At 35.0% G+C, this 72,089-nt stretch overlaps 11 protein-coding genes across 11 annotated transcripts; 4 read left to right on the plus strand and 7 right to left on the minus strand.

Annotated features, from left to right (window-relative positions):
* Positions 1-11,872: 11,872 nt before the first annotated feature.
* EAF02_009766 (uncharacterized protein) lies at positions 11,873-12,385 on the minus strand (the record flags this gene model as incomplete). Its single annotated transcript, XM_038905814.1, has 1 exon — positions 11,873-12,385. The coding sequence occupies one exon, from the start codon at positions 12,383-12,385 to the stop codon at positions 11,873-11,875; it is 513 nt and encodes a 170-aa protein (XP_038754237.1).
* A 3,096-nt stretch (positions 12,386-15,481) lies between these two features.
* On the minus strand, positions 15,482-17,138 carry EAF02_009767 (uncharacterized protein; the record flags this gene model as incomplete). Its single annotated transcript, XM_038905815.1, has 2 exons — positions 15,482-16,898; positions 16,978-17,138. 2 exons carry the CDS (start codon positions 17,136-17,138, stop codon positions 15,482-15,484), a joined length of 1,578 nt encoding a protein of 525 aa, XP_038754238.1.
* Positions 17,139-23,016: 5,878 nt separating this feature from the next.
* On the minus strand, positions 23,017-23,974 carry EAF02_009768 (uncharacterized protein; the record flags this gene model as incomplete). Its single annotated transcript, XM_038905816.1, has 4 exons — positions 23,017-23,176; positions 23,320-23,364; positions 23,502-23,606; positions 23,904-23,974. 4 exons carry the CDS (start codon positions 23,972-23,974, stop codon positions 23,017-23,019), a joined length of 381 nt encoding a protein of 126 aa, XP_038754239.1.
* A 1,940-nt stretch (positions 23,975-25,914) lies between these two features.
* On the minus strand, positions 25,915-28,804 carry EAF02_009769 (uncharacterized protein). The gene is made up of 4 exons (XM_038905817.1): positions 28,121-28,804; positions 27,906-27,978; positions 27,801-27,820; positions 25,915-27,648 (listed from the first exon to the last, which is right to left on the minus strand). Exons 1-4 carry the CDS (start codon positions 28,168-28,170, stop codon positions 27,240-27,242), a joined length of 552 nt encoding a protein of 183 aa, XP_038754240.1. The 5' UTR covers positions 28,171-28,804; the 3' UTR covers positions 25,915-27,239.
* Positions 28,805-30,218: 1,414 nt separating this feature from the next.
* Positions 30,219-34,345, plus strand: EAF02_009770 (uncharacterized protein). Its single transcript, XM_038905818.1, has 3 exons — positions 30,219-30,255; positions 30,340-30,826; positions 30,879-34,345. Exons 2-3 carry the CDS (start codon positions 30,347-30,349, stop codon positions 34,020-34,022), a joined length of 3,624 nt encoding a protein of 1,207 aa, XP_038754241.1. The 5' UTR covers positions 30,219-30,255; positions 30,340-30,346; the 3' UTR covers positions 34,023-34,345.
* Positions 34,346-36,653: 2,308 nt separating this feature from the next.
* On the plus strand, positions 36,654-38,754 carry EAF02_009771 (uncharacterized protein; the record flags this gene model as incomplete). The annotated part of the gene is made up of 4 exons (XM_038905819.1): positions 36,654-36,984; positions 37,036-37,166; positions 37,219-37,485; positions 37,537-38,754. The coding sequence occupies 4 exons, from the start codon at positions 36,654-36,656 to the stop codon at positions 38,752-38,754; spliced, it is 1,947 nt and encodes a 648-aa protein (XP_038754242.1).
* A 212-nt stretch (positions 38,755-38,966) lies between these two features.
* EAF02_009772 (uncharacterized protein) lies at positions 38,967-40,003 on the minus strand (the record flags this gene model as incomplete). The annotated part of the gene is made up of 3 exons (XM_038905820.1): positions 38,967-39,342; positions 39,422-39,848; positions 39,901-40,003. 3 exons carry the CDS (start codon positions 40,001-40,003, stop codon positions 38,967-38,969), a joined length of 906 nt encoding a protein of 301 aa, XP_038754243.1.
* Positions 40,004-40,733: 730 nt separating this feature from the next.
* EAF02_009773 (uncharacterized protein) lies at positions 40,734-42,243 on the plus strand (the record flags this gene model as incomplete). The annotated part of the gene is made up of 5 exons (XM_038905821.1): positions 40,734-40,750; positions 40,810-40,856; positions 40,910-41,265; positions 41,335-41,424; positions 41,572-42,243. The coding sequence occupies 5 exons, from the start codon at positions 40,734-40,736 to the stop codon at positions 42,241-42,243; spliced, it is 1,182 nt and encodes a 393-aa protein (XP_038754244.1).
* Positions 42,244-43,235: 992 nt separating this feature from the next.
* EAF02_009774 (uncharacterized protein) lies at positions 43,236-44,589 on the plus strand (the record flags this gene model as incomplete). The annotated part of the gene is made up of 3 exons (XM_038905822.1): positions 43,236-43,380; positions 43,438-43,794; positions 43,940-44,589. 3 exons carry the CDS (start codon positions 43,236-43,238, stop codon positions 44,587-44,589), a joined length of 1,152 nt encoding a protein of 383 aa, XP_038754245.1.
* EAF02_009775 (uncharacterized protein) lies at positions 44,443-46,076 on the minus strand. The gene is made up of 3 exons (XM_038905823.1): positions 45,220-46,076; positions 44,856-45,164; positions 44,443-44,796 (listed from the first exon to the last, which is right to left on the minus strand). Exons 1-3 carry the CDS (start codon positions 46,072-46,074, stop codon positions 44,677-44,679), a joined length of 1,284 nt encoding a protein of 427 aa, XP_038754246.1. The 5' UTR covers positions 46,075-46,076; the 3' UTR covers positions 44,443-44,676.
* Positions 46,077-59,560: 13,484 nt separating this feature from the next.
* Positions 59,561-60,079, minus strand: EAF02_009776 (uncharacterized protein; the record flags this gene model as incomplete). Its single annotated transcript, XM_038905824.1, has 1 exon — positions 59,561-60,079. One exon carries the CDS (start codon positions 60,077-60,079, stop codon positions 59,561-59,563), a length of 519 nt encoding a protein of 172 aa, XP_038754247.1.
* Between the last annotated feature and the right edge of the window lie 12,010 nt (positions 60,080-72,089).

Raw genomic sequence — 72,089 nt, forward strand, 5'->3', positions numbered from 1 at the left:
ATATAAGCTAAGGATAAGCAATTCAAGTAAGCTGGCTTTATGGCTAAGGATTATAAGGAATTTATTTATAATTATCTATTAAAGTTTAATGATATTATTTTTATATTCAAAGATAATGATATTCATTTTAATTAGGAAAGATAATACAGTAATCTATAGCTTATATCTATAAGATTCATGAATATATATAATATATATAGTAAGGTTTGAAAGTATACTTCTATATATAAACAGTATATTGTATAACAAGCTTGCGGAGTATATATTATAATTATATATCAATCTGAAGTATTTTTCGATTTGTTTATAGTAGTATAGACAACCCAATCTGATAAGAATGATATTGTAATATTAAATAAATATATTAAGTGGCAAAAAGAAACTTTGTTAGAGAACTCAAATATGTATTATTTGACTTAGATTCATTTAAGATTATTGTTTTTGCTGATACCTCTTTTACAAATAATAAGAACTATTTGTTTTCAAATAGGCTATGTGATTATTATAATAGATAAATACAATAATACTAATATTATTTATTGTTATTCATTAAATGCAAAAGAGTCATACGCAGTGTTTTGGTATTCAAGTTATATGGATTAGTTTAGGGATTTTAATATCGGTATAGTAATCACTTTTACAATTAGTATTATTCTCAATAAGAAGATTCCATTAGTTTTTGTATACTGATTTCAAGTCATTATATAATCTATTTACAAAATTGGAAATAATTAATAAAAAGAGATTAATAATCAACATTATAGTATTATATCAATCCTATAAGCAAAAGGAGATTGTTGAAATGATCTGGATTGATAATCCAACTAATCTAGCTGATACAATAACGAAAGGAAAGCTATATCAAGCTCTTGCTGATTTAATCAATATAAATAAAATCGATATTAAGGTAATAAAATGAGTGGAACAGAATTAAAAAAAGGAATTGATTCTGCTAGTAAAAGGTTAGGGATTTTAGTTAATAGATAGAGGATTTTATGATTTTACGAATTTCTTTTTAGTTATTATATTGAAGTTATAAAAGAGAGTTTCGAGTATATAAATAAGGGAATTCACTTCAAAAGAATAACTTCAATATAATAGCTACTGTATTAAAGGTATTTAGGCAAATGCGAAGGAGACTAGCTCTTTTAGTAATATCTATATAAGGCCTATTACTTCCCCTCATTAGCTAGCTCTTTAGACAGAATACAATACAGATATTTAGGGGCCTACTAATAATAGTGGGAACCACGTCTCCCGTATTCCTGATCTCATTATTGAACCAACACTTTCTTTAGTCGATATGAATAGATTTAGATTTAAGTATAACAACCTTGATGATGTTATTATTATACCTAAAGGTGTTTATTCTGTATATCGATAATTCGGCTATGCATTTTTGCTATGGAATGTTAATGTTGAGGGACTAATCAATCATTTCATTAATAATAATAATTATTATCTTATTGAAATCGAGTTACAACAAATTCACTATCAATTCAATTATCCATTTATATATAAATTCTATAAAATGCTTAAACGCTTTGGGTATAATAAAAACTTTGAAGCAATTAAATAGCTTATCAAATTTTATTACTATTATCAAATCTATAATAAATCACCTGATAGATTCAAATTCTTTTTACTTGATAAGGATTTTGAGTTTAATTATATTATACTTGTCGATATACTTTATATCAATAATAATCTGATTTTGTATATTATTAATGAAGTTATATATTTTCAAACTACTTAATAGCTAAATAATATATTTGCAAAGTATATATAAAATAAACTCTATGAGTACTAAATCGATATATATATTGATTTATTAGAGTATATCATTTATGATATTAATATCAACTTTGTTGGAAAAGAGTTTCAATAATATGCTATATCAATGTTTATTCAGACAAAGACAATCCCTATAGAGGTGTATTATTTGATTGGTATTGTTGAAAGATTTTATATATTATTATAAAGATCTTACAAAATTATTTACAAAAAAGTTCATAAACTTAATATTCGTAAGGCAGTTATACTTTAAATGATTGTAAAGGCAATTAATAATATTGCTGGACTTGATGGTTTAATGTCTACTTTACTCATTTTTGATATTTTTCTCTGTATAATTGATATCAACTCTTTAATATCTATTATTCAATAATATACTATCACAATCTCTAAAGCTATAATAGAGATTTATAGATTATATAGTTCTATATAAATATAAAAGGCCTTAAATATATATAACAAACCCTCTACAATTATACTTTATAACTTACTATCAAACAGCAAGGTTTTGATTTGGAAAGAAAATAATAAAATAGTTATTAATGAATAAAAAGGATCTTTTTTATTTATTAGTATAAAGGGGAGATATATACTCTTAATTTATTTTATAAATCTATAAGATTTAGATCTATATCGATAAAGCCATATTATAAGCATTTAGAAGTTAGATATATTAAGAAGGTTAAAGAAATTGATCATAATATTAATCCCAAAATAACTTTACCAAATTCTAATAAAGTTATATCGCCTCTTTCAGAAACAATAATCATGCATACAACAAATCCAAAGAAACCTCTCTTAGATTTATTCAAAAATGACCAAATACTTATACCAACATCTTTCCCACAAATGATTATATCTCAGATTCAAGCTTATATACAAGATTACTACCCCAAATGTTTTGCTACTGATTCTAAGGATCCTATTATATATAAGGAATCTAGAAAGAGAGAGATTGATGGATTAACAACTAAGAGTATATTCGAGGTTATATTATTTTTGGATATTCCTTTTGGTATATATATTTTTAAATCGCGATTTGTTGATAAGATCAAGAACAAAGGAATAGATACTGAATTCCGCAAGTCAAGGCTAATCATTTAAGCATATAATGATACTGATAAGATATCTGTATTAATACAATTCCTAACAATTCAATAATCATATTAATACATTTTAATCTCACTAACTGTAAGTACTCGAAAAACAAGTACAAGAGTGTATATTCGAAATATCACTTAAGCGTATATTCAATCTACTTCAAACTTGCATTGTACTTTTTATATCTATACTCTAAAAGAAATAAATTTACTAACCGGTATGATTTTATTTGTTATTAAGCCATTATATAGTATTCCTGAAACAGGAAATCATTGGTTTCAGATATACTATATTTATTACTACAAGAAGCTTAAGATGTAGCAATCTATATATAACCCTTGTCTTTTGTATATTAATAATAAAAGAATTGGATTCAGTATTATAAGACTTCAGATAGATAATATATTTATCATTAGGAATAATACGTTTATACAAACTGAGAATAAGCAATTTAAGTAAGCTGACTTTATAGCTAAAGATTGTAAGAAACTTACTTATAATTATCTATTAAAGTTTAATAATATTACTTTTACACTCAAAAGTAATAATATTCATTTTAATTAGAAAAAGCAATACAGCAATCTACAGCTTATATCTACAAGATCCATAAATATATATAGTATATATAGCAAGATTCGAAAATATACTTCTATATATAAATAGTATGTTATATAACAAGCTCATAGAGTATATATTGTAATTATATATTAACCCGAAATATCTTTCAATCTGTTTATAGCAATATAGATAACCCAATCTAATAAGGATGATATTGTGATGTTAAATAAATATATTAAATAACAAAAAGAAAACTTTACTAGAAAACTTAAATATATGCTATTTGACTTAGATTCATTTAAGATTGTTGTCTTTGCTGATATCTCTTTTGCAAATAATAAGGACTATTCGTTTCAAATAGACTATATAATTGTTATAATGGATAAACACAACAATGCTAATATTATTCATTAATTATTCATTAAATATAAAAGAGTTATATATAGTGTTTTGGTATTCGAGCTATATGAATTAGTTTAGGGATTTGATATTGATATAACAATCACTTCTATAATTAATGCTATTCTTGATAAGGAGATTCCATTAGTTTTGTATACTGATTCCAAGTCATTATATAATCTATTTACAAAACTGGAAATGATTAGTAAAAAGAGATTAATAATTGATATTATAATACTATATCAATCCTATAAGCAGAGAGAGATTGTTGAAGTGATCTGGATTGATAATTCGATTAATCCAATTGATGCAATAACAAAAGGAAAGCCATATTAAGCTTTTGCTGATCTGATTAATACAAATAAGATCGATATCAAAGTAATAAAGTAAATGGAACGGGATTAAAGGAAGGGATTGGTTCTGCTAATAAGAGATCAGGGACTTTAATCAGCAAATAGAGGATTTTATGATTTTACAAATTTCTTTTTAGCTATTGTATTTGAAGCTATAAAAGAGAGTTCCGAATATATAAATAAGAGAATTCACTTCAAAAAAATAACTTTAATATAATAGCTACTATATCAAAGGTATTTAGACAAATGCGAAGGAGACTAGCTCTTTCAGTAATGCCTATATAAAACCTACTACTTCCCCTTATTAGCTAGCTCTTTAGACAGAATACAATACAGACATTTAGGGGCCTACTAATAATAGTAGGAACCACGTCTCCCGTATTCCTGATCTCATTATTGAACCAACAAATACAGCCTCCGATTAGTATACAATCATTATCTAGCTTTAACTAACTCTACTTAGCTCTCCGATTATACAATCAAAGGTTTGTAGGATATATCACATACAGGTGAGAGTCATCGTATCCCGAGATTTTTGAATTGACTGTTGAATTATTGAATAAATTCTAAAAGAAATAAGTTTATATAAGAAAACGACTTTTTTGCAGGGATTTTGTTATGAAAAAGGGTGGTGTGCGATAAGCCGGGGCTTAAACTCTTATAGATATGATAGAAGCACTGTAATCAGTGCTTATAGCTATTGTTAAGGTGTAATATAATATATTTAAGGCTGATATTTATATTATTTATAATAATAAAGAATTAGTAGATTAATTGTTTACTAATAATATAAATTATATTAACTTATTCGCAAGATGTACTTATTAAATAAAATTTATTTTAAACTCAATCTTTTTCAATAAACTAATTTTGATATATTTTTATTAAAAATAATATGTATATCAATTTGAACTATGATATATAACTTTTTTTTTCAACAGAGATTTTATTATATCTAAACAATAATGTTATAGAATTCTTGGATTTTGTTAACATTAAAATTATTAATCTGTTTCATCTATAAACTCTTTTTAATATGATGATATTCAAAATCTTCAGGCATCGAGGGGAATGAGCGAGCAGATACACTCGCTGATAAAGGGACAAGAAGATCAGCCTCAGGATATACAAACCGACCTATAGCGAGTAGTATCCGCTCTATAACAAAAACCGTTATGGAATCGATAACACAGATATAATAAATCAAATAAATATTGTGATGAACCCCACGAGCGGTTTAGAGATCAACCTTAGAATTAAAAGCTACAGAACTAAAGAGAGCGTGCTACGAGCTATATATGCGATCGGCTTCGAGCTTAGTGCCGCACTAGCCCGATCGGACGCGATCACGTGTATATCGTGACAATATTAATACTCTTTAAATAGTATTAGAAATAAAATCCAAAGAGTACAAACAAATACTCTAAGAAACTAGAACTTTTACAAGTAACTCTTTATTGTATATTAGCGATCTGCTCAGTATATAGCGATTTTGAAAGTTATTATTAATGATTTAAATATAAGGAAACAACAATCCACTATTTATATAATATATTCAAATCCCTCGAGTATATTATATACTACTATAAAGTCCTTACAATCTATAAAACCTGGCTTTTAGATATCAAGCCCAAATACTCACTCTACAATTAAGTAGCTCAAAAACAACTATTAAATAGTTAATATATATACCAACCAATTTACTAAATTTATTGTTATAAAAGATTTATATAAAAGTATATATTCTAGAATATTATTAAAAGAATAAAAGAAAAGAAAAAAAGGGATTGATCGATTTAGATAAATATAAATAAAGAATAAGAAAGAATAAATCTAGAAAAATTATATAAAAGAAAATTGAAGTATATAATATATTATATTATAATAGAATATATATAAAAGCTATTTTTATAGAATAAAGTAGCTTTCAAATAAATATAATATAAGAGATCGAAAAGCATGTACAAAGGTACTCAAAGATTGGAGACAAAAGCGCAAGTGCGCTAGCTATCACTTGGGAGGCTATTGAAGATATCGAGACCTTATCCCTAGGAAAGGGGGATTATATAAATTAGAAGATTACCCCCACAACTAGCCCAACCGTAATGCCCCCCGGGAGGCTCGCCTATACGGCCCGGTTGAAAATTACTAATAATAATAATAATAATAATAATAATAATAATAATAATATTCAAAATCTTTAGACAAAAGTTTATTATAATCCTTGAATCAATCATTTGAATTGTCAAAAAACCAGTTAAAAAATAAAAAGACTTTATCTCTTAATAAAATAATATATAAATTTCAACAAACCAAGAAAACTTATTAAAAAGCAGATTTTTCAAGATATTATATAAAAAGCAGAATACGAATACTAGAAATATACATATAATAAATATAATTGAGAATAGTAAACAATTTTATCAAGTTATAAACTGATATAAAATAAATTTTAATTCTAAGTTATATACTCATTTATTAATAATGTTAAAACTCATAATATAATATATAAAACTAAAAGTTTGATATTCTACAATTCTAAATTTATACACTTTTTATAAACTTATAAATTATAATCATATTGAAATAATCTTATTTTGAATTTCTAAAAAAGTAAAGATAAATATTATTAATGTCTCTAATATATTATTAGAGAAAGATAGAATTATTATATAATTCTTCGAAACCATTATCAACTAATCAAAAATATTATATACGATCTATATAATAAACATTTCTCTCTTTCTTTTTCCTTCAAATTTAAGAATTAACAAAAATGATTACATTTCATAAAATAAATATAAAAGATAGATTTTGATTAATTTTTGAAAGCTTATTATATTTATATTTTATATTTTTCAAAATTGGAATATGTTATCATATCAAAAATAGATTAAATCGTTTTTATTTAAGATATTTCAATCTTCGACATAAAAAATACTTTTTTAACATAAAATAACTATAAATCTTGTTATTAGTTTTACTTATTACATTAAAATACTAATATTGACAGGAAATATGTTTATCATAATAATAAAAAATATATAAGCGGTTTTTAGTACTTTCTTTGAATATTGTTTTTTGAATATAATAATTTATCTTTAATCAAGTATATACCTTCTCTTATTAATAAATTAATTTGAAATTTCTTGAAAGTTTTATAACATTCATTTTTTAATACTATATAATATATTTCGAAATGTTCTTTTTTTATCAATTCTTTTTATATAATACCTAGCTGATTATTTATATAGTATCCTCAATTATATCTTTGATTTATTCGTTTAAGAAATAGAGCAATATTAGTGTTAGTTTATATTATTAATCTTATTAATATAAATATTAAAGTTGTTTTTGAAATAGTTTTATATCAATTCAAAATTTGATTTAATAGAAAAATAATATCTTATAAAGATATGATGAAAAGAATCATAATGATTTAATATGGTATACTTTATATTATACGTCATAGTTAAAATTATTAATAATTTATTTGTATTTTTATTTTGTAAAACTGTTAACAATAATATAATTTTTCTCTATAATATTAAAAATATATTATATAAAGAGAATTAAAATCTTAGATTAAATCACATAGATCAAGTTATAATAATTAATATTAAAGCTAAAGAATATATTAATTTATTAATAGAATACTAATCATTAAAATATAAGAAACCTACTCTATTTGTTTTTTTTTTTTCAAAAATATAGATCTGTGTTCAATTTTTTGAAAAAAAGTTAAATTATAATTTACACGCTTTTTCTTGGCCCTTTATAGATAAAAATAATAACGGCCTTGCTAGCGCTCTTTGTATTATTTTTTAATACTATTTAGGATCTATGCTTATGCTTGTATTATATAGCTTTTAGAATCCTAAAAATAAATAAGATTCTTATTCTATATTCTATCAAAGTGTGAATTTTGAAGCTTTTGAAGTTATTTAGAGATTATAAGCTTTTTTGAGAAATGGTGGGTCTGTGCACAGGCTTAAGTGGGGTATATCCAATCCTGAACTTTAATAAATCTAATAAATCTAATAAATCTAATAAATCTAATAAATCTAATAAATCTAATAAATCTAATCCCCCTCTCCCTCCCTTTCTAATCCCCTCCTCTGTTCTGAAATCCTTATCTCTCTTATCACAAATCCCGAATCTCAAACTAAATCAAAATATTTATTCAATTCTTCAAAATCTTTAAATCTTTAATCTCTTTAATTCATTCTTTAATCAATCATTTCTTTATTAACTATAATTTATTAATATAAAAACTATATTCTTAAAAGCTCTCAATTTATAAAAATCCTAAATATCCTTTTCAATCTTATTTTATGAATTCTTATTTTCAATTTATAAATTCTTTATTATTTTTTAAATTCAAATATTTTAATATTCATATATAAAACATTCATACTTTTTCTTACCAATTAGCTTTTAGTTATAAACCGTATTTTAAATCCTATATGTTAGGGATAATTATAATAATATTATTAATACCAGGGGCCTGCGAGCCCCCGGACCCCTGCTTTTTGAGAAAGTATTATATAATTATATTTATAATTAGAAAATCTAAAAAAGAAATTTTATTAAAAGCTTATAAGTAAAGTCGGGTTATTTTTATTATATTACTTTTTTTAGTATTTTATTTAGATTTTTAATTTTATTTAGATTTTAATAAATCACTTTTATATTAACTCATCAATTATATTATTGAATCACGAAAACTATAATATAGAAATAATTTTTATTAATACTAAATCCACTATATTTAATATAACCCTTTTTTAATTAATTATATAGACTCTAATTACATCCATATTACTTAAACTTTAGCCCTTTATAAAAACTCTAATTCTAAAACTACTATTATAAAAATTACATCATTTGAAAGCCCTCAGTTTCTTATATATAATTACTACTTTCCTTTTTTTTATTCAATTCATATTAATTTAAATAAACTAATTTAAATGATTTCGTTGAAAAAGCTTAGAATTTTATAATTTATATTATACAAACTTCAACTCTTTAGAAAACCCCTAATTTTGAAGCTAGTATTATGAAAATTACATTATTTGAAAGCCCTTAGCTTCTTTTATATGGTTATTACTTTCTTTTCTTTTTATTCAATTTAAATCAATTTAAATAAGCTAATTTAAATAAGTTCGTTGAAAAAACCTAGAGTTTTGTATTATAAAATTTATACTATATAAATTTCAATCCTTCAGAAAAGCCCTAGTTTTGAAACTAGTATTATAAAAATTATATTATTTGAAAGCCTATAGCTTCTTATATATAATCATCACTTTTCTTTTCTTCTTGTTTGATTCCTATTAATTTAAATAAATTAATTTAGATAATTTTGTTGAAAAACGTAAGGTTTTATACTATAACTATAATATTAAGAAAGTTATAAAATCATTATGATTAATGAGATTGCTTGAATTGAGCTTCACTAAACGAGATTCTTTTTTTTCGTGTATATAGCTTTCAGTTCTCGCGGACAGCAAGATTATTAAGGAGGTAAACTTCCAATTATTTACTTGTTAATCAAATATAATGTTTTTTTTTAATAATCATTAGAAAATACAATATTAGAAATAAATAAACTCCTAAGATTGAAATTCCATAATTAAATTATTCTTTCCTTACGATCTCTAAATCCGGATTCTAATTATTATATTTTATTTATAAATATTACATTGATTTTATCTCAAAACTAAATAAGAAGATTATGATAAAAGACTTTTCAAAATAATAAATAACTCTTTTATATAATAAAATTATCATTCTCTCAAATTAATCAAAATAATATATTAATAAAAACAAATATATTAAATGTAGTTATATTACATATCAAAATAAAAACAAATAATACACAACTCGAAATCCATTAACTCGATCTCATATTTTTTCAATAATAAAACTATCAATATACAGCTGAAATGTTAATAAATATTAGTTTAAAATAAACTTTACTGTATATAAATATTATATTAATAATCTTTTTCGTTCAAAAGAAATACATTGAAATCTTTTATATTAGAATAACAAAGTTAATAATATATTTATTAATATTGATATAATATATTAAACTTTTAATATTGATTTCAATATATAGTCTATTATTAATAATATCAAAAATGTATCAAAGTTTTTTTTAGAATGATATTTAATATATTTCAAAATTTAAACAAAGATCTAAATCATTTATTAATTATTATAAATAAAATCGAAAATCGAAAATCAAATTTCTTACTAAACTTAATTTCTAATCAAATTGATTATATAGACAATTGATTATTAAATCATCTTATAAAAACTGCACTCAATTTTATAAGAAATTCAATTATATGAATATTAGTTGAAATATTTCAAGGTTCTTATGAAAAAAAAAAACTTTATTCTATATTGATTATTATATTAGATCCTGAAGATTCTTTATTAAAAAAACTATTTTGATTATTCATTTTCTTAATTATAATAACAAAAGATATTAAATATTATTCATGATTTATAAAATTGCTTGCTCTTATTGGTTTTATACAAAAATTTATTTTCAATAAAATCCTATATTATTACGATATATTAATGATTTGAATATTTTATCTTTCCTTCTTTTCTTTTTACTATTTTGTTTTTTGTGTATTTTTATTAATAACTTTAATTTAATATAATCAACAGTTTTTTTGAAACATATTTTCTATAAGATTTATATCTCTAATTGAAAATAGTCATTTCTTTATTATTTAGTTTTTTAAATAATATCAAAATAGATATCTTTCAATTATCTCTTTTTATAATAAAACTATATATTGCTTTAAATTAATTTATATTCGCTTTAAATATGATAAAAGAACTATATTCAAATAGTTTTATAAAGCTTATTATAAATCAAAAACGCTTTTTATGATTATTCAATTAGTTCAGTTATAAAAACTATTAATTAAATTTATTTTTATACTTCTTAAGAGATTACAGAATATGAGTCTTTAATCTCTATTTATTAGATGAAAATCAATACTATTATTATTACTATCTCTATTCGTAAATACTCCTTTAAGTATATCTTAATTATTTCTTTCTGACTTTGATTGATTAATTCCATTACCATCATAGGTCTTACTTTAGAAATAGTTATAAATTTAAAAAAATTCTTTATTATCTTTAATCTAATTAAGTCTTTTCCGATTATATTATTAATTCATTTATAATTGTATTTTAGATTAAAGTAGTTCTATTGCTTTTTCTATAGGCTCTTTTTTTCTGCTTAATTAGAAAAATCAAGCTTTGATAAATTAAAAGTTTTATATATTACTCACAACTAATCAGAAAGAGTTTTATAAATATATAAAATATAAAAATAGTCTAATTATAGAAATATACAATTATATTATAGAGTATATAATCGATTAGTTTGCTTCTACGAATCTATAATAGAAAATATTACAAGATAGAGGGTCTTGAATCGAAATGTAACAACACCTCGAAAAAAAATCGATTTCCTTATCACTCGTTATTTCACTACTATTTCACTCTACGCATGTGAAACATGAAATAGTCTCCAGAGACAAATATCGATAAGGTTCCTAAAGTGCCTTTTGATCTTCCGAAATGATATTGTTCTTCCTATAATCTACTAAACGCTAAGTTTCAGTGTATTATTCCTACTCGATCCTCTTCACAGCAAACTCAATAATTGCCACTCCATCCTCCATCCAAGCACCATCTTCAACACCAAATGCCATCTCGTCAAAGGATCTCATCCATGCCTGCGTTTCCCACCTTGTCCCCGTTTCCTGTCCAACCTGATCCCATAATTTTGCAAAAGATTCCGGATTGTGTCGCCACATAGGAACGACGAGTGACTTCAAAGTTACTTCTTGTGCTTTGGGGTTTCCAATCTGATTTCCTACAATCATGGAGCCAGGCCCTTTGGTAAATCTAATCAACTGTTTGGCTGCTTTGACTTGTCCTTCCCAATCCCATTGATGAATTACCTGTGTTACTGCGATAATATCTACTTGACCTCTCAATGGCGCCAGTACTTTGGACTCGGATACGATACCAGCTTCAACGAACTGCGCAGAAAACTGATCACGGTCTCGGAACAAGTTATATCCCACCTCCCAATGGCTCACGATATTGATAGCATAAATTTTTGTCCGAGGGCGCACCATCGTAGACTAATCGTCGAAGATCATGTCAAAGAAAACATCCAACATCCATGAGTACCTCACCGGCCTGGACCCGCTTCAGAATCTCAGGATATACAGGGTTCCAGCAGAGTTGAGGTACAAGCCACGCACCAAACCCAGTGCAAGGGTACGCGCGGATGTCCCAGGCTTGGTCACGCTAGAAGAAGGATTAGAGTTAGATAAAAAGCAGATGAGGATAGAACGCCTTATGATTTCATGAAAATGTTTGGATTGTTCCTCCGGTGGGATGTGGCTATACTTTTCTAATAGCTGTCTTGTCCACGTTTTGGAGAATGTTAGTTCGTTGAAAGACCACTACCTATCTTTGAGGATCCGAGGGCATTGATTCGTATCTCGGGAATGAACTTTGAATCGATATTTGCTAGATAGAATGGGAACTTTGCTCTGTCAACTGATCTTGCATATCCGGGCTCTGAGTAATTCAATGTATCACTTGCTGATGCCATGACTAATGATTGAGCTATCTTGAATGCTCTGGTTGTTCTCCTATGTAGACTCAATTGTACGGAAGCGAGGAGTACAATAGATTTAAATAGTGTGATGTGACCCACAGTCAGCCAACAGTTGATTGTATGTCACTGCTGCTGACAGTGAAAGGCCCACTATGTAAGCGTGTAAGATAAAAATTTGACTTTGCACTCTGGTCGATGAAAGCAGACATAATGACGAGCCGCTTCTGCATCAATGCCACTAGATTTTGGCCCATCCTTCTGCAGTAGTCTAGACCTGAGTGACCCGCCAAAGAAATCATATAACTGCAGAAATCGTAAGTAGGATATTCGGAATAGACGGATGTATTATGTATGTCTTCTTTGCTGAAGTTCTGGAAACTTCTCCTTTGTTGTGGCAGAGATCTATGCCTAGCTAAAGATTATCATACTAGTTGAGCCGAAGATATCGGATGCGATAATAAATCTTTTAATAACATTTTGGGTAGTGCCTCAAGTGGGCGCCTTCGTAGTATTTGTCGTTCTCATACATGCCCCTGCTCTAGTCTAGTAATGACCTTGAGGTTTATGCACGTATACATAAGCAACTTTCCTGAACAAGTGATGAAATGCCTGTCTGTATGTATTCTTAATGTTAAGCCATATGCAGTGTCTTTGTTCTCCAGACCCAATTCAATGCTAATGCCGACTATTGTTGTAAAATCCGGGACACTTTTATTGATTCTGGCCGCAATCCATAATCTCTTCCAGATATGTCATGATCTTGTAAATTGAGTAGGCGAGGCGGCTCTTAGGTATGAATGCTTAGCTTCTTCTCAAGACTGGGGCAGCACTTCCCACATAGCATAAAATTGTTATTCAGAAAAGTTAAGAGAAGGACAATTTCAATCATACTTAAGCAAACCAGTCTATGCTATAGCTTGCCTATATCACCCAATCTCTCATTACAACAACTCTCGGTTTCTACGTGTCAAGTGCCCAATTCATGAACCATTTGCTCTTCACTCGTTGATCAAGTCTGCACAGTATATATCCTAACAAGTCTTTTGCTAGTAGCCTGGGCGGTCTCCTTTTCTTAGCGATATTGTTAGAACGTGGATGCATTCGGAATACTTTTCCAAAGACCTGTCATGTGCAAGTGGATTATGGGAATTACAAATACATCCCGGTTGGACATTCAGTATTGGATGATGCGATTAATTTGATCGTGATTATCATTATCTTGATTGTGGTGTGAACGCTTAACTCAGCGGTGTGTCGGAAAATAGGCATATTGCTTACTTTTTGCTTTGCTTATTGTGAGTTTGATATCCATGTGAAGAAGCGTAATGCTGACGGCATTCCCAAGATGCACATCGGCGGGAAGTGCCCGTTGTGAAAATGTTGCAAAGCATCTTTACTATGAAGGAAAAAGATAGCTTAACTATTCTCACATCATCACGAAACCTAGCATCTCATGAGCCCGCTGTAGTATCTGTGAAGTTTGAGTCATGTATGCAAGAGAACCATCAACGAGTATAGAATAACAAGCTGATTACAAAAATATGTCTAGCAACAAATGCGATGATTTAATCATACGTCGAGTCAGATGTCAAAGTAGTTTCATCTTGCCTCCCAACACTTGACCTCATCTTTGACCATCGGAATTCCCGAGGCCTAACGAACATTGCTCCATCAGCTCATATCACTTGTCTCATTGAATGCCCTAATTTGTATCTTTGGTTCAACTATAAACCTGATAAAAAAATTGGCCCAAAAGCTGGGAGAAGCATGGCCGCCGGCACTTGGACCTGTGAGCTAATTCCTCTGTATAAGAATGAACATAGAAACACAGTGAAATGAGTTTATATTTCGCCCTATCGTGAATGAAGATAGGTAGAGTGCAGAATTGGACTGCTCTTTTTGGAGCGATTCCTAGAAATCTGAAGCCAACAGAGAGTCAATATTCACACAATGATCTAAGAAATACATCCCCACTCGATATCAAGACTTTCAGCGACCCATACACTCATTTCATTCTCCCTACCCAGCTATGGTCCAAGCTAGATAATCGTTTCAATTAATAGGCACGTAAAAATGAGTATAAAGGTTTATTGATCGGAATGTATTTGTATGATAAGAACGAAAGATCCTTTCGTTTTCAAGACAAATACTTACTAACAATCTTTTAAAATGATCCAACAATATCCGGAAGAATATTAATAATCCTAATCACTCTTAAATAGATCCAAGCTAAGCAAGGGTATTTACAGCTCCCCGCGAAAAAGAAGTCATGAATATACATATACAACAAATACTCCCGCAGTGTTCCGAAGACACTTGCTACATCAATTCCGAATAAAATAAAATAGCCAAGAGGTATTTTTCAAAATAGCCCTATACCATCCAACGAAATGGCTTTTAAACGCTTGCATCCTATGCATCAAATGAAGAATATCCCAATAGCAGCTAGATTCATAAGCCATTATAAACTCCTCAATACTCCATTCCCTAAACCCTAGTATGTCCATATAGTGGTATCCTTCTCAAATAGTACCGCTCGACCGGCTTTCTATCTCGCCCACACTTTCTTTCAAGCATTTGTCATTAATCTTAAACCCTTTAATCACTACCTAGGAGCTGGCGTGTAAGGCTTGTATCCTGGATATGCTGGTGTCTCTGGCTCTGGTGGAGCATAAGGTTTGTATCCCGGATACACTGATGTCTCTTGCTGCAGTGGTGGTGCAGGTGAATGATTGTTAAATCCTCTTTGTTGCGCACCACCATAACCTCCCATCTGCGGGCCAGGTGACATCATTCTATTCGGTCCATTTGGTCCAGGTCCCCTAGAAGGCATGCGTGGGGGAGGGTATGTACCGACATTGGAGGAATCATCCGATTGATAGGATTGATATGACTGCTCAGTGTTGTTGGTGTATGATCTTCCTTGGTTCAATGGCCTCGAGGTATCATTGGAAAATTGACGTGATGATTGGGCTGGGTATGGTCGATTATCGTACATTGGTTCTGCTTGACCGTATGCCGAGACTGGAGAATCATTGAAACCGCCACTAGTAATAAATTCTTGTGGCATAGTCGGTTCAAAGTCTTGGTTCTGAGGTGGTCCTCCATATCCTCGGCTTGGTGCTGGAGAGGGTCCGCCCCTAAATTGCCCTGGTCCACGATTCATTCCTGGGCCCGGTGAAGGTGCACCGCGATATCCTCGACCACCAGGTGGAGGCGTTCCTCTATATCCCATACCTGCATTTCCCATTCCGATTGCTGACCCAGGTCCCGGTGTCCCTCTATACCCCATTCCATCTTGTTGATTACCTGGGCCCATTGGAGGCGGCGTTCCTCTATAGCCTATGAGCGGATCGATGGGCATTCCTGGATTCGGTGTTCCTCCTACGCCATGTCCTCTACCCATTCCATTTCCTCCTAAATTGACTTGACTTTGGTTATATGGATCCTGTGAATTAATAAACCCATTGTTCATACCCTGAGGTTGTCTTCCATAAGGGCTTTCCCCTGGTCCAACCGCTGGGCTATTGGGATGACTATTGGCGACACCTCCGTTCATCAATGACATCTTCTGTCCCGTGACAGGATCTAGCTCCTTCAATTCCATGCCCATATCACCTTTCTCATCATCATTTACATGTACTTTGCTCGCATTTTCCCATGTCGGCATAGGCGGTAATGCATCTTCTGAGATAGTCTTTGGCGGATCGACCGCGAGACCATTTTTGCCTACTTCAAATGTTGCATATTTGGGAGGTTCGGGTCGTGCAGGAAGCGCGCCGCCCATCATTGGGGCTGGGGCTTGATAGCCTTGATTTGGGTTTGGAGGTGGATAATCGTCAAGATGTTTGTGAGGACGGTCCTTTTTACCATCGCAACAGCCACCACAACAATCGCAACATTTAAGAAAGGAAAAGCAAGTGCAACAACAGGACATGCCACAACAAGCACATCTTATTATACACCAAACTATGGAAAAAACCATCAAGCCGCCGATAATTATTGCTGCTATAACAGGCCATCTGGAGGTAAGGTGAGGTTTAGTTTGAGTTTAAGTAGGGAACAACAATGGAATGTGTCAAACGGGAAGGGGCGACGAACTTGCAATATGTAGCTGCCATACAATTTGACCATGAACTGAAAGAATCCTTCACACTCGAGACATTGTCTGTAATTGATCTTTTCCTCAAGAAGCTATCCACCAATATTTCTCCAATTCCCCTCCTCCTACTCCACTCCATCGCTGTTGTGATATGTGGCATTGTGAAATGTAATGTTGGCACACAATAAATTCTAGAAGTCGGAAAGTGCCTTGGGGTGGCGTGGTAAGACTTGATTGTCAAGTTTGTTGTATGCGATAACTTAAACTGTGCGTCGCAAGTGAGTAGTCCCTTTGGATGGCACAAGATTTGTTGCTGGTTGGTAGTTCCAGTTATTTGTTGATCCTCATTTGATTTGGATTATTCTGGGTCCTATTCCTTCCTTCCAAAGCAAACTCTCAAATTTCCCTCCTCTATATGTCCACCATCAGATTGGCCGAATGTTTTAATCTCTTGAGTCAATCTGATGACTCTGGTGAATCAACGTGCTATTGAATCAGCGAAAGGGGATTCTTCTTGTGACTGAAATATTCAATTCCAACTCCAATTTCTCCCATTCATTTCTACGCAATCTTCTAGTCGGTTTCGTAGTCTTCGAAGTTGTTGCCAAGATTTCGCATCCGATTTAGAGAATGAAGTTCGTATCTCGTCGCAAAGAAGTAAAAGAGATCCGAAAGAGTTTGTAGGAATGAGTGAAGGATTTTTTGGATTCTTTAGGTATCCTTATTCGGACGCGCAAGAACAATAATGCAATATCAACCAGAAGGATTGAAGTGCCCTCAAATTCGGACGGCAATGATAGGTGAAACGAGAGTGGACAAGATCTTGGACATCTTGGATTGTTACAGACAGAGAGAGAGTGGTGGATGAGGCAGGGCAGGGCAGTGCAGGGTAGTTGTTTAATTTGAAGGAGATTGTGGTTTGTTTGTTGGAGGTCCTGGTGGTCATGTATATGAAGCCCAAGCTTTTTTCCCGGGCTATCTCTACGCTATCTCACACTTTCCGCCTATTTGAATCCACTATTGCACTCAAGTGCCTCAATCTGAATCAGCCTGATGGAGGGTTTTGATTTATTTGCAAAGTAGTCTGCATTGATAGTTGATAGTAACACACTCTTAAGTGAGTGCATAATAGGAGGTATTCTTAGCTTTATGATCAGTCATCTACTTTTGACTCTTCACTCCTCACTCTTCACCCCTCACTCCTCACTCTTCACTCCTCACTCTTCACTCCTCACTCCTCACTCCTCAATCCCCTCTCCTCTCTTCATCCATCACTCCATGTACGCATCACTCCATTCATTTATTTCCTCTTCCCCATCACATGATTTACATCATAATTCCTCATTATCTCCTTCAATCACAGCCGAAATGAGACAATCGGTCGTTATGCCCACTTTATACTCCAGCACGCACTCCACTCCACTAATGTCAGGGGTTAGAATGTTGATGTGCCTTTTCCCGACCTTGGCGCCATGGTATTGGTGGCTGATGATTATGGTAAAGTCGCCCTTGGGAATAATGATCATTATCACGTGCTCTTCAGAACATTGGTTGGTTCGCAAGCTCGGAGAGAATCGTGGCGCAGTTATCAAATGGGGTTTCGAGAGAAAAGTTGTAGAGATCATGAGGAGATATCCATTGGCCATCATTAACTACGAATAGCACTTAAAATAGACATAGCGAATGCCGGTAGACATAATTGTTAAAAGCCGTGAGATGTCCCCTTGGTGGTTATGCTATTCAAGACCTTGAGGCTGAGACGTCATACAGTAGTTGTCGTGGTTTGGTAATACAGGGTATAGGGACTGCCTTACAGTCGTAAATACAGCTAGCTTGCACCCAAGGCTTCACAAGGCTACGATATCTAAATGTTATCCTCATGCTCTCGTCTCCTGGTTAAGTCAACAGTCCTGAGTATCCAATCGATGTCCAAGTGGAAGTGGAAGTGGTGATGGGTATCGATTTTTCTCGCAGTATTGTCATCTTGGACATACTTTTATAAAGGTAAGAGTTCTGGAACCTACTTACTATACATGTAACGCTTTTCCAACTAAAATATTCAATTATTTGAGTTTTTATATTCTGGTTTATTGATTATAATATATAGTTAAATTAAAAATTATATCAAATATAAATACAAAATTATTTAAATTAATTAAAAAAATATATAATTTATTTTTAAATATTTTTATAATAGTATTTTTGAAGAATTAAAGTTAAAAATTCGAAAAGATTTGAAAGATTTGTGTTTTTTCTATAGGAAAAGTATTACAAATTAAAAATTCTGAGTTTTTTCAATTAAAAGTTTATATAATTTTTCAATAAAAATATTTAAAAATAAATTAGAAATCTTTATATATAAATAATGATTTATATTATTTATTAAAAAGTTTTTGTAATTTAATATCAATAATTGTATTACTTATATAAATTTTAGTTTATATAAAACAATATGAAATTTGTAGGGATTATATTACAAAACATCACGATGTACAGTAAGTATGTTCGATAACTCTTCCTATCAAAGCTTCTTTCTATTCACATGCCAATGAGAACTCCGAGATCCATAACCTTAGTCAGGGAACAAGACTCCAAGAGCACTCTTGTTATCGAGAGCCAAGTAGTTTTTAAATTCGCACTATAAGCCCCCTTGGCTTGCCTGGAGCTTGAGAGTATTGAGCGCTGCTAGCGAACATTTGAGGATGGCTGAACGTTTCTTTACTACCCTGTTCTATTTTCTCTGCCCTCTGCACTCTTGTTAGTAAGGCAAATTCCAAGGCTGTAGGCAGTTACGCCCAAATTCAAGATCAGATGGTTTGTGCTAGTACACAAAGTGTCAAGCAAGTTCTGCTTGGCATGAGAAGATAGTGTTATTGAGGAGCCTAGTTTCCTATATTTGAACTACCTTATTTTATTGCTTTCATGGAGCAAGCGCTCATCATTTCAGATCACTCCCAGCCTTGATTCAAGTGACCAATCTGATGTTGAGCTACAATAATCCTCTCGAATGAAAATTCAGAAAGTGTGGTCATTTCGAGAATTTGGGGAACTCCTGTTTCGCCATCATACCCAAATGCTATATATGTATTCTGATCCACAATTATTATGACGGGAAAGTAGCGCTTGAATGCGTACAATTTGCTTCAAGGTAGCCGTTCAGGGTAAATACTTCAATTCGATTAGCATAGGATGTTTAAGCAATAATTGCTTTCGAATAGTTACTGCATGCTCGGGGAAGCGCAGTACACGGTTTCATCTCTGCCATCTCACATTTACACTGAGTTTAGACTGGCATTCAACATCTGATAAGGAGGCCGTATGAAATTTGAATAGAGGAACTTGTACGATGCCTATATGTGTGCTTGGTATACAAGCTGATCACCAGAATCCAAGCTCAAATCAGATAATCAGATTGTCTGGGAATGTTCTCACCTTAATCTATCTACTTCTCATAGGTAGTTGAATTATGGGATCGGTAACTTAATAAATCTCCAGTATTTTATCAATTATGAGGTTCTTCGAAGTTGTCGTCTTGTAGTAACTCGCCAACTACATGGAGATCAGATTGCTTAATCTTGACCGCTCACGTTTCATCATTTTGATTTATTCCGCATTAGTTTTGTGTCCCTGAAGCTTCCTCAAGAATTTGTAGATTTAAGAGCTGGAGCATATATGACCTGCGTTTGATTCACTCATCACTTATCCATTATTTCAGTCTATCGACTTATCAATTAGATTGATATGACTGGATTGCCCTGTTGCTTATTTCTTTATTTCTCAATATCCAAGCGTTCCAGATATTCGAGTACACCTCTTCCCTTCACCTCTCTAAGGTACACAACTTACTCCAGCTTTACATAGCTCCTACCTACCCCTCCCGACCTCAATACCACTGCATTCAACACGTCTCTCTATTCAATTCTCTCTTTTCACTCCGTTGCGCTTCGGAAGTATTGCGGTCTATTATTCAATCGGTTGGCCACAACTAAAAGTGCTCATCAGTCCAAGTTTTGTTGCATATCTGAAAGGCTGTGAGGGGCTCAAATCCAAATCGATTGAAACCTCTTGTTGCAACGATTTTGAGATGTGCAACAAGACTGAACTGAACGCCTGATCTAACTCTTCAAAGTAGAGAAATGAGAAGTTTTGTTGTATATCTGAAAGGCTGTATTGTCTGAGAAACCCAAATCCAAATGGATTGAGATCTCTTCCTGCAACGATTTTGAGATCTACAATAAAACTCCTCATCTCTCTACTTTGAGAATTAGGTCAGGTGTTTGGTCTTATTGTATCTCTCAAAGAGTGTATTGTTAGAGAGGTCCAAATCCAAATCGATTGACACCACTACTTCAACAAACAATTTTGAGATATGCAATAAAATTCCCACTTTCTCATTTCGAAGAACCAAGCAGGTCAGGTGCTAACTACCTTAAGTTTTGTTGTATATCTAATAGAATACACTCTTGAGAGGGTTCTCGATCCAAATCGATTGACACTTACTACTTCAACAAACAATTTTGAGATATGCAACAAAATTCCCACTTTCTCACTTCGAAGAACCAGGTCAGATACTCAATCTTGTTGTATATTTGAGTTCGATACTTCAATTTAGGAAACGAACTGTAGTATTACAAAATCTTTATTTCTTCCCCAGATATATAATAAAACTCTTATTTCCCTACTTTAAAGAATTAGATTAGATACTCAATCTTGTTATACACTTTAGATGAGTCTAGAAACTTCAATTTTTGAAAACGAACTGTAATATTACAATCCGTTATCATTTCCTCCTCAGATACGCAACAAAACTCTTATTTCCCTATTTCAAAGAGCTAGGTCAAATACCCAATCTTGTTGTATATCTGAATTCAATATTTCAATTCTCGAAAACAAACTGTAGCATTATAATCCATTATCATTTCCTCCTCAGATATACAACAAAACTCCTACTTTCTCATTCCGAAGAATCAAATATTCAGTCCAATTCCGTTATACATCTCAAATAAATCTAGAAATTTTCAATTCTGAAAGCGAACTGTAGCGTTACAAAGTCTCTACGATTTTTCTCAGATATGTAATAAAAGTATCGAGTAGTATATAGTATACAGTATGTTTGTGTTTGTGTGAGAGAGGGAGAGAGGGAATAAACTATGGATATGTAGGATATATAGGAAAATCAAAATTGAGAGAACTCGTCTAAAGATAGGAGAACGGAAGGAAAACGAAACGAACGAACGAAACGAACGAAACGAAACGAAACGAAACGAACGAAACGAAACGAAACGAAACGAAACGAAACGAAACGAAACGAAACGAAACGAAACGAAACGAAACGAAACGAAACGAGACGAACGAATCATATCGCATCGCATCACATCGCATGGCATCGAATAAGAATACACATCATTAAGAACTAGACAACACATCATTCCTTACCTCACTCAACATCCTGCACTATAATCAGTCCTAATAGCAGAGACTCGAGTATCCCATTTTCAAACATATCATCTACATCTCCTATATCTTCCATCTCACAAGAGACGTATACATTATACATATCATACATTCCAAAGCTCAAAATCACCATAAAGATCCTGTCCCATATTACTCAAACAATACAACACATACTTGCAACGTGAATATGATAACTCGTGTATTTCTGCTTATTGACCGTTTTCAATCCTTTCATCCCTGAATTATGCATTGATTCATTGCCATTGATTGATAGGAAACCTCCAAACTGGTCCGACCCGTTCCAAACTCCCTTCCTTACAGATTACCTAGCACCAAAGCCAATCCCAAGCCCGAACCCAAACTGACGTCAATGTGATCTTAAAACGACTAATTCCAATCCATTGTTCCTTACTTCTTTTCATCATCACAGCCATTCTATGTCCCTTCTACTTGCCCATTGCTGTGACGCATTATATCGCATCAGCACAATTGCAATTCCCACCCACCGCCTCACCACTGCGCAAGCGAAGTGCCTCCTAACTCGGACTTCCTCAACCAACGTCTAATTTTCATCTCATCAGAATTTATCGAATGACTCCATCTCCCTCGGTGTGTTTTGTAGGTGGTGGACCCATTGGTGCTTGGTAAACATCATCTCCGCCTCTCGTGTAGGCATTGGGTGGTTGTTGCAATTCGATATCTGGTTGGCCATGATGACCATGATGACCGTAATATCCATCATTGCTATTAAAAGTGTTGCCCGTTTGTTGAGGTGGGATTTGTCCATTTGGGAGTATACATTGGGGAGGGGGACCATAGTTTAAGCTCCGGGTTGGTTGTTGTAATGACCGTATGGAGGTGGCTTGGCCATCCAGCCTGTACCATACATTGGCTGGATTCCTTGACGACGACGACGACGGGAGTTGATGCATCTGGTGGTGTGTGTTAGTGGGTTTGAAGTGAGAATGTTGAAGAAAGGGATGTGATATGGCGAGCCACATATGAGCTCGATAGATAGCTACGATCAAAATCGTGCCAGCGAAGCATATGGGAAATAATAATAACTTACGATAAACCGAAAGCCAGAAGAACAAAGGCAAGAATTATAAGAACTAGCACAACCCATCGTCCCCAACTGCCCCATGTAGAATAACAGTTTCCATAGCCATCGCAGCTGTAAGGCATTTTATTAGTTTAGACACTGATATCTGCTGTTGATATTGCGAGATGCGTTGCAGAATTGTGAATAGGTTGAAATATGATTATGTAAAATCTGGATATCTGAATATGCTCGATGTAAGTAATAAAAGATCGAGAATTACAGAGGTTGTGTGTGTGTGTGTGTGTGTGTAGAACGCAAGAGAAGTGAAGTTATTGTGGAAGTTGTTCGTATTTCGCAATAATCACAGCTCACAGACAACAACAAGAAATATAGAGAGAGGTTGGGTAAGGAAATCGGAAATTGACTTACTTATTGACAATATCATCATCATCAAAGTCATTGCTTTGCCTCTTGGCAATCATCTGCACGAGCACAGCCATGATTTCGTTGGTAAGATTCAGCTGGTTTTAGGTTGGTACAGCAGGTAGGTATTACAAGGAAGAGAGCTTGAGGGAATTTTTTCTTATAATTTGATTGAAATCCTTATCGTGGCAAAGAGGATACGCGGCGACGGGGACCGGGGGGGGGGGGCTGAGAGTATGATGGTTGGGTACTTTTTTTTTGCGGGGTAAGCAAGATGATCCGTCAGGAATTGATTGTCTGATGTATTGAGGAGAGCGTATTGTATAAAGAGAAGAGGATGAATAAGGAAAAAGAAGGAGAAAAAAGAGAGAGGAGAGACGGTTGATATGGAGACGATGAGACAATTATGGTAGATGGTTGGATCTTTTTAAATCTTCCGGTAGAGAATGGGAAAAAGCAAAAGAAAGGTGAAGAAAGGAATAGGAAGTGTACTAGCTAGAGAGGAAATCAATAGCTAAGAGACATATCAGCTCAGGTACCTGGGACTTGGGTTGTAACTCGTAAGTGCTAGATAGATACTACTAGGTAGCTTCTTTGGTGATAGGTATGAGGCTATGTTGAAAAAGTAAGTCAATGTCGGGACTCGGGACTCGGATTGGATTTGATGGATAGATACGAGTAGATCGAATAGATAGATAGATCCCATACATATATGTATGGTCAATATGTATGGATGTACGATGTTGTAATAAAATACGAAATATTTATTATATACACACAAACATACACATATACACATATACACACACACTCACACACACACTCACACACACACACACATACCCATTACATCAATCAATAGATTACATCGATGTGGATCTCTCTCTCTCTGTCTCTCTGTCTCTATCCCTTCCTCCTTCCTATTCATCACATTCCCGAACATTCCGGATCACGAGAGAAGGGAGAGAAAATTGCATAGTGGTGGAGTGAAGCGAGGTAGTTGCACTGATTGAAGTGAGGGTTGGGTCCTCTAGATTTCCACCGGCATCAACGTCAAGCCTTACATGGAAAATCCTACCTACCTACTAGGTATTCACATGTATGTAATATAACATACCAATCTGTAGATGGAGAGTATTTCAAATCATATACCTATAATATCTAATATCTATATCTAGGTATTGGTTGATGTATAAAGAAATACTAACCTAGGTAGTAATAAACTGATAGCTTCATCTCCTTCTACTTGTTGTATATAAATTCCAGCTAACTAGTATATATACTAGTATATATGACTATATGTACAATTGTCAAAATAACATCATATATCAATGATAACCAGAGAGACCAGACAGACCAGACCTCGTATATAAAATCATTCAAATAATTCCAACAACTCCATCCTATCCATATATACCAATCACCCTCAACCAATTGGTCTTTCCAAGAACCATGTATCCGTTCACATCCGACTCGTTCATCCCATATGTTCCCAATCTCTTGACTGATTAATAAGTTTACATCCTCATTCTCATCCTCATCCACACTCCCAAAGAAAAGCCCGTCATACTCAATCAAATTCCACTTCATATAATTAAATAAATCAATAAAGTTGTCCAGTAGCTAGCTAGCTACTACTACTACTACTACCACCCAGTCCGGTAACCTTAAGAACCTTCTCAGAGCTCCATCACAGATTCACAGCCCTGTCTGTCCTATCCACCTAAACAATTTCCCTCCTAATTTTTATCAATTCTCTTTTCCTTTTCCATTTCCTCTTCCCCTTCCTCTTCCTTTCCTCTTCCATTTCCTCAAGCCTCACTCAAAAAAAAAAACCCCTTCCTCCCTCCCAATTGTCTCAGCGATTCTTTTCTTCAATCACACCCCCTCTCGCCAATCCCTCCAATCACACCACTCACCCATCCTCCATTCCTGCAAGCCATGGCTATCCATGCCCGGTGCCAACGCATCAAACGTGCGGACTGTGCTTTTCTGAGAATTAAGGGCTGCCAGCGAAGCATGCGCGATGCATCTCTAGGCATGATTGTATGAAATGCCTGACGCTCCCTCTCCTCTGTCATTTCTTTTCTTCCCACCCTTCCTCCCTCCCTCGATTCTTTTCCCCGTCAATTCCAATTGTCCAGCGCGAACTCGATGTCTTTCCCATCACTCACCATCCCAGCCCATGGAAAGGCTCCCGAGAATCCACTCATGATTGCTGTACACATTACATACGATGCGCCGAGAAATTGATACGATGTATAAAATGCAGGTGAGACACTCAATACGCCGTTATAAACATTCGTATTCGCCTCGATCTCCTTCCCAGCATATTCAATGTTTTGGCCAACTCGACTCGAGCCTCAAGGTACTTACTTTATGGGTAGAGGGCATCTGGTCACGAAATAGGTTACGAAGGAGACGCGCGCATCTACGAATATTGGAACATAGTCTCATCACGAAAGCTTCAAATAAAACTTCGGAATAAGCTGGGCATTGGGAATCTTTCACCGCGGACAAATTCTACACAGGTTAACAGCGCACATGCAGTTGATAGCAAGCCAATCTTCGCTCGAACGGATTTCTGACAGATACGGGTTTCCAACACACAGGATTCATCGTCATCTATTACCTCGTTCTATCATTGCTAAGACGCGACATTGCCCTAATATACCGCCAAAGACAAAACGAATACATAAAACGTCTGAAGACTTTCCGGAAATCCTACAATTTACACCTCAAGACGATCGCATGAAAGATAAACGTATATATATGTATATTGGGAAATGGAAAAGCGCAAAGCACTCATGGAAATACGACTGGGCTTGGAAGCGCAAAGTATGAATGTTTTAAATACAATGGTTCTTCTCCGATTATTTCAACACACCGGTGCCACTACCTCATTTACCAACTGGCACCATGCAACACGCTGGATGTCGATCCCAGTAATCCAACAATAAAGCAGAGGGTCGTAAAGTCGTCTCATCGTAGCAGACATGGCGCATCCTACCCAGAAGAATACAAGGAAATTTGATACATTTCTGTCCCGCCGTTCGGCTCACAGCAAATCGAAAAATAGAAGTCGAAGGGATCCTCGCCGATCGAGCAGGAAGAATTTGAAAATAATTAGAATTGGTTGCTGTGGGCTGAGGAGATATATTCGTGGTCCGCGAAGATCCTTTTCGAAGTTCGATCATTTATCATCCCATATTTTCGCCATTTCATGTCGTTAATCATCGTTACTATCCGGAAAATTCGTACCCGCAATACTCCATCCAAACTTCGCGACAAGATTTACTTGTTCTTTGATGATCAATCACCCACCCACCCTCCGTATGCACTCTACTTATTCGCCCTTGCAACCAGCCATTGCAAAACAGCATCCAAATTTGTCTCCTCCTTAGCACTGATCCCATAACAGCTCACCTCTCTATGTCCTACACTCTTTAGATCCAACCTCTCAATCAACTCGTCCACACTCAACTTGTTTTCCAAATCAGATTTATTTCCCAATACCAAAAGAGGTATCCCTTGCAACACGGGTTTTTCTAAAAGCAAATGAAGCTCATCTTTAGCGATTGGTAAGGCATCGGGATCGGCAGAGTCGACAATAAACACAATAGCATTTACGCCGCGACAATATCGCTCCCACATGGAACGAAAGCGGGGTTGTCCGCCTAAATCCCAACATTTGAGAGTGACATGACCTTTCTGGACACGCTTCATATTAAAACCAACTGTAGGAATGGAGCTATGAGGGAAAGTAAAATGTGGTCAGCTTGGAGCGGTTGCGCAACGTGGGGTCTACGAATATGCGAACCCCGCTTCGATGAAATGAAGGCCGTGATAGGAAGGTATATATATGTATCTTGTCTTGGATGTGAAGGAAAGGAATCATCGTACTCAAGTGTAAATTCTCCGCCCTGCACATTAACACCATCATTAGCATTTCCGCCAAAGTAAAACGGTTCAACATGGAAAGAAAAGGTGAGTCGAATTAGAGCTTACCGCTAGTACCCTTAACAAAGATGTCTTTCCAGCATTTTGCAAACCGATCATCGTAATGTCCATTTCCGTAGCCCTAAATGGCAGATTACAAAGTTAGTTGATGGAGAGCAGAAAATCTTATTGAAATTGCCTTTTTTGAGAGGGTCGCTGTCAAAATGAAGATGTGCGCACAAGGTCGACGTCTTCAAGCAACAAACAGATGGTGAGAAACATACCAGAAAAGCCGCAGCAACCAATCATACACTCGTCTGAATATACTTGCCATGATTTTTCAGTCTCTCTTGCACACCTATGTGAATGGTTTATTGTTTCGATGGAAGCCCTGGAGCTCTGTCGCTGACGAGTATGTTATTTCGTCGATTCGCAAGGCTGTGCAGGTACGGTAGGGTAGGTATGTGAGGTTTCTGGACAAGAGGAAGATACAAGATTGCAGGGTTGAAGCCGGCAAAAGAAGTAGAGATGCAGTGTAGCCGCAGACCGTTTTTCCGTAAGTAAGCCAATGATCAGATAGCTACCCAATGTATATCGTACACTTCGTTCGCCGTTTCAATAAATGTCAAAGTGACTTGATGGTTTGTACAAGCATGCAATAGTGAATGGCGAATGAATCAAGATTGAATGAGTGAAGTTGAGTGTAGTATGTATGGCGGATAGATTCTTCTTCTGGATGAAAAGGGTTCAATGTGACGGTGAAGGGAAGTTTAGCACACAATCGGTTGTAGCGCTTGTGATTCCCCTCAAAAGAAGGCTTGCACGAACCACTTCGGTAATGATTGCAAGATTGAGAGCACGATTTTAGGTTATTGTGCGGTTGCGGGCGGGTAGGCGATAAGTACAGGTGGGAAGTTGAAGTGATGTACAGATTGATTGATTGATTGATTGATTGATTGATTGATTGACTGACTGATTGACTGGTTGACTGATTGACCGATTAATTGATCGATTGATAAAATTGTATACAAATAGAAAAGAAATCACAACAGCCAGATGAAGTCCAAGTCTTTTTGAATGTGTGGTACTGGGCTGCTGGATATTGTAATACAATCAGTAATAGGAATGAGAGAATGGGTTTGGTCTGGTAAGGTTGGGTAGAATTGAGATGCTGCGTTGAGCTATTGATATCGATTGATGGACCAAATGATGGAAAAGAGATGGATGGATGGATGGATGGATGGCAGGATGGGTGGATGGCAGGAGGGATGGATATATGGGAAGAAGAAGAGGAAGAAGAAGAGAAGGAAGAAAACTTGGCGATGCAATAGATCTATCAGACCAATAAGTAGAATATTGGGATGTATATAATGAGTTGAATGAATGAATGAATGAGGTACTAGTGGTAGCTGGAGGTGCTAGGTAATATCTCCACGAAATTTGAGACAGCGAGAGACTCGTCTCGGTAGCCCCAAAAGAAATATGGTGAGAATGTTTCCTTTCGAGTAAAGAGAGGGTTTGCTTTTTCTTCACTTCCTTTCCATAACCAGATATGAATGAGGTAAGTTGGCTTCCTTTCGTTTGCTCTCTCGTTCGAACTATGTATGTACCTAGGAGCCTAGTAGGTAAAACATGGGTATCTGCATCTCAAGCTACAGAAGTACCTCCATACATTCGCACAGCAGATCGCATACCGCAGGTCAAGCATGCAGCTATGAATCCGGGAACATTCAAAATCAGGTTCAGACCGATTTTATTACATACATGTACATACTGCTCGTGTACGGAGGAGATACCTACTTCGTACCTAGGTACTTTCCTTGGGGGGGATGATTATCAATGTATCAATGCATTCATTATTCATACCTAGGTAGGTAGTACTTCACACATGCAATGCAGCTGATGAAGCTTTGGATGTAGAAGAGCGAATGAAACCCTCTTCTCCATCAACATCATTCAAGCCATCAAATGCCCTCGCATTGGATTTTCGGGGGATGTGAGCCCAAGGTGTTTGCCCAGGGATATCATAAGCTTGAGCCCAATGATGAATGAAGAATGATGCATGTGGAATGTGGAATGCGAAGTCTGTATACCTGTGCTACCTCTCCTCCCTCTCCAACCCATCCTATCCTACCTCTCCTACCTTTCCTACAATGTTTCTCCAAAGCAAAATAGAACAAACTTGGAAAGCCTCGACCTTAATCTACCTAGGTACATACCTACCTACCCTAGTAGTAGCACCAATCTCAGCCAATCAATCAAATATCACGATTGTGACGATAAGAGATAAAAACATGGATAGCTTATATAATCAAAAGTTTTTTTTTTCTGCCGCAACTTGTACATGCCGCTCATTCGATATCAACAAACTCTTTCGAGAAGGTAAAGTTTCCCATGAATTGAAGGATTTGCTTTGATCGTAAGTATTTGTTTTGCCCCAAGCTTCATTAGTCTTTCGAATATTCTCTCAATGAAAACACTTTAACTGATCAATTGCGTTCAGCTTCACCATGGCTCCCTCGAAGTCTCCCTCCGCTCCCACAAACACCAAATGGACTCACGAGTTTGATACCGTTCGAAGAGAGAAACTTTTCCGAGACCCCCCAAAAGATCACACAGCATATCCTGCACTTACCGCTGCAGTCGCTCCTCACATCGAATCATTCAATGCACTGTTCGAGAAAGATGGTTTAATTGCCCAAGGTTTATTGGATATTGGATCCAAAACCTACCTCGATGGAGATGATAGATTAGGTCCAGGGGGAAAGAACAAGTTGACTGTGAGGATTAAGGAAGTCTTCGTTGAAAAGTCTATGTTACCTGCATCCAACAAGTTCTCGACCAAAAACAGAGAAATCTTACCGGCAGAATGCAGAGAACGACATGTTACCTACAGAGGAAAGATGTCGGCGCGCATGGAGTATTCGATTAACAACGGGGACCCAAAAGAGTTTATCAGAGATCTTGGGCAATTGCCTTTGATGTTGATGGTATAAACCCTCGTGAACTTCAATCTCGGATTGAGCTGACCTTTTTCTCTAGTCAAACAAGTGCCATCTTCAAAATAACTCACCAGCACAACTTGTGCAAAAGAAGGAGGAATCCGAAGAGCTCGGAGGATACTTCGTGGTGAACGGAATTGAGAAAATCATTCGTCTTCTTGTTGTCAACCGAAGAAACTTTCCTATGGCCATTATCAGACCTTCATTCAAAGGCAGAGGTCCAGCATACACCGAATTCGGTATGCTCATTCGATCCGTACGACCCGATCAAACTTCTCAAACCAACGTGCTTCACTATCTCAATGATGGAAATGTTACTTTCCGTTTCTCGTGGCGCAAGAACGAATTCCTTGTACCTGCTATGATGATTTTGAAGGCATTGGTGGAAACAAACGACAAGGAAATCTTCGAAGGACTTGTTGGTGCTGCTGGTTCGAAGGGAGCAGACAACACATTCTTAACTGATCGTGTGGAATTGCTATTACGTACATACAAGGCCTACGGTTTATACACAAAGAGCAAGACTCGAGCATACTTGGGTGAGAAATTCAGAATTGTCCTTGGAGTTCCAGACACTATGTCAAACTACGATGTTGGAACGGAATTCCTGCGCAAAATTGTCCTCGTCCATCTAGGAAATACCGACGTCACAGAAGCGCAAGATAAGGACAAATTCAAGATGCTTCTTTTCATGACCAGAAAGTTGTATTCTTTAGTTGCTGGAGACTGTGCTGGAGACAATCCTGATGCGGTCCAGAATCAAGAAATTTTACTCGGAGGATTCTTGTTCGGTATGATTATCAAGGAGAGACTTGAAGATTGGCTTCACACTGGTTTAAGAATGGCATTGAGGGACTATGTTCGACGAAGTCCAGAAAACAACTTTGCGACTCCAGAATTCTTGAAAGATTTCCCGGTCAAAATTTGTTCAAGGACGAATGAACAAGTTGGTGGTGCCTTGGAGTACTTCATGTCTACTGGAAATCTTGTTAGCCCAACGGGTTTGGATCTTCAACAAACTTCTGGATTTACGGTTGTGGCAGAAAAGATTAACTTCCTACGATTTATTGCCCATTTCCGTATGATTCACAGAGGTAGTTTCTTCGCTCAATTGAAGACTACTACTGTTCGTAAGTTGTTGCCAGAGAGTTGGGGTTTCATGTGTCCTGTCCACACTCCTGATGGAAGTCCTTGTGGACTGCTAAACCATCTTTCACACAAATGCATAATTCTCACACACGCCTCGGATGTATCGGCTTTACCAAAGCTTCTTTCTGAACTTGGTGTCGTTAGCACCGGCTCATCATCCACTGATGAGAGTGTTGTTGTTCAATTAGATGGAAAGATTATGGGCTGGTGTTCACCCAAGCAGTCTCTTGTTATTGCGGATACTCTACGTTACTGGAAGGTTGAAAAGTCACATGGTGTTCCAACCAATTTAGAAATTGGTTATATCCCCAATTCACACGGTGGACAATATCCGGGTATCTATTTGTCTGCTGCACCAGCTAGAATGGTCAGACCAGTGAAATATCTTCCTCTCGATAAAGAAGATTTTGTTGGACCACTCGAACAACCTTTCATGTCTATTGCAGTTACCGAGCAAGAGATCGAATCTGGGGAACACACTCACGTCGAGTTTGATCCTACTCATATCCTTTCCATCCTTGCCAACATGACCCCCTTCTCCGATTTCAACCAATCGCCCAGAAATATGTACCAATGTCAGATGGGTAAACAATCTATGGGTACACCCGGAACAGCCATTCGTTACAGAACCGACAACAAGGCCTATCGCCTTCAAACTGGACAAACCCCGATTGTCCGCGCACCACTTCACAACGAATATGGTTTTGATAACTTCCCCAACGGAATGAACTCCGTTGTTGCCGTCATTTCTTACACTGGATACGACATGGACGACGCTATGATTATCAACAAGTCCGCGCACGAGCGCGGCTTCGGTCATGGAACAATCTACAAGACCAAAAAGTATGAATTGGAAGAAGGTCACAAATCTCGATCTGCTAAAAATATCAAGAAACTTTTCGGTTTCGCTCCTGGTGGACTCGTGAAAGCTGAATGGAAAGCAGCCATCGATGAGGATGGTTTACCATTTATTGGCCGAATGGTGCAAAACGGTGATTTGATTGCTGCATGGCATACAGTTTCGATGGACGAGAATGGAAAATACGTCAATCGAGATGGCCAAACTCATTTCGAGAAATACAAAGAGACTGAAATCGCATTCATCGAGGAAGTTCGATTGATTGGAAATGAGAACGGAATAGAGCCTTGTCAAGCCATTTCTGTCAAACTTCGCATCCCTCGTTCTCCAGTTATCGGAGACAAGTTTTCGAGTCGTCACGGACAAAAGGGTGTTTGTTCACAAAAATGGCCAGCGGTCGACATGCCATTCACGGAATCTGGTATTCAACCTGATACCATCATCAATCCTCACGCTTTCCCTTCTCGTATGACTATTGGTATGTTCGTCGAGTCCTTGGCCGGAAAAGCTGGTGCATTACATGGTTTGGCTCAAGATAGTACCCCGTTCAAATTCGACGAGGAACATAAGGCTGGTGACTACTTCGGACATCAATTGATGAAGGCTGGATACAACTACTACGGTAATGAACCTATGTATTCTGGTATTACCGGAGAGGAGTTGCACGCCGATATTTACATTGGAGTTGTCTACTACCAACGTCTTCGTCACATGGTAAACGATAAATACCAAGTCAGAACCACAGGTCCAGTCACACAACTCACTGGTCAACCGATCAAGGGTAGAAAGAAGGGTGGTGGTATTCGTGTGGGAGAGATGGAACGTGATTCTTTGCTGGCTCACGGTACTGCTTTCTTGTTGCAGGATAGATTACTCAACTGCTCTGATTACACCAAATCGTGGATCTGCAAGGAATGTGGAACTTTCTTGTCAACTCAACCTACCGTTTCGGCATTTGCAAGCAAGAAGAAGGGAACTGGCGTGGTCAGATGTAGAAAGTGTGCGACGAGAGCAGAAGGAAAGTTGAGTGGAGGAGAGGTATGGGAAGATGGTAAGGGACAGAGATGGGTGGGTGGTGAGGATACCACTGTTGTGGCTGTTCCAGGTGTGTTGAAGTATTTGGATGTTGAATTGGCGGCTATGGGTATCAAGTTGAAGTATAATGTTGGACCTTGAATGGCGTGACTCGCGGAGAAAATATGGGGAGAGGAAAAGATGATTGACGAATTGAAATTTGGCAGGCGTTCTTGGGAAAAGGAATAAATGTAGCATTTACAAGGGGTACTTCTTTTAATTTTGTTGGGCACTAAATGAATGGATCGTCAAAAGATGGAGATTATTGATTCAGGATTGAATGAAATGTTATGAAAACTAGAATTGTAAATGTCTTCGGGGGTTGTGATTTGATCTCGTTTGTACCAGTTTGTGTTGGTTATGTTGGAGTATGGATCTTGATATTGTGGAGACTTCTTGGAAGAAGATATAGACGCGTGTGTTGGGTCTGCTAGATGCTTTCGATGGATTTCTGTGCTCACCTCATCATTAAATAATGGTATGGTATGATCCTAGATGATTTCTTCGACGGTTTAATGACAGATACCGGCAGATTAACAATCGGTGTAGCACTCAGAGTCTCTTTCTCTCGCTCCCAGAATCAAATGCTATTTTAGTGAAACTACTAACTGGGTAGATAGTACTGGACTAACTATTTAGTAAAGACATCTCATATCTACCCACCGTCCAATAAAGCATACTCACCTAGGCAGGTACGTAAAATACAACCACGGCAAACGGATTGTATTTGTATCGAGACATCTGAAAGAGGTAATAATCTTAGCTGTATAATGAATGATGAATGACACGAGAAAGGAGCGGATGACCAAATGAAGTAAGTAATATGCCAAGGCGTCCGCAGTGCTGAGGGGGGTAAGCGGCCCCAGATGGAAGAAGAGGTAGGCAAGAAGATGATGAAGGAGAAGAGGAAGAAAGAAGTTTGAAATAGTATACTGGCACTGGTGTTGGCACTGACTGGCACTGGCACTGGCATCATGTATCAATCATTTTCACGTGAGATTTTCTAGCCAAGGGAAGGCAAGATAATGGTAGTATAGGTCATGGAGATTGAGAAGTTGTTGGTCTCCTTTGAGAAGAGTGCTGGATATCTACGAGTATGGGTATCGAGGAAGGTAGGCCCGTAGGCACTTGTAGGTAGCTATGGTAGATGAATAGGTCGGTAGATGGATAGGTCGGCACATGAATAGAGGCAAACCTTTGCTTCTGACTCGAGATGGACGGATTTCTGAAACAATAAATGTAGAACGCTTTGAACTTTGAATAATCCATGAATTGTGAATTCTGTATATACCTAGCTCGAGCCTAGGTACCGAGTACCTAGTGATAGAAGAGGTGGAGAATATATCGATTTTCATCTGAATGATAGTCCTAAGAAGTAAGGAGGAAAGAAGATGGGCAACCAGAGTCTCATGGATTACCTAACCTTAGCAGATATGAAGATATTCAAATTGGATGGTGATAATTTCGATTGAATTCTAAATTCAATTCGTCCATTGATCTGTTATATATCGTCTACCTATCCCTTGGTACATCATCAATAATAAGTCTACATAGGTACACATCGTTCCCCCAACGTCCCACCTGCAGAAAAAACCCTAAATACAGTAATCATCAACCTTAACCTTAATCTTGAGGATTTCTCCTGCCGAGCTCCTCTTTTAATCCTTAATTCCTCAGACTTTCTTGGAACGACGGACTAGACCTGATCTCTACAAGATCTTACTTGATGAACACTTTGATCGACAACAATCGCGTACAAAGTGTGTTGTAGTGGTATTTATAACGATACTACACCAATACTACCAAGGCTACCAATACCACCAATACCACCAATACCACCAATACCACCACCATGTACGTGCGACTGCTACTACCGCGACGACTGAGCTACTGTCACTGTCCTAAAATGAGCTGCTGCTGAACTTCGCCTCCAACAATGGTCGAAGGATGGTGATCTTCAAATTTCCATGATGACCACAAATCCATCCTAATGGGACGCTACATGAATCCTAACGGCAACCTGCCGATGGACGCTTCCAACTAGACATGGCCGGGAAATCACGTTTTCGTACAATCCGTTCTCTTGGTATGATCTCTATTTTTCTTATTCCACACGGGTGGCCATTCCTTCAATGCCAATTTCCTACTGACTGAGGCTCAGCCCGGAGTCATGGCAAGGTGTTGGTTCGTGGATTCCCACCTGAGCCCTAATCTTTTCTTACATCCATCATAAGGTTCTTTATGTTCCACCAATGTTCTTGGGGAAAAGAAACAAATCAAATATAATAATCAGAATATGTAACCGTGGATACTTCGTCATTTGAGTCTCATTTCTTTTTTTGATTTGCATTACTCCCTTCTTATCCCTCGATTTCTTTACACACATTCTTTTACTGTCTTTTTGTATTCATTCATCTTATCATTCATTCACTCATTCTGCTTGAGCACTGAGTCGTGGGGGCGGTTCTCTCTCATCGCCATCTCATTCTCGTCCATTCATTTGTTTGCATTTACTCTCCTTACAGTGCCGAAGTATTTCATCCGGTGAATCTGAAGCTGCGGCCTCTCAAACTTTTCTTCTGGTTTACTTTTCACTCCCTTAATATTTAAGTCCATCGCCAATCGCAGTCTTTACTACTACGGCATTGCCATAACATTGAAGAGGACTTTACCTGAAGATCATCCGCCATATTTGCGAGATTTCTCCCTGATAATTTGCGATTTCTTATCAAAATGGTCTTCTTTCGAGGAGCCTCAATCGTGTCTTTCCTTACCATTGCTGGTTCATTCCTCTCACAAACAGCACAAGCAGTCCCAAGACCTCACGATCATCGACCAAGGGGTTATGATTATGGTGTAGACATCGGAGCACTTTTGAAACGGGATGTTACTCCTATGCCCACTACTGGAATCTCATTTAACAGCTCAAATTCATCAATACCAGTTCGTCAAGAAATCCGGGATCTACAAAAGAATGCGGATCTCTGGGAGCTATATATTCTGGGAGTATCAATGATGCAAACTATCAATCAGTCAGATATCCGTTCATGGTATCAGATAGCCGGTAATTATCGATGCTACCTAGTAAATGGTAAACTGCTAACCTCTCAATCAGGCATTCACGGTAGACCTTATCTTCCATATGACGGAGTTCAAGCAACTCCCGGTGACGAAAATAATGGATATTGTACCCATGTCTCGATTCTCTTCCCTACTTGGCACAGGCCTTACTTGGCACTTTATGAGGTAGACATCCTATGCATGCCATCTGAGACACATCTATTGACACTTTCTGTAGCAAGTACTCCATAGTATCGTTGTATTCGTTGCAGCACAGTTCCCTGCTGGAGCCGAGAGAGACAGGTATACTGCCGCTGCAGCCAACTTCCGTATTCCATATTGGGATTGGGCTGTTGTACCACCCGCTGGGGAGAGTGTTTTACCCCCAAGTGTTTCGACTCCAACTATTACTGTCAATGGCCCTGCCGGCGTTCAAACAATTTCCAATCCATTGTTCAGTTATCACTTCAACCCTTTGGACCCATCGGAGTTACCTGATGCGCCTGTAAGTTATAAACGAATTATTCATAATGGATTGCCCACTAACAACTCTTAGTTCAGCCAATTTCCCCAAACATTGAGATATCCCACATCCAATGATGCATCTGCCACTTCACAGAACAACCTTGTTGCCCAACAGCTTGATAATAGTGCTGCTTCATTCCGAAACCGTCTCTACAACCTCTTCACCAATTATCACGACTACAGCACGTTCAGTAATGAAGCATGGATTACCGCATCCAGCCCAGGAGATTTTGATTCCATTGAATCTCTTCACGATCAAATTCATGGATTGACAGGAAGTGGTGGCCACATGGCTTATATCGATTACTCTTCCTTCGATCCACTTTTCTTTCTTCACCATACAATGATCGATCGTTGTTTTGCCATTTGGCAAACCTTGAACCCTGACAGTTATGTTACTCCCAGAGAAGCGTCATATAGCACTTTCACCATGACGGCTGGAACTACCCAAGATGTATCTACACCACTTAAACCATTTTATAACGCCGATGGAAACGACTTTTATACTTCTTCTGATGTTGTATCAACGGAATCTTTTGGTTACGCATATCCGGAAACGTTACAAGGAGGAAATACAACTGCTCAAGCTATCAAGGCCATAAATCTTCTGTACGGGACCACGGCTCCGGCAAAAACGGTTTCTCGCGGCTTGATTCCAGGTCTTACTTCTAAATTATTAGGACGGGAGCACCAACTTAACTCAACATATGATCTTTTTTCCCTCGCCCTCGCCCCAAATGGTCAATACACTGAATGGATTGCCAATATTCAAGTTGAGAAATTTGCCCTCTCCAGGTCATTCTTTATCCACGTCTTCCTTGGACCTTTCAATGATGACCCCGCGAGTTGGTCCTTCGAACCTAATCTAGTCGGCACTCACTGCGTCTTTGCAAAACTTTCATCCTCAGGTACCTCTGTAGCTGATCCTAACCAGCTGGTCACAGGAACGATCCCGCTTACCAGTGCCTTACTTGACGATATTTCAGAAGGTCATCTGAGATCACTGGACGATGTGGATGTTGAACCATATCTCAGAAAGAATCTCCAATACCGCATCACACTTCTGAATGACACGGAAATTGACAACTCAGCAGTCCCAAGTTTGAAGCTTAGTGTGGTGAGCTCCAGTGTCCAACAAAGTACGGCTGATCATGAATTACCAAAATGGGGTTCGATGATTAGTCGCCTGGAGTTATTTGTCGAAGAGCTGAAGGAAGCATTGGGAAATACAACCTTAAAGGGATATTGATTTGTTCCTGGGTTCATTTGCATGACATGACGGGGAGTTATAACTCTTTAATCGATTTTCTTTCTTTGGGGGATGGAATTTTTTAGATGATCCGATGATACCATTTTGCATGTTGGATATTGAATAGCCGATAGATGATACGAAAAAGATGTTGCATGATAATTCTTTCTAATTTTCAGTGATATATTATCTCATTTCTGAAACTCGTTACATTACCCAAAAGTCTTCCTCACTTTCCTCAAACTCAAAACCATCAGTAAACACCCCATAAACGCAAACCATAACATCAAAACCCCCAGCCATCCTATCACCATAGCGTTACTCCCAACTCTCGCCACCACACTTCCATAACTCATCCGCTCGATAAATCGCGAAGCAGTCACCGCGGCAAAATGCTGCCAGAGAATAGATGTAAATGCGAAGAGGAAGGCGCTACCGCTGATTAAGCAGAGTGTCATGCTGAGGGCACGAGAGGGAAAGGATTTTACTTGGCGTTCGGAATTGGTGTCCGGGTTTCGATCGGTTTTCCAACGGGGGATGAGGGTGAGAAGGAGGAGAGTTAGGAGGGCGAGGGGGAGGGAAATGTAGCTGGGGTGTATTAGGGCCTTGAGATTTCTTGGTATGGATATTGTTTTGGTTTGAAGAAGGGAAGAACAAATAAACGCACAGCAATCCATCGAATACAATTCTTTTCCTCACTGACTCGGCTAGCTTGAGGAGGTTTAGGGGATCGATATCAATATTGATATCTGTGGTCGTGCTCGTGATTATATTCGTTAATGTCGTGACATGTTGGGCACATTCCCATCTCGAACTTGTGAGTTGAGAAGTCATACATATTCCTCGAAAGCCGGTGCGGATGATGAGAGAGCTGTCTTGAGTATTTGGAGGAAGGAGAGAGGTGAGGTTGCGGTGGAGGGTTTGGGTGATAGGGGAGGGGGGGGGAGGAGGCGTAGGAGAGAGAGAGGAGATAGATGGTGTGGGTGGGGCGGGTGGTGCAGCCGAGTGGGAGGAGGACTGGTTGGTGAGTTGGAGGTTAGAAGTTGGGTGGATGGGGTGGAGGGGTGGAGTTCCGAGGGAAACGGGGTTCAGAACTGGGTGATGTAAAATAAAGGGCTGGAGTTTTAAATACGGTATGTTACTTACCAAGACAGGCGATTCCGATACATGTGAGGAGAATCAGAAAGTGTTGAAAATCGAACCCAAAGCGGAAGAAGGAGATGAAGATTGAGAGTTTGCGGGGGAGCATTATGCGGGTTGGGCGCGGGAGCGGGAGCGGGAGTGGGGTGGGGGCGGAGATGGGGATATATGACCTAGAGAGATGAAAGGAAAAATTATAATATTTGAAACAAGTTAGTGGTTCATAATGAGGATAGTATCGAGGATTATGATGAGACGCGAAATTTAATGAAGATATTGTGGTGATGCTTGGAGGGGGTGGAGGGGTTGGGCTTACTTGCATATATTATTGTGGCTTATTACTGAACCAATTATCTTTGCATACATGATATATACACTATTATCATACTATGCAAGTAAATATTCCCAATCGATTGTCATATATTTTGTTAAAATCATCAACGGGCATCCAAGTTCAAGAAAAACTATTAATTCGTATTTTATATCGTCTATACCCGAGCCCCTCTCATTATCTCAGATAAGAGCTCCAATGCTCAAGCACCAATCAACAACCTAGAAAGCTACACAGTGGATTATCTCCCCCGCGTGGATAAGGAACTTCATAGGGGGAAAGCGCGATTGCAACGGCTGATTAACACCCTGATATTATCTACCAGTATGAGCTGACCGACCGAGGTATACAGGTATGCCTGTGATAGTGACATCACGCAGCATCAGCAGATTGAGCATGCTTCCAGGTTTGATAGTGCATAAAAGAACACACCCAACACTCTTTGCGTAGAGTATATTGTATATTACCCCGATTGTTGAGAGCTTCATATCCATCCGGCGCCAGCAAAATGCCTCACATGAAATGGTAAGGTTAAACTTATCACGAAAGCATTGTTCGATATGACTTCTAAAATTGTCACATAGGCCACCTCAGATCAAAAACATTCAAGTTTTCGGTGAAGTCAAGGATAGTAAGTTAATATCCTTATGACCTCATGATTATACTCTAACCCTCGGCTGCTAGTTTCCGGCCGTCGATATCCCCGTGATATAGGCCGCCCCGTATACCTTGGGGGCAACACATACTATCTGTTCGGCGATACTTTCTGTCATAGTTCCTCGAATCATTTTGTTGGAGTCTCCAACAATACTGTTGCCTATGTTCCAGATCCCCAAAACGATCCATTAACTTGTACATACATGCATGAAAACGCATATCAACCATCATTCATCCCTCACACGCGCAGCGAAGAAGAGTATGAGAAGGATCCAAAGAACAAGGAAAAGATTAATCGGGTCGTGAATTGGGTATTTGGGGGTATCATTGAAGGTTTTCCGGGAGCAAGAGATGGGTGGGTATTCTATGAGAAAATGTATACAGTGAGTAATATTTCGAAATGCATGAGGGAAGTTCTTGGTAGAATGTGGTTTGGCTAATGATATCAAAAGCATGGATCTACGGCTGGCAAGAGTTTTGGCACAGGTGTTGCGCGGGTTCAAGTTCAACCTGACAATTCTTTGAAAGTGGACAGACTGATGGTGAGTAGTGCAAATTCCGATTTATTTATACCCAAAGGGATGTGATAGTTCAATCTATCACAAAAATTGGGATAAGAAGTTCTATTTACGGCTCTTGGTCTCAAATTTTTGTGGCCTTTTTCCAGCTTAGATTACTCACAGAATTAGAGCGACAATATGATTTTCGGAGAAAATGAGCCACATTTCGGTATAACAACCTATGTCGTGGGAGATGATGGATATATTTATCTTTTTGGTGCTAAGGATGCCCCATCTCCGACCCTTGACCTCAAGAATCATTGGGCACGCATTCGATCGGGGTCTGATTTTACCTCGCGAGAGAATTACGAATTTCTCATTCATACTCTCGATGGAAAAAGCAAAGTATGGGATCGTTCTTACTCACTTCATCAACTCGTCAATCTCATTCCGGTCCAGGCGCAAGGCGCAATCATTAGAGTTCCGGAACTAGCACCTAAAGGACGACCATATCTTTGGTTTGGGAACAACAAGTTTCCGGCTAACAAGATATATATTGCATGTGCACCGCAATTAGAGGGGCCATGGGAAGAATGGGAGGGACCTGAGATTCCAAAGTTTGGAGGAGGTGGCTTAAGATATACTTTATATCCACATGAGAGGAGTTGCCAGTTGGAAAAAGGGGAAATGAGAATCAGTTGGAGTGATGGCAAACAAATGGGTGGTATGGTTGTACAAGCTATGTTACAATTTGCCATGGAGGGAGAGAATGAGAACGCTGTACAACAATCGGGACCGTTACCGCAGCCTAATGGTGGCTGGAAGGATAAAGCGAAAGGTTTTCTAAATTCGCTCAAGTAGTGTAGGTAATGATTTCCGAGACTGGCTTTTCTTTCAACATGCAATGTTGATTGATCAGAACCTTGAAAGTGTATTAGATTTGTTCCAGACCCCGGGGATTCTTTTGTCCATAATCTTGATATCTTGATATCTTGACATCTTGACTGCAGTTATCAGTAAGCATTACTCCCAGTGTGTCTGACTCACATCTAGCTACTTCAAACCATAGTAAAGACTGGTTGGTGGTGGCACACGAGCTTCTATTCCAGGGTCCGAGAGATAAGTAGACTGTTCAGTGCGTGACAACAGATGCACGGCAGTGTCACAGGCAGGCAGAAACGCGCCTAGGACTGACTGTATGCAAACTAGACAAGGTTTCGACGGATCTGATAACTTTAAAGAGAATTTCGCAGCGGATCTGATAATTTTAAGTGGCAGCAAGTGGATTTTATCCCGAGAAAAGTTCAACTCCGTACATGGGTTGATCAATTCCGAAAGTTCGGAAGAATTGGATTTCACAATGGGTAATCTGATCTTTTCGGTAGATTTACTCCGTACAAATACTTTGATGACTTGCAAAGCTTTACTCATTGTCCTTTCTATTTATCTCGCTTTTTGTCCCTCTTTATTAGTAGTCGAATACCGAATCTCAATCCAAATATACAAGAATCTTGTCATCGATCCTAAATTATGAACACTGCAGCAGAAAAAAGGCATTGCGTCTTCAAATAACAAAACTATTCTAGTTTTATCAGGTCAGAAGCAAAATGTAGACGGTATTCAATCAGTGCTTAATCCATACGATGAAGCTTCTCGACATCTGGAAATACTCAGAAAAGAATACGGAGTATGTGAATCTAGTGTGTATCTTAAACGCCTAGACTAATCTCTCGACAGAGCACCTGGAAAGTTCAGATGACCCAGAAAATACTTATAATTGGCCGTCATGGCGTAAAATTACAATTGGTGTCATATTTTCCCTGGGACAGCTAGTGACTTTAATGTCAGCCAGTATGATTGCTGCTGCTCTTGGCGATATCTCCCGCGATTTGAGGATTGATAACCATACTGCTCAGATTATATTTTCTACTTACTTTCTCGATCTGGCCATAGGATCTTTCGTGGCTGCCGCATTCTCTGAAGTCACTGGTCGAAAAGGTATTTGGCTATTTTGAAATGCGTGGTATATTTTGTGGAATGCTCTCTGCCCACTAGGTAATTCGAAGGCTTTGATGATTACGGCCAGACTCATGACGGGAATAAGAGCCAGTGGTGGTATCACGGTATGTATCACTACAAAGAGATCCATTCCTCAAAGCTCATTGACTGACGGTTGCCACTCCTCAAAGCTTACTGGACCCGTCATAGCCGATATGTATGGCAAACGAGGACGTGGAAAACCGCTCGCAATTGCATCTTTTCTACCCTACCTTGGACCTGCGCTTGGCCCGATCTTTGGAGGCATTATCGCACAATTGGTGGTGTGGCCATGGATATTCTGGATCATGTCGATTTTTAAGAGTTTTCATAACCTCAGCGTGATACTGTTTCATTCGGGAATCTTATACACCAGTTCTTCTTTGACGAAAGGCCAAATCCGAAGCTGAGTTCACATCTGACGCCGAAAGGACATTTATTGCCAAATGTTGAAAAGAACTCTTTCATCAATTGTCTATCGGACTTGTTCGTCCCTTTCAGATATTAATACATCGGCTAGTGATTCAATTAATCACATTCGCATTTGGAGTTGGCTTTGGCATTTACACGATTTTGAATTCAACTTCTGCCACTCTTTATATAGAGCGTTACAATCAGACTGTATCTATCAGCGCTCTTCATTATATTGCAATCGCCATTGGTGCAATAGCTGCGTCTCAAATTGGGGGTCGTATCATGGACTGGCTGTACAGAAGTCTTAGCAACAAAAACAACAATCATGGCAGACCGGAGTTCCGCGTTCCATATTCAATGGATGGTGCTATGTTAATGCCGATTGGACTGTTCTGGTACAGCTGGGTTGCCGAAGTAACTGGCCCATGGCCAGTAGTTGACATCGGTGCATCTGTCTTGATCCTAGAGAATATGGTATTCAGTCAAGGTCTTCTTGCTTACGAATTGTATGAATTTGGTAAATACGGGGCATGGGCAAATGTGGCATCCCGAGTGGGTTCGAACATTATGGGATTCATTTTACCTACCTTCGGGCCCCAGCTTTATGAAAAGTTGGGGTTCGGATGGGGCAACAGTCTGTTGGGCTCTATATGGATTGTATCAGGCGGTCCCATCTGTTTTGTATTGTACTATTGGGGTAAAAGGATACGTGTAATTGGTAAAGAGACTGAAGATGGAAGTTCTCTACATAATTGATTTTAGGAATATTTTATCTATTAGAGAACGAATGCAAGCTCTTTCAAATGCTACGCATCGAGGCTGCAGCAAGACTCAATCCTTCAATTATTTCATATTTACTCCAAAGAACTTCCACGCTTTCCTAGCATCAATATCAGGTGCATCATGATTGGAAAATTTTAGTAAATAATCATTCTCATTCTCCATGAAGAACACCCCGCGGTCCTATGCCATGCGAAAGTTAGATAATGACTTCAGAATCGGAGGACCCATAGTTTACTTACTTTTCCAAGACTAAGCTTGATCTTTCCCTCAATAAAGTTTGGAACATACGGTTGAAGTGTACTGTGGTTTTCTCGAATCAATTTAAGGATATTAGAACAAGCAACATCCGCCTGCGCTATGCCTGCGAATGCCATCTTTGGACCGTCAGTAGCTGCAACATCTCCTATAGCGAAAATATTTTTGTGTTTTTCATTTTCGGCTTTGACTTGCAGTGTTGGTTCTACACGAATGAAACCATATTCTGTGATAGCATCTGGTAAAAGGGTTTTGAGTGGGCTGGAGTTTGGGCTTTGTCCGATGCATGATATCTTTTGAAGTCAGCAATCGGCTTTAAGGGAAAATACAATAATAGGCATCGCATACCACAAGATCAAAAGTCTCAACTTGACCATCCTTAAATACAATATCTGTCTCCGATGGCATAAATGGCTTGCTATTAGGCAGTGAAGGTCGTTCATTAAGATAAACTTTCACTCCCAGCTCTTGAAGTCGCTTATAAGCCGCTTCATGTAGCTGTGGTCCAAATCTAACGAGTAAACGATCTCGAGAGTGAATCAACGTCACATTCTTATCTGGTAAGAAGCTCTTGATATCAGTTGCGAGCTCGACTCCAACTGCACCACCACCAACAACTGCAATTCGTGAAGAGGCACGGATAGCTTTTTGATAACCACGCAATTCGCCTTCGCCCCCTATCTTATCTGTCGCGGATAGTCGAGCCGGTGCAGGCTGTGATACACCTGTTGCGATAACGAGGTATTCATAAGAAAGTTTCTCATTTGATGCAAGCTCAATATGGTCTTTGTGAATATTGATAGCTTTCTCATGAATAATAGATATAGCTCCTTTCGGCGCACGTCTCAACAGTCCCTCATAAGGTATAAAAGCTTTGTGATCATGACCACCCAGCACACTGAATCTCGGAAAAGCAAAACAATAATGCATATGCGTGTTTTTTTCAACCAGCGTGACTTTATATCCAGTAGGCATGGATGTGGAAAGTAGCATCGCTAACTGCATTCCGGAGAACGAACCGCCTATGATGACGATATTTTTTGGATCGGAAGTTGCGCGGTATGTGAAACGGTGAATGATTGCTGTGACTTTCTGCTTTCCGAATTTCAATAGGAAATGAAACGCTATATTTGCTATTTGCAAGTAAAATATAAAACCCATGATGAGAGAGCCCTTTCGAAGTATTTGGTGGTGTGTATTCAGTAACGAAGTGTTACAGAATGACTTTCTGAAATTCACGACTGACGAGATATTCACTAAATAGATATATAATAGCAAAGCGCCCAAAAGAGCTAGCGACGGACTTAAGTTATACGTCGGAGTTTGTAGTTGCATCTAAGTTATCTGATCCTCCCGTCATCTCCGCATCCCCAGTTTTTCTCGGTCAATTCGGAGTTAAGTGACTTGGTCGAAGGGAAGAATGTGTTTATTTGGTTTTAAAATACCTGGAAATTTTATAATCTATTTCTACTAATTATGATTGATTGGAAAGCTTAGTTTATTTTTGAGTTCTAGGAATATATCCATAGTCATTTAAATATTATTATTAAACTATTAACTGTTCATTATTTCATAATCAATAAATAAACTGAAAGAGTATAAAAGCAGTAATTATATTCATATATAATATGATTCTTACAGATAGTAAGAATATTAAGGAGATAAACCTCTATTAATATTTCTCTTATTGTCACGAAGTGACACTAGCCCTTCCTGTCCTGTCCTGTCCTGTCCTGCTATATATGTGAGAGCAAGGTAGAACTTCTAGTTCTACCTCCTAGTCTTTTATGCTTTTGTAGCATAGCGGTAAAGCTTCTGAATGCTCCCAGAGGTGGTCCCGTGACACTTATATATCTTCAATTCTCGATTCTTGAAATCCTTCTCAATGATCTATAGTACTTATGTTATAATAAAAGCATCTCATATTCACAAGAGAATCTCTCTTATCGAAGTTGTTTACTCTCCGACTCATAACAAAGAATATACTAGTAAGTTCCTATGTACCTACAGTCTGATGGTTCCTCATTTTTGACTGAAGTATATTCGTGCATGCCTACAGATTGTCCTTCATAAATCAATTCGTTGACCCATCAAGCTCGCTAGTGCTAAGAAGTGACTTGTGTCCGAATTTCTGTGGAACAATTCCTAGCTTGACTGCATTCAGGATTTAAAGCCCGGTAGAAAAGGGATCGCTTAAGTTTATAGTAGTGAGATCACGATAAGTACAGCGCAGGCGCTTGACCTTCTCCCTCAAAGCTTCTGTTACAAGAGGTCCAGTATCTAGTTTGATCTGCGCAAATCCAGAGCCAGTTGTAACTTATGAATTTTGCGAGAGTGCCCGATCGGTAAATTGGTAGATGCAGAACAATAGATTGTGTTACAGATGGCATTGTGGTCTTTTATGGATGCGTTCTCCATTGTCTACCGTTTTCCGGTTGTCGAGGCAAATTTACACAACCGTATCGCCGCCATTCAGAGAAAATTTTCTAGCGGAGTAGTAGTTTCCCCAAACCCAAGTGTTTTTCTCATCCTTCTCATTTTCTCCTCCGTATCAATCTCATGCTGTTCCGGCGTGGGTAGTACAGCTGGTAAATTCGGCGTCACAGTCACGGTTCCATTTTGTTCTGCAGGAGCCCCCCGCAGCCTCATCGATTTTCATCTGTCTATGAACATGCTACAGTCAAGCATTGGGAGCGCTCATTGAAGACTTTCGGAATAAGTCGATTATGCTAAGGCAAGTAATTAGATTCGAGAACTGAATGTTGAACCAGTTGTCAAATCTGATTTCTGCTCCCTCCTTAATCGAGCGACACAAATTAGTCATAGCTGAACCCGAATATGAGAGGGTGCGTTGATCACTAGGGTGTATACTGAGAGCGAGGTTTACTCTTCCGACTAGGTGAGTGATTTTCCTGCAAACTCATACGCCTTCTCTTTTTAATGCTCGCCGCCATTGCAAAAAAAATTGACACTCTTGCGGCTGTAACGCTCGCCCCTTGAGCAAAGGTAAATTAAATTCTCGTAGAGTCTCCTGTTACCCGAAAGCTTTGATTCTTTGTTATATGAATACATATCTCATAAATCTAAAAGCAAATGATAAAAAAGATCAAGAAAAGAAGAGAAGAGGTCAGAAACCCAATTGTTCATGACGACCCCTACTCAAGCTCATCCTCTTTGTTCGTAGAAAGCCACAACCTCATCTCTACATAGTGCGAGTAGTAACACCTCTAAAGGAGACTGCAAGTTCCATCTTCTTTCCTGTCTCGCTTTAATCAACTCCCTAACCACAATTGTCTTCCCACCAAGTCTTTCCTCAAACTTCACTTCACTATCTAAACTCATGTGATCCAGAATTCCATCGCAAACTCCAGCATGGCAATCAATCTCATGGGAAGCTTCTTTGTTATCATCACGATCACAATAGCTGCAAACGCGGTTCCTGTCTAAGACGATAAAATTCATCATCGTATGAGTCACACCAACATCTATCGCCACGACAACAATCATCTTCATCATTTCCAGCACTTTCACCATGAAGGAACGAAAGTTAATTACATTTCATCTATCTCACTTGCGGATTGATCCAAAGAATTAACAGTATCGATGAAGAGTTTGAATCTAATCGGTTAGGATTCCTCAAATTTTGCAAAGTCCTTGCCTCGCAATTGTGATTCCGAAAGAAAATCATGAGCAGGTGAGATAGTAGATGCAATTTTAGGTGGCATCTTGACCCCTCGTGTCAAGTTTGAGAATTGATATCGATGATCATCGGACCTCAAAACCTTACAGGAATTTTTAGTTCAACATGCTAGACAGGCGTATTTACAACGCCCTGCGCTATTAAGAACTTATATTAGAGAGATTAATTACCGGATTGCATGTAAAAAGAGACTGAGACTTCTGGAAATCTGCATTATTATCGTTTTCAACTAATGCGAGAATTGGCTTCTTCTGCGAAGTGGAAATGTATCTTTGAAATTCTGAAGCTGTATCGCCACCGAAGAACAAGTGTCGGACTACATGTCTTCCAATATTAAGAAAATTATCTTAGCAAGTACCGCACTTGTCCTCGTCGTCGCTTTAATAATTGTACTTGAGAACGCTACTTCTGTATCGAGATGAAGTGTTTGTTCTCTGGAAGATTTATGATATGTTTTGATTTTGAAAGGATTTGGAGTGTTTTGATTTGTGTCAAGGAAAGTGGGAGGTGTATGAGATTGTAGGTTTATCACCCTGTGGTTTTGATATTTTTATTTGGTGAGCCAATAAGATAATTTATAATAATTTTCTTGTGTGAACAATGTTTCATGCAAGGACAGATGAAGACCACGTATTTGGGTATGGCTATCAGTTGAAGGAAAGGCGAGAAATAACATGTATTAGATAGTATCATTTATTGCATCATTGTATGCTCATATCGTCAGTTAAAAGGTAGTGTTGGTATCAACTTGGGGTTGATAAAGTGTATAGTACTTTAGTCTATTGTGGTTGTATTCGTTCTTGATCATTATTAACTATGGGAAGCTAGTATTTAATATAATAGAAGTGCTAGCGCTAGTGCATACGCTAGTACATATGCTAGTGCAATACAGTGCCCTCTTAGATCACATGATCGATATCCCGATACTGGCAATTCTTAAGTTGAATGGATTATATGCTTTAAGCCTAAGCCTATTATTCAATCTTAAGCACAGTATTCTATTCTTATTTCCTTAGCTCCCCTTTTACTATTCTCTTTTTATTTAATACATCATTTAAATAACTATTTTATTAATATCAATCAAGTCTTTTAAAGCTTGACATACACCGTTTTTAATTATAATATTCATAGGATTTGATTTCCTATCAATTTATTTAATCTCCATGATCTCCCTATTTTTATAGTATTATCGTAAAGTCATAATATTAATTAAAAATCGTTTTTTCTATATTTATACTGAGTTTAGTTAATAGATTATATAATAATTTAGAATCTATACAAAGTATAAATGATATTCACTTTTTAGATTTGAGAATAATATTAATAATATCTTTAATAATAGTTTCGATATCAAAATCTAGAATTAGTGTATATAGTTCAAAAGCTAATACACTCCTAATGATTCTCTTGTATTTAACCAATATCCAATAAATGATATTAGTATTACTATACTTATCTACGAGGTATATAATATAGCTGATTTGTGATGATAGATTAGTATTGTTAGTAAAGGATGTATTGATAAAAACAATTAAATTGATAGAATTCATATTGAGAGATATGAATGTAAATCCTCTTTTTGGATTGTCCATCTACCATTTGATAACTTTATTAAGTTTGATAGTATCTTTCTCCTTCGGATTTATTATTTGGGTAGTAATAGAAAGATAGTATGATGCCTCTGGTTGATATATAGTTGCAATATATATATTTCTTATGTGTTAAGCGATATACTGATTCTTCGAAATAACATTTTTTGAACTTTTTTTTTTGTTTTGTGTATATCGACATTTCCCGGTGTGACTATTCTGAGATTATTATATTGTTTTTCTTGATTCAAATAAATCCTATTATTTTTGAAAATAATCAAACCACCATTAAACTTGAGTAAATAGTTTTCAATAAACTATTCTCTGTTTTTAGCTATAAAACCAGTCTTCTTTAACTTCTCTTATTCTAAATATGCGAATCTCTTGTCTGCAATTATAAGAGTATTATCGATTTGAAGTCCTATAATATCGATATAATTAGTTAAATAGAGTAAACAAGAATTGTATATGGATTGTGTTATATTTAGTCTATCCTTATAATGGTTGTGGTAGATTCTAAACCAATGGTTTCCTACCTCTGGGATACCATATAAAGGCTTGACAATATAAAGTACATATCCATCATCAAATCCAACCTTTACTGGTGTTTCTATATAAATAGGTCTATTCAAAGTTGTAATCGACTAAATATATGCCTATATAATATCCCGTAAATAGATCTGAATATGCTTGTTTGACACTCACAAAATAGCAGCAAGTGCAAAAATAATATACTGGCTAACACATTGAATAGTTGGTGATTGTATTAAAACAATGGTTTTGTCTGTATTCTGATATACTTAAACCATTAATTGTGATTTTGCATATACTTTATTAGTTCCTTTTTCCTTTATTTCGTTAACAAATCGAGATTTAAATAGTTGTATTCCAAGCGATATGCTAACTTTTGAGATAATTTTAAAGACTCTATTCTTTATCAAATTGTCAACTTCCTTATGTCGTAATTCCTTATATTGTATAAATGTATTATCTTACAAAAATACAATCAATTGCGATTGTGGTTTATTATCGAAATCCGTTATATTGACTATATTGATCAAATTGCTATGCATTCGATGTTATAGTTGTACACCTGGTTGTACTGCTAGAGAAGGTATTTGTGGTTGTAATACAGGTATATACGATGTATCAATTACTATTGTATCACTATCATCGTTATTTATAATATTAATATTATTTGGCTCGACTTTTTCAGATTCTTTATAAAAAGGTTATACTGATGTAGATCGAAATTTAATCAGTTCACTAATAAGTTCCACTTTATATGTTTCCCCATCCGTTTTAATCAGGGTGTGTGGTTCAGTTCATTTGCCTAATGTATTATTATCTTTACCTTCTCTTTATATTAAAACTTATAAATTAAGTGATAAAGTAAGAACTAATGTTATAGATAATCCATTCCTTATTCTGAATGTCTCTATGATCTATCTTTTAGTTTGTATATGATATACTTCTGTTATAATCTTTTTTGTAACTTTTGTATGTTGAATGATTATCGGGGTTGGAGGGTTGATATTATTCAATCTGGGATATGTTTTGTAAACTAGTAATATGGGAATAAGCTTATTTGGTTTTACTGTGTCGTTTACAGCTTTCACTATCATTTATAGAATTATTATTTTCGTTAAATTGTCATTCTCAAGTTTTTTTGTCAAAATCTTATATATACAATATAATGGATAATAATATCATTCTATAATCCCTATCGAGTTGTATACCTCAACTGGTATACTCTTAATGATAATTGACATAGATTTTGTATTCTAAACAAACTCCTTATTTATAAAATTCTTTCCTATATTATGAATAATGTAATCTAGTGATCCTATATATATATCAATCCAGTACTTCTGGAGGCTGTTGAATGTATACTTAGCTGAAATGTTTTTAAAAAACCGAACTACTTGATATTGTATTGCTTTGTTGATAATATATAAAACTAATTCTCTTGTAATATATATAATATCGATGTATATAGCATAGTTAAACTTAGTATTCTTCGGTAAAGTGAATCTAAAATGTTCTGGTGACTTGCTATATATTTGATAGTGTTTATAGTATTTAGTAAAATGCTTAATAATATTATTACTCTTATTATAGCCTGTTTATTATAATATATGATAAAAACGTTGTGCGGATGGATAGCCAAATCGACAATATAGGTGTTGTAGCTCAGTAATCGTTAAATAGTAGTTATTCTGGCAAATCGACTCTTGAATAAATTGATCCATATTTACTTTTTATGTCAAAAATGTATAACCGCGTTTTCTAATAATAGAGTATTGGGATATAATGACTCTCACCTATATGTAATATATTCTACAAACCTTTGATCATATGATCGGAGAGCTAAATAGAGTTAGTTGGAGCTGGGTGGTAGTTATATACTAATCAGAGGCTATATTAGAAGCAAAGATATATATAGCTGATCATTAGAGAATGATTGCAAAAATATTTGGAATAAAAAACTACTAGTATAATAAAAATAAAAATTATTTAATAATAAAAGGAAAATAAAAATAAGATTGATATAGAACTATATCTTTATAAATCTGTGTGGGGAGTAGAGTTAGAGTATATTACAGCAGAGTGTTTGCAAAACGGAATTAGTTCTTGAAATAACAGATAATGAAGTTTTTATAATATAATTGAATCTGATTGAAGCCTATATTGGGAATAAAACTGATATCCTTAATTTAATAAACGAAAATCGATAGAATATCTTTGAAATGTTAGTGTACAGAGTTTTTATAATCCAATAATACATACAATCTGTAGGTATACTAAATTGGATATTTATAAATAATGAGAGAAATAATAGGAAGTATATAAAGGTTAGGATAATATCTATTAGAACTAATGGGAGTATATATAGAATAGGAAAAGGGATATTTTTAATATCTTATCTTTAAATATATAGGAATGGTATAGTAGTAGAGGAGTTTCGATATAGAAAGAATGCTTTTAGTAAGTTATACTCGATAATGCTTGATTGGTATTATAGTGACGGAGGATTTTAGATAGAGGTTAATCCTACAATATATATATACAATATACTCCTAATGCTTTATTTTCGATTACAAATTATATATTGAGAGAATGAATTCTATAAGCAGAGCTTTGATTAGTAAATTGGAAATATTATAGAAAGGCTATTTGGCTAGGGGTTTGAAATAGCAAGCCTGTGAGATATAGTCGGCCTTGTTGTATAGGAGAGATTTGGTAAGATAATATAAAACGGCTATTAGCTGTAAGGTGTAATATATAATGATAGTAATAGCAACACTATCTATATAGCTTGAGAGGACAGATGTATATATCAGTCTATAATCGGATACTATAGGGTAGAGAATATAATGGAAGTATTAGATAGGCTTAAGAAGTAAACAGGAATAAAGACATAAAGGAATGATTTTGATTCTAACTAGAACTTCCAAAGGTAATTATGTAATAGGTGGTTTAATATAGTCAGAAGATTCTATAGAGGCCTAGTACTAGTGGTTTTATCACAAGTGAGCCAGGAAAGCGTTTGTAGATATAGCGAATCTACTTTATATTATAAGATATTCTAGAAAGTAGTTATAATATAATTCATTTCTATCACGCCAACCCCTCTAGGACTCACCAACGGAGCACAACCGACCTTACACTGGCTTAGCATCTTCTTCAATCGGCGCCTAACATTCTTACAGCATATCAAAACGCGTACCGCGAAAGCTATGCGCATTGCATCCCACATCCAATCAATAGCTTATACAGCCTACGGACCATCTACAGCCTGCCTGCGAAAAGCAATCATTACCTATATACTCCCTATTACCCTCTTCAGCTCCGAAGTATGGTTCAATAAGCTATACAAACAACATCTAAATACAGATTATATTCCAGTCAGTATCAAGATCAAGAAACACATCAACCTAATCAGCAAAACGATTCACAATGCAGTACAGGAAGCTTTACCCGTCTACAAAACAACTCTAATAACCATATTCCTCACAAAAGCTAGTCTCTTAACTAGAATTGTTGTATTAAAGCAAGTCAAATTGAGGTTTGTGTTTTGGCTTTAGACAGTGGATGTATAATATCTATTTGTAAATCAATTGAAGTTATACATCAGAAAAAGAGGATAAGGTACAGGTATATTGAAAAATCCTATTATTAGATTGTAGAAAATAGAACAAGCAATCCCTATGATTGAGTGTTCTAGACTCCTACAGCCACACTTTTTCTCTAAATACCACACTGATTTAATTAATGGTATAAATAAAGAGGATATTACAAAAGTATTTAAAGACTGGTAGAATCTAATTCCCCAAAAAGATTACTTTGTATTCTCAAATAAATCCAAATAATACAATAAATGTGGTTATTGTGTAGGATACAGTTTTGTGATTTACCACAATAAGCAATAGATCGATAGTGGTTATGACCGCATATACGAATAGTCATATATCTTTAATACCGAGGCGATTGGCGTGTGGTGGGGATTGGAGCGCCTCCTGAACACTATTAAATGCCTTTATCAAGGCCGAATATAACTATATATTGATAGTATTTTAGTGATTTGAAAAATACAAGGAAACATTACTGATTCCTTTTAATAGGTTTATCATAAATGCCATCAAGTAATACAACACTATAATATTACAATCAAGTGGTTCTCTGGGTATACTAAAATAGAGGGTAATAAGGTAGTTGATTATCTTACCAATCAGGGTATAACTAGATTATTTGATTCTAGCCCATCATACCTCTCCATTGTTAGCAATTTTTGCTCTGTTTTATATACTAAATGTTGGTACTCAGAGAGTAAATAATGGAATACGAAAAGAGACCTGATCTCTGAAATATATAATGTATGAAAGCCGGTATATAATACCTCAAAGCCAGAAAGCTTTAAACTTTTTTATAAAGTATTATATAGATTTATAGCAATACAAACCAGATATAATGACTTTACAGCTTATCACACCAAATTCAACCATAAAAATAATAAAAATATTTATACATATAGAATCAAAAAAAGCCTATTACATTTCTTTCAATATTCAATTAATAATTAGACATATAATAACTAGTCACTTATACTAAATCGATTATAATCTGAATGGGATATAATAGTATATATTAATTGTATCCTACAATCACAATACAGCTTTATTAATCTTTTTATCAAATCTAGATTCTACATTAGAATATACCCAAACTATATATAATTATATAAATATCAATTTATTTTAATACCCTAAGGATAAGCTTTTTATTTTAATCAATCTAAAACCCGCACCGATTAGCTATAAGCATTTTGAGTGCTCTCCCAATCAATAACAATCGACCCGATTATTCGCCAATACCTGAACAATATACAAAACAAAACCCTCTAGAATAAGATCACAAATTCTTAAACAGAACAGCCACAGGATTGTTATAAGCAGTATTAAGCAAAAAAACACTAAAGGCAATAAGCCCCTAATTAGTTAACATTATACTATTATAAACAGCTGGAACACTAGCGGCCTGTAGGCCCACTCCTTAGTATATCTAGAATACCCCTTGGGAGATCAGATATTAGATGTTAATCACTATAAATAAATAAATAAATAAAATAAATAATAACAGAGTATTGATTGGTTGGATTAATGAATTTGTTGGTGATATTATTGTAAAATGCTTTAAGTCGGTCTATATTCTCAAATCCTAATAAAAATGGAATGTCGGCATCTACAATGTGAAAGTCGATATATCCAAATGGTATATTGATACAAAATGATTTTATTGATATTACAATCCCCTTTTCAAAATATATATTCGCAGTTCCTACTATTTATAGATTATATATTACCAGGCATATTTGTCGTTATATATAATATTGTTTAATTTTAATTATAGATTTATTTGTATAAGCTGTATCGATACATATACCATAAAACTTCTTGCTTATATAATTTGTGTAAAAGATATCTATTGGATTCTCTATAGGTAAAATAATCTCAATAGAGTTTTTAGTAATTGTATATAGGAAAATATTAATTAACAATTGATTAAATATTCCTGGTTATTGATAGATTTTGAATTATAAAAAAATATCTTTTCTTTATTATTATCATATCAAGATTCATAAAGAATTAACCCATTTCAATCTCTAAATTAGACTCTATATTAGTAGCCTTTCCTTATATTCAATCAATTATTAGTTCCTAGTACTATTATATACTATTGCTATTAGTCCTTAATCTTTTCCCAATATTCATATGATTTTTTTATCTTATTCCTTCTAAGAATACTTTGTCATCGATACCCCTCTTTTTTGTATATCCAGTACCCACTTATATTGATTTGAAGAATTAGATTTTATTAGAACTTATTATGGATATTGCTTTTAAACTGTTATATTTGAATTACCACCTTCTAGAGTCCCTAAAACCACCTTGATCATTATTATTACCAAATCCTCCTATCAATAAATAGCACCTTTATTTTCTTTATTCTTATATAATCTTTCCCTATATATTAATAGATTATTACAATTGATTGATATAAACCGAACACCTCTTTTTTGGGGTTAAAAACAAATCAGATTGCATGCCTTTATGTTTTTACTATATAAATATAAGTTTATTATATAGATAGGATGTTTATTGTATAACAGAATCAAATCGGTATTACAGTATACATAGTTTTTTGATTATAATAATAAGATACTTATTGAGTAGTTTATTTTTATACTTCTTTTTAATTGATTTAAGAATAATATTGTTTTATTAGATAGTATATTGTATTAATACTTTTCTTCCTCAAAGTTATTTTGTATATAAGTACAAAGCTCCTTAAATATCGATGGTAATAAATCGTAGTTAACATAAAAGAATTAAAATACATTATCCTTAAGTATAATTAGAAACGCCTTGTATTGCAAATCTATAGATATCTTGGCATATTATATAATCTCATAGAATATCGAGAGTTTGAAGTCGAAATTGTTGTTATCCCCATTATATTTCTCTTTATTGATGTAGAATTTTAATAACTGATTAAAAGATTGTTTATTGGAATAGTTGGGATATTATCAATGGTTTTTATCCCTATCGCAATTATCCCTTGTAGTTCTTTTCATTGTTGTTGTTATTATCATTGTTAGGATCTCCTTTTTCATCGTCCGTTTCCATTATCATTTCTAGTCCATTTTCATTACCATTTCCAGTTACCGTTTTTATTATCTTTTCAATCATCATCGTATTTGAAGTTGTTTTCGATAAATCTGTTTAATCATCCTGGATTTAAATTTAGGCCTTTTTAATGTTGCAATCCTTCAAAACTTTCTAAACCTGGTTTTTTGTTCATACACCTATAATAAACCTATGAGATTGATTGTATAAAGCTAGATATACTTCAATATCTATCTTTGATATCAATATTCCTTAAATACATAGTACTATACATAGCTTTCATACATCCATCTAATAAATCTTTGCGAATTGTCCAACCATAAATATATTGACGTTATTATAAAAGACCCAGTAAGCTTGTTATTGTTGATGTTCTTATAGTTATATTGTTTGTGTTTGAATTTAACATATTTAATAAACTCTCTAGTATCAAATACAATATCCTTATTATTAATCTATTATTCCTTTAATAAACTTAACCACTCCTTACAGTACTCCTTTTCCTTCTCTATATATAAATCCTTATTGATAACCTTAGGGGCGGTTGAATTGATGGCATTGTTACTGTCCGATATAATGATATATGAAAATAAATATTTCGTAAGTTGTAGGTATTTCGAAAGTTGTAGATATGGGTATAAATGTTTTTGAAAGGGTAAAAGGGTGTTTTATAAAGGTATTTAGATAAAAGTTTGTGGGTTACCCTGTACAGTGTACAGTACAAAGGCTAATGCATAATGGACGCAAGCTCGATTCGTTTATAATTGACAAAATCGACCTTTTGAATATATTTTTCTGATACAATTATCCGGAGTATACTTTTTAGTATAATAAAGAAGATAGTATACTATATTAAGTATAATAATATTTTCTTTATAGTCTCTTCAGAATTTCTATCAATTTTAAAAACCACTTCAAAACACCTAGTGTTTTGTAGTAAAATCCAAGGCTCTAATTTGTGATATCACTAATTAATATTGGTATCAATTTGGGGTTAATAAAGTGTATAGTACTTTAATCTATTATGATTATATTTGTTCTTAATCATTATTAACTATGGGAAGCTAGTATTTAATATAGTAGAAGTGCTAGCGCTAGTGCATACGCTAGTACATACGCTAGTGCAATACAGTGCCCTCTTAGATCACATGATCGATATCCCGACAGGTAGACACTAGGTACTCGCTTAGATGAGTAGCGACCAAACAATCCTCACCAAAACTCCCCCCGGATCTACTCCTGTCGAGTAGGTACAGAGACTAATACAGTACCAGTTGATCACACCATCCTTTGCTCTCATACCAGTTATGCTCCAATTAACTCTGAGATTCTCTGGAATTCAATCAAACTCAAAGCTCCCTGCGATTCGATTAATTCTTCATTCCCTGATTCAGTCATTCCACAATTCAACATGATCTTCGATTTTGCTATCAACAAATCTTAGCTATGCTCGAGGAAAAGATACCTAGGTGCCATAAATTTTTTAATTCTTATAGTTCAAATTTCAAAACAATGAATTGTCTCAAAAAATCTTAGGGTATACCACGCCAGAGCAGAGCTACACGCCAATCTTCCCCTCTCCCTTTTTCGCTTCCTCTATGTATGATATATAAAATCACTTAATCTCAACTCTCTCATCTGATTCAATATCCCCTCCAGCCTTATTTATGATGAATTAAAAGATGCGAATGTGATGGATGGGTGGATGGAAATATAGATGAATGGATCTATGAGTGGATAGAAATTGACGAGAAAGAGTTGTTTACCACCTTTAGGATCTGATAAACCACTTTTTACAATTAACATACACATTACTACTGATTCAATGTTACTTCACAGCAATATTCACAAATATTATAACAGCATAAACATAGCAATGTCAAGAAGTACTGACTGGCATTATTTGATACCTATCTAAAACTAAACCTTGATGCACTTCATATTATCTCTTCTTATCCATCAATAGTACTAGCTATAATAAATCAAAATAGGTATCTGTGTTTAACTCCACTCTAACTTTCCATACTCCGTATTCAATGTTTGTATTTTATATCATCATAGAGACATTTACCCCTCACTCTCGCTCCCAACCCACCAATACCTTTCTTCTAGTTCCTCTACTTCATCCCCTCAATTTCATGAAACCTTACTTTTTCCTCTAGGAAAAAAAAATTTCTGTATACATGGAATCAGATCTCTGTCTTCGTAATCCTTCAGAATTTTCCTTTGACATTCTCAGTATTGGTATCTCTCTTGGACTTATCCACTTCAAGAGCTGCATCCCATTTTCGAATCGATTTCTGGACCTCAGCCTTTTGTTTTCGAACACAACTTTCGTGATCAGAAGATGGTTTGTTCCCTGTATTTGATTGTATACTTTGAAGACCGCGCACTACTGATAACCAAAAATTGAAAGGCTTTATACAAGTATTGGCATAATGATTGTGGAAAGCCGAACCACGGTCATTCAAGATGTTATAAACTTGATTCCCACCAGTCTTGTCCGCGTCAATCAGGAGTTTGATATCTTTTTTTGACGCTCCATATATCGCATCTAAAAGGATGTCATAAGATTCAGGATCTTTATCGGCTAGCTTAATCACTGTGTCCAAATCAGTTTGATGTGCGGATCGATTTCGTTGCTTTCTAGCGGTACTCATCGAAGTTGACTCATATATCTTCTGCGTAGAATCCGTGTTGTCACGCGTCATTTCCCATAGTCGCTTTCTCATATTGACCGTCTCTCCCTCATATCTTAACGCCTTCTCTCTTTCCAATCTTTCAGTCTTCACTTTCTCTGCTTCCAAGACTCTTTCCAATCTTTCAGTCCTCACTTTCTCTCTTTTCACTCCCTAATATCTGCTTTCAGCTCCTTCAACTTTTCGTCAAATGTGAGGTTCTTTTTCTCGTGAAGGCTGGGATTGTTTGTGATTATCTTCTCGTGTGTGATGGTATCTCTGTGGCCAACCAATTTCATCATATCTAATTGCTCCTTGACCGTTTTGTTGATTGATTCAAAACAATCCTTTTCAAATAGCCCGATGTCTTCATGACTGAGAGGAATGCTCCCTAGGAGGTGATAGGCTACATCTATTTGATCCTACATTATTATTAGCAAAGTACACCTTATGTGATTATACAGCAAAGTTGATCTTTGCTGAATATAGAATTTGAGGGTAGGTGTCAAGGATTTCAATTAGAGAAATATAGGGAGGAACGAACATGTTTAAGATAGGATTGCCTTTGTATATTGTGAAAAATATTGAAATGTGGTCTACATTTGCGTGATTTGTTGAGGAGTGCATTCGAGATGGGTGAACTCCAAAGGCTTTGTCGGATCATTCTGCTAGTAAAGGAATGAAGCAAGGACTGGACTAGTATGTAGAATCTAGAAGCATAGGGTGGCCATGAGACGGTGGTGGATTTTGATGGTTATGGTAATAGTTATGGTAATGATTGTAGGTGATCCTGATGAAATGGTTGAGTCTGGGGTTTGGTTTCCATTAGTTTGTTTGTCTTAAGGTAAATGTTGATCTTGATAGTTCAAAACGCTCGAGCCATCTGTAGGGCTGAACTTTTTAGCTAAGAAGTACAGCTTATCAAACTATCAACCATCAAACCATGATGAACAAGCATGCACATCGTATATGATTATACCTATGCATTTTCATTATGGTAGATTACATTGATTTGTCTTGAGTTGTCTTATACTCTCTATCAAAGTTTCAAAAAAATCTATTGAGCCAATGTCCAGGGTGTAGAGACGCCTCCCCATCTAATGTAATAAGATTTCGAGCTCTGAGGAGAGTGCTGTGTGTCTTATTGCGTCTAGATTCTAGATCATATTACCATGTCTAATTAAATGCAATTTTTCTCCATTGAAACTAAACTATTTAAGTATCTTCTGACCATCCCTCCCCCTGCCTTCTTCCTGTATAAAAGAAACCTTTCCCAGAGCAGGTTGCTAATGAGCCACTTAAACTCAAGAAACTTTATTAGACTACCGGTACTCGAACTGACCCAATTCACCATCAGGGGTGTGTGTGCCGATGCCCTGGTCATATAGTTTAATTTAATATAACAAGCTTGGATTTAATCCACTACTCCAGCCTCCATAAGACTTACCCGAGTGCATCTATTACATGGCTCATCTTATCCTCATCTGTAAGAAAGATAGATCAGCTTACTCCTAGGAAACTGAGCTCCTGGGTACCGCATTTTTTGCAACTTTTAACTATGAACTCACAATTTAGTGTGCTGATAGCTTCAATCAACTCTACCACATCGATACTACATTTTCGAACACAACCATAATTGATTTAACACCCTGACTGATCAAAGTGTTCTATAATGTGTCCATCAATGGTTAGTATAAGATCTAGCGCGACAAGTGAATGAGAATCTGGTGATGACATGATTTGGGATTAAGATTGCCATGAAGAGCGACATGGACATGATGGCGGTCATAGAAAGAGGAGAGTAGGTCCCTCCTTACGTTGCTTCTCTGCCCACAATGTGTTCTTGCTAATTCTTTGAGAGATACCAACTTACTCACAACAACTCTCGGATATGAATGACAAAACTTATCAACCTCAAGTACTGAGGTGAAACCATCTCACAATATCGACGTCCCTGCAACAGAACAACAGTCATCTAGAATGTGCTGAAGCAGATCCCTTCACCAATAAGACTCGCGACGATTCAGATAATTGGCACCTGAATGGGATATTACTTCTAGGTCTCATTTATTGCCAGCTTAGGATTGAATGTTATCTCCTATGAAGGTGCATACTGGTTGAGGACGAATTTCTCTGCAATCTTAGTCACAATCTTTTTCAGTTCCACTGCTAGATTTGACTCTCCTGTCTTCCCACTCTCAATCAATATCATAGAGATGTGGGTCATCTTTAAGGTCTTTCTTGTATTAGACCTTTTTCATTTCTTATTATATGTATGAGGATTCATAATAAGTCCACTAAATGACTCATTAATATCTTATTAATTAAGAGATATCTTGATGAATAATATATATATAATATGATCTTATATTATAAAATCATATTATCATATTTATTTATTTATTTATTTATAGTGATTAATATCTAATATCTGATCTCCCAAGGGGTATTCTAGATGTACTAAGGAGCGGGCCTACAGGTTGCTAGTGTTCCAGCCGCTTATAGTAGTGTAATGTTAGCTAATCAGAGACTTGTTGCTTCTAGTGTTTCTTTGCTCAATATCGTTTATAGCAATCCTGCGGCTGTTCTGTCTAAGGGTTTGTGGTTCTGTTCTAGAAAGCCTTGTTTCGTATATCGTTCGAGTGTTGGCGGATAATCGGGTCGATCGCTATCGATCGGGAGAGTGCTCGAAGCGTTTATAGCTGGTTAGTGTGAATCTTAGATTGATTAGGGTGGAGAGCTTGTTCTTGGGGTATTAAAGTAGATTGGTATTTGTGTGATTATATATAGTTTGGGTATATTCTAATATAGAATCTGGATTTGATAAGAAGGTTAGTAAAGTTATATTGTAATTGCAGGACGCGGTTGATATATACTATTGTATTCTATTCGGATTGTAATCGGTTTGGTATAAGTGGCTAGTTGTTGTGTATTTGATTATTAATTAAATATTAAAAGAAATATAATAGGTTTTTCTCGATCTTGTATATACAAATATTTATATTATTTTTGTGGTTGAATTTGGTATAATAGGCTGTAAAGTTATTGTGTTTAGTCCGTATCGCTATAAGTCTATATAGTACTTTGTAGGAAAGCTTGAGGCTCCCCAGCTTCAAGGTATTATATATCGGCTTCCATATATTATATATTTCGGAGATCAGATCTCTTTTCGTATTCCACTATTTACTCTCTGAGTGCCGACATTTGGTATATAGAATAAAGCGGGAGTTGCTGATGATAGCAGAAATGAATTATATTATAACTACTTTTTAGAATATATTATAATACAAAGTAGATTCGCTATATCTACAAATGCTTCCTTGGTTTACTTGTGATAAAGCCACTAGTATTAGGTTTCTATAGAATCTTCTGATTATATTAAACCACCTATTATATAATTACCTTCGGAAGTTCCGGTCAAAATCAAAACCATTTCTTTATATCTTTATTCCTGTTTACTCTTTAAGCCTATCTGATACCTCCATTATGCCCTCTGCCTTATAATATCTGATTATAGATCGATATATACATCCATCCTTTCAAGCTATATAAACAATATTGTTGTTATTATCATTATATACTACACCTCACAACTAATAGCCGTTTCACATTACTTTACCGGATCTTTTCTATACAACAAAACCGATTATATCTTGCAGGCTTGCTATTTCAGACTTCTAGCCAGATAGCCCTTCTATAATGTTTCCAATCTATTAACTAAAGCTTTACTTATAAAATCCATTTTCCTAATATATAGTTTGTAATCAAAAATAGAATGCTAGAAACATGTTGTATATATATATTGTAGGATTAACCTCTACCTGAGATCCTCTATTGCTGTAATATTAATTAAGTATTGTCGAGTGTGATTTATTAAAAGTGTCCTTCCTATATTGGAGCTTCTCTGTTATTATACTATTCCTATATATTCGAAGATAAGGTATTAAAAACATTCCTTCTCCTACTCTATATATACTCTCACCAACCTCAATAAATACTATTCTAGCCTTTATATACTTTCTATTATTTCTTTTATTATTTATAAATATCCGATTTAGTATATCTGTAGATTGTATATATTGTTAGATTGTGAAAACTCTATATACTAGTATTCCAAAGGTATTCTGTTGATTTTCGTTTATCAAATTAAGGATATCGGTCTTATTTCCAATATAAGCTTCAATTAGATTCAACTATATTATAGAAGCTTTATTATTTATTATTTCAAAAACTAATTCTATTTCGCAAATGCTTTATTATAATATACTCTGACTTTACTTCCCATACAGATTTGTAAAGGTATAGTTCCATATCAATCCTGCTCTCATTTCTCTTTCATTATCGAATAGTTTTTATTTCCATTTTGCTAGTAATCTTTTATTCCAAGTATTTTTGCAATTACTTTCTAATAATCAGTTATATATACCTTTGCTTTCAGTATAGCCTCCGATTAGTATATAACCATCACCCAGCTCCAGCTGACTCTATTTAGCTCTCCGATCGCACGATCAAAGGTTCGTAGGATACACCACATACAGGTGAGAGTCATCGTATCCCTCATATTATCATATAGTTATATAATAGTATCTCTTATCGAATTGATTTATAATGAAATAGAATGAAATGAAACTAGATGGAAGTATATAGGAAATATCGCTAAATTGATTGGTTGTACTTTCTTTTTATTATTGTTGGAAATCACATGTGTAGCACATGTGTGGCACGTGCACACCACTATAAAACTCCTTCTTTGGACTTTCTGGATATATAGATCTGATATACATATTTCAATATATCACTCCTTATGTGTAACTTGCTGTCTATTTCTGATAGGTTATAAGCGTTGCATTATTATAAGCTTCATTTTATATCTCTATATCCCCTGAGTCTCGAGTTCTTATTCCCTTATAGCTATTCTTATTCTTGATATTATAACAAGTAAGACTATTATTAATATAGTTCAAATAAAATGGGGAATACTAGTCACTTTTAATGGTTATAATTGGATAGACTTCTATAAAGCTATTTGAACTGTTATAATAACAGCATTTGTGTTGTCCTTGTATACAGGGAGAAATATAAAACTAGCAAGCGGTTGAACTGATATTGCTGAATGGAATAGAAAAGCAGGAATTGTATTCTCTATTATCAATTTCTGTATTAGTTCTATATACTACTTTCAATTTATATATATAATCGATATAGAAAACATTACAGAAATCTGAGCGAAACTCTTAATATTCAATAATAATGTAAACCTTCAATATATTCAGAATCTCCGGCAATAATTCATTTGCAAGTAATTCGATTCTAAAACAGAAACGATTCAATTCTTCTTTGATCGACTCCTCAATTATTAATAGAAATTATCTGTAATAATATAATCTTTATTCGAAATAAAGATTTACTTTTATCTTTTGAATATACTATTAGATATAAAAATCTGGTAAATATAGCAAAACTTTATTATATTATCAAATATAAATACACGAGATACATTATATACCCTATAACAAGTTGAGAGAATTCCTTAAGATATAATAAGTCATTCAACAATAACTAATACTATATAAGGAAATATAAAAGAAAGAAATAATAAGAGAGCTTAAGAAAGAAACAAAAAAGGATATGGAAAATATTATAGGAATAAAAGAAAATATATATCTGAAAAAGATAACAATATTTTACTAAGTTCTAATAAAACTATCAAGACTAGATCTTACACTTATAAATTCTATAAAAAGAAAGAATATTGGCAAAATGCTTATTGGGAATATAATAAAGTCAGAGAAAACCTGATATTTAAATAAAAATACTGAGAATAATGGTTTTGTATAAGTAGCTATAGCAGATGAATATATTGATTTCTTATATCCTAATATTGTAATGTATACTAAAATCTAAAATAATATATGGATTCTTGATTCGGGAGTCTTTTATTATTTTACTGATTTCATTAAAAATCTGTTTAATATTGTATAATGGGGTATTTCACAAAAAGTCAAAACTATAAACAATGTATATTCTATAAGTATTGTATATGGAACAATCATTATTGGAAACTCTATATTGAGAAATGTCTGATATGTCAAGAACTTTCGGAATAATCAATTCATTTTAATTAGAATATTTGCTGAAATAGATCGAAAAGTTATCTTCGAAGGGGGTTCAGTATTATACTGAAAAAATAGTCAGCTAGAAATAATTGTAAAACACATCAATAACAGTTATATTATTCGATAATTATTTATTCAACAAGTATATATAATGGATACAAACTTAGAAACAAAAGAGATTGATATAAATAATAATAAAACTAAGATTATATATTAATACTTAGATTATTTTAATTATAACCAAATGGATAAGCTAAAGAAAGCTTCAAATGAGTTATATTATACTAAAAGAAAGAAAAATGCTAATCGAAAAGTTTGCGAGTCTTATTTTATAGAAAGGATAAATAAGTATTTTAATAAATATACAGTTATTTATATATCTACAAAATTATGATGCTTGTATATAGATTTATTAAAGATTCAAGAATCTTTTGAAAATAAAAACAGATATTTTATTATAGTTATTGATAATATAATAAAAGGAATTTAGTTTAGATTTATAAAAGATAAATCTATAGAGATTATTATATTCATATTAATAGATTTTATTAATTAGATTAAGAAAAAGTTTAATTACAAGATTGCTATTATTAGAGTAGACAATAGGAAAGATAAATTTGGAATATCCTTTTAAATAGAGATTGAAAAGAGAGGATTGATATTCGAACCCTTACCCCCTGGAAAGTACTTTATGAATAAAATAGCCAAAAAGAAGATTTAAGATATTAATATTATAGTAAGATTGCTATTAAGCGAATCAGATATCAAATCTAGTATATAGGAACTTATTATCAAATATACTATGTATTTAAAGAATAGATTACCTATTAAAGTATTATCTTTTGGAGAGATAGGAATATTCTTCATATCGATAATATTATATAAGGTTATATATAGTAAACAGCCTGACTTTAAAAGCTCAGAATATTTGGTTGTAAAGTGTAGATTAGGAACCCTTAGCAATCAGGCTTGATAACTAAGAAATTCGAGTTTAGAGTATTTAAAGGAGAGTATATTATAATTGAAATGAATGGAAATAAAATCTATTGTCTTCTCAATCTTTATATCAAAACTATTATTAGAATAATAGATACTGATTTTAATAAATACAGATATCCATTTAAAGAACTCAAAAAAAGAGTATTCCAAAACTGCTTGGGATAGAGAGGAAAAGGAAACCTTATTTATATAATAAGTAAAAGGCTATAAAAAGAAGGGTGCAATTAGTAGTACAAAAAGATATATAAGAAAATGTATATATTAATAAGTAAAAAGAAGTTTAGATCTAAAATGAGCAAAAGAAAGCTTGAATCTATCCTTTGTGAATGCTATGGTAATAATAATTATAGGGAACTGGATATCTAGTACAAAATATACAAATACCTCTATTTTCAAGACAAAGAATATAAATAGTTATAGAGATTCCAAGAGCTAGGTCTGTTCTGACAACTGCTCTAATCCGAGATGCTTTAAATGAAAGTTGTAAGAAATAGCTGAAAAGATTTTTAGTGATTAGGTTGTTTAGTATATAGTTATATTATATATTGCCTTTGTATATTCTGAAGATCTTTTAATTAATAACTATAATTCAATACTTGAGGAATCAATAGAGCTTGAAGATGCTATATGAGGGGATGCTTAAGTATGAATAGAAGTGATTAGAAATGAATTGTAGAGTCTTAAGAATAATAGTATTTTTGAAATTATGAATGGAACTGTATCTGTAGACTGAAAGCTATTAAATAGCAAATATATTCTGAGAAATAAACTAAATCGCTTTGGCAAGTTGATTAGAAGAAAAGCAAAACTAGTAATCAAGGGGTATCTTCAAGAATATGGAATAGACTATCAAGAGATTTTCGTCGATATAGTAAGATACTCGATATTGTATATTTTACTAATAAAAGCTATAGCAAAAAAATCTAAAAATCGATAATATAGATATTGATATTACTTTCTTAAATAATAAGCTAATAAATATAGAAATCCTTATAGAATATCAGAATTTTTCGAAAAAATCTTTTCTGAAATCAAACTCAAAAATAAAACTATATCTCAAACTAAAAAAGTCATTTTATAATCTAAAACAAGTACTAAGAGTTTGATGAATTGTGATTCGAAAATTCTTTAAAGAGATTGGACTTGAAGAATCGATAGCAAATCTAAATCTTTTTATAAGAAAGGGAATATATATTCTATTATATATAGATGATCTACTGATAATAGGAAATCGCATCAATATGAATTCGATAAAAAAGACAATTAAAAGTCAATAGAAATACAAAGACTTAGGCGAAACCATGTCACGGTGTGGATACACGTGACCGATAAGCGATAAGCTAGGCCCTGTTAGGCTAGCTTATAAGTGAAAATTCTGTATATCTTTATGTTGGAAGATCCTGTATCGTAGCTCTTCGAGCTATATCTTAGTCTATACCCTGTATCTACTGTTTTTAGCACTATCGAATATAGATTCCTAATCCTGCCTACCTATCCTATAACACTACATAACTCCTACCAATATCATTACAATAGCAATACCAACTCCACACCCGCCTAGTCACCCAAAGGATGCCTCTGAGCTCAATATAGCTGTGGCAGAGGATCCTCAAGTTTGATATCAGTATCTTCAGTCGATAGCCGCATATACTACTGGATTGAAAGAAATCAACCTGTTCCTCGAATATAAGGTTCGAGAAGTATCTATTGAGAAACATATTGAGGCTTCCCTGTACAAACAAATCGCCACACAGAATATCCGCCTACTCAATTGCTTTACCGAATTTGTATTTGTTTTCGTTATGTCTTTTAAAACAATATCTACTAAACCTACCCTCGAATTGTCTGATATTATTATACCCATCCTATTCACTACTATCCATTTAAATAAATGTATTCCCGATCCTAAAGAATTTGATAATTCTTGATCCGATCTGCAAAGATTTGTTTAATAGATATATACAAAGATAAGCTTGAATTTTGATTGTTTTTTTATTATCTTTGCTTGTTTAATTTATATTACTGGAAGACTCACTAGAAGAGCTTACGAACTGATTCTCCTCAAGATTATCTGTGGTATCCCGTAATTTATTGATTATAGTCTGCTTTTGGAATATTTAAAGAATGCTTTTGAGGATTTTGATTGTAAATAGAATATTTAGAATCAATTGTATCTGTTCAAACAAAAATATCTCGATTTCAATATCTACTTCGCTAAGTTCCAGAGACTAGCTTTGAAAGGCGAGATATTTGATGATATCCTAACCCTATTACTATTCCAAGGAATTTCCCGAGAACTATAAGATATACTGCTTCACAACCCACTCCCGTTCTATAATTTCCAGAAATACTCTGTTTATCTATAACAATTCGATAATTGATTTTATTAATATTAACAACAAATCTCTTGGAACCGTTTTACCGCTTTTGTTTCTACTAAAAGAAAGACTCCCGCTCTATTATCCGAATCTGCCTGTAACCCCGTAATCCAACCTTTCTATATAAACAAGATCATTCTTTTGCTTGTTTAGGAAAGAGATTCTATAGATTTCAACTCCCAATATTGTATTACTAATAATAATTTGTTCCAAAAGGAATAAGAAGAATATTACCATTGTAGTTTTGCCAATTACTTGATTCGAAACTGCCCGTATCCTGATATTCGCTTTATTCAGTTCAGAATTGGGATTTCTAGTTTATCCAGATATAATCCCATTCCGAGAAGTTTATCAAAAGGTAGAATATCTATTCGATTCCTGTTTTGCTTTTTGTTATAATTATTGTTCTGTTTTTTAATCAATTCATCCAGATTGGGAAACAGGACTCGTTTAATTTAAATCGCTATCAGAACAACCCTCTATGTAAACTCCGTTTGTTTACTACTACTATTCAAAAATTGTCCTTAAAAAATGAATTGAATAATTGTATGGATCTAATAATCCTACCTATTACCCTACTTCTAAAAAGAAAGACTCTCCCAACCTATATCATAATGGATAATAGTTGTAAAGAGACTGCTTTTACTAATCGAAATTGAATACTATCCCAAAAGATTCCTAAATATAAACTATTTGCTGCCTTCGAAATCATTAGATTCGATAACAAAATTCTACTTGGAAACCGGATTACATTCTATATCCGTATTGGACTTAAAATCAATAACCACACCAAGAAGAGAGTCACCCTGTATATAACTGAACTAATTCATTACCTTGTAATATTGGACATAGCCTAACTTAAAAAGCACAATCCCTATATCTACTTTGCAACAAACTCCTTCCAATTCGATAATCCATATTACTACAAATTCTGCAATACTCCATCCCGCCCATCCCGAATAAAAGCTCTTCTCGATATTTCCCCGAAAATCTGATTTATACATCTACCCGATTGCCTTGAAGGCTTTAAGGATCGAGATATAACTGTAATCTCCTTAAAAGCCTATTCTACATATGCCTTATTAAAAGTATAAAATGTTTCAGATCTCTATTAAACAGATTAATAACATTTGAAAAAAAAGAAAGAGTTCGATTCAAATAATCTCCTACCCAAGTTTCGAAATTGGAAAGATGTATTTTCTTTATAGAATATTGACAAATTACTACCGTACTAACCATATAATTATAAAATCTGATTTCAAAAGGGATTTGTATTACTCTTTGGAGTCCTATATATTATATCCCAAATCGAACTTAAAACTTTAAAAGAATAGCTAAAGGAAAACCTGAAGAAAGGGTTTATTTGTTTTAGTTCTTTTTCTATCGCATTCCCTATACTATTTGTTAAAAAAAACCAATGAAGATCTCTATTTCTATATCGATTATAAAACCCTGAATAATCTATCCATAAAGGATTGATATCTACTACCATTAATTAAAAAATTCCTGAATAATTTGAAAGAAATAAAGTATTTTAATAAAATCGATATTATCTCTACCTTCAACAATATTAAAATCAAGAAAGGATAAGAATATTTGATTGTATTCTATACCCGATTCAGTTTGTTTGAATCTCTGATTATACCATTTAGGCTAATAAGAGCACCTGCTATATTCCAAAGATTCATTAATGATTCTCTACATAGATACCTAGATATATTCTGTACTGTATACCTAAACGATATATTGATATATAATCACACCCAAAAGGAATATATTCGCCATATTCAAAAAGTCCTGTAAGCATTGAGAAAAGCCGGTTTGTTCGCAAAATTCGAAAAATGTGAATTCCTGAAATCTGAAATTACCTTTCTTGGTTTAATTATAAAAAAGAATAATATCCGAATGGATCTAGAGAAAATACAAATTATTGTAAACTGGAAACCATCTAAAATCATAATTGATATACAAGCATTCGTCGGGTTCACAAACTTTTATTGTTGATTTATTAAAAACTTTTCAAAGATAATTAATCTGATAATAAAATTAATTAAAAAGAATATTCCGTTCTTATAAAATAATGTCTATCAAAACACTTTTGATTAATTAAAGAAAGTGTTTATCAAAGCCTCTATTCTGGCCTTTTTTGATTGGGAAAAGGAGGTAATCCTGGAAACTGATACATCGAATTATATTTCCGTAGAAGTCCTCTTTTAATATAATAAAAAGAGGATTTTGAGATTTGTTGTATTTTTTTTGAAAAAGCATTTTGCTATTGAATGTAACTACAAGATCTATAATAAAAAACTTCTAGCTATTATTCGCTATTTCAAAAAATGATATTCCAAACTTGAAAGTGTATCGTTTCCGATTCAGGTAATTATGGATTACAAAAACCTAGAATATTTTACAATAACAAAACTGTTAAATTACTATCAAGCCTACTAATCCAAATTCCTATCCCGATTTAATTTTCGAATCACTTATCACCCCGGAAAACTAAATGCTAAGCCTGATACCCTAATCAGAAGGTTAGAGGATTTCTCTAAAGAAAGGGATGAATGTCTTTTA

This window comes from Botrytis sinoallii (genome assembly GCF_014898435.1).
Source record: "Botrytis sinoallii strain Bc 23 chromosome Unknown BSIN_022, whole genome shotgun sequence".
Classification (NCBI taxonomy): Eukaryota; Fungi; Ascomycota; class Leotiomycetes; order Helotiales; family Sclerotiniaceae; genus Botrytis; species Botrytis sinoallii.

What these genes read in the sequence shown, in the direction of transcription:
- EAF02_009769 (XM_038905817.1), bottom strand. Translation starts at nt 28,170, where the DNA reads ATGGCAAGTATATTCAGACGAGTGTATGATTGGTTGCTGCGGCTTTTC. An exon ending in TGGTTGCTGCGGCTTTTCTG is followed by an intron (nt 27,979 to 28,120) that starts GTATGTTTCTCA and finishes TCTGCCATTTAG; the next exon opens with GGCTACGGAAATGGACATTA. An exon ending in CTTTGTTAAGGGTACTAGCG is followed by an intron (nt 27,821 to 27,905) that starts GTAAGCTCTAAT and finishes GTTAATGTGCAG; the next exon opens with GGCGGAGAATTTACACTTGA.
- EAF02_009770 (XM_038905818.1), top strand. Translation starts at nt 30,347, where the DNA reads ATGGCTCCCTCGAAGTCTCCCTCCGCTCCCACAAACACCAAATGGACT. An exon ending in AATTGCCTTTGATGTTGATG is followed by an intron (nt 30,827 to 30,878) that starts GTATAAACCCTC and finishes CTTTTTCTCTAG; the next exon opens with TCAAACAAGTGCCATCTTCA.